The sequence below is a fragment of the Camelus dromedarius genome, chromosome 2, assembly GCF_036321535.1.
Source record: "Camelus dromedarius isolate mCamDro1 chromosome 2, mCamDro1.pat, whole genome shotgun sequence".
NCBI classification, from domain to species: domain Eukaryota; kingdom Metazoa; phylum Chordata; class Mammalia; order Artiodactyla; family Camelidae; genus Camelus; species Camelus dromedarius.
Genome location: NC_087437.1, coordinates 60,901,651 through 60,962,598, shown reverse-complemented (window position 1 = coordinate 60,962,598; position 60,948 = coordinate 60,901,651). Strand labels below are relative to the sequence as shown.

At 38.1% G+C, this 60,948-nt stretch overlaps 2 protein-coding genes and 1 non-coding gene across 6 annotated transcripts; 1 reads left to right on the top strand and 2 right to left on the bottom strand.

Moving 5' to 3' along the window:
- Window positions 1-207: 207 nt before the first annotated feature.
- Window positions 208-11,078, bottom strand: WDR53 (WD repeat domain 53). 4 transcript variants are annotated; one of them, XM_010994420.3, is made up of 4 exons: window positions 11,023-11,047; window positions 8,991-9,065; window positions 5,555-6,050; window positions 208-995 (listed from the first exon to the last, which is right to left on the bottom strand). In XM_010994420.3, exons 3-4 carry the CDS (start codon window positions 6,032-6,034, stop codon window positions 399-401), a joined length of 1,077 nt encoding a protein of 358 aa, XP_010992722.1. In that variant the 5' UTR covers window positions 6,035-6,050; window positions 8,991-9,065; window positions 11,023-11,047; the 3' UTR covers window positions 208-398. The 4 variants fall into 4 exon arrangements, with proteins under 4 accessions (XP_010992722.1, XP_010992721.1, XP_031309913.1 ...); XM_010994419.3 differs by lacking the exon at window positions 8,991-9,065 and having other exon boundaries at window positions 11,023-11,078; XM_031454057.2 differs by lacking the exon at window positions 8,991-9,065 and having other exon boundaries at window positions 797-995; window positions 5,530-6,050; window positions 11,023-11,069.
- On the bottom strand, window positions 9,660-9,763 carry LOC116155867 (U6 spliceosomal RNA). Its single transcript, XR_004139766.1, has one exon. It is a non-coding gene; the product is annotated as a U6 spliceosomal RNA (small nuclear RNA).
- A 64-nt stretch (window positions 11,079-11,142) lies between the features above and the next one.
- FBXO45 (F-box protein 45) lies at window positions 11,143-32,525 on the top strand. The gene is made up of 3 exons (XM_010994418.3): window positions 11,143-11,801; window positions 17,657-18,013; window positions 29,301-32,525. The coding sequence occupies exons 1-3, from the start codon at window positions 11,487-11,489 to the stop codon at window positions 29,484-29,486; spliced, it is 858 nt and encodes a 285-aa protein (XP_010992720.3). The 5' UTR covers window positions 11,143-11,486; the 3' UTR covers window positions 29,487-32,525.
- The last annotated feature ends 28,423 nt before the right edge of the window (window positions 32,526-60,948 follow it).

Here is a 60,948-nt window from a genome sequence, read left to right as displayed (position 1 = left end):
AGGAGGCTTGACAAGACAATGAAGATCCTTTGCAGGTAAGTAATCATGCCTGCAATTTTCTTGGATCCCCAAGTTACTTAACATCTCTGAGTCTTGATTCCTGTGGCAATAAAATGGAGGAAACCACCCACTTCACTGATTTGGAAAAAGAAATGAAACACATGAAAAATCGCTGGTACATGATTAGTATTCAGTGAATATCAGTTCTCTTCCCCCAAATTTTAATATGTCGTTTACGGTATGAAGTGTTACGGAATTATCTTCAATTGCTCAAATGTTTTAAAATGTATACAATGGAAAGGTATTATTCCACATATGACAAATAGTTTAAATGAAGAATCAGGATTTTTTTTAACCTAAAAGAGATTTGCTGCAGTCTTTCAAATGTTTTATTGGATCTAAAATTCTTTTAAGTGATACAGAGATATACAGCTAGTTTGATCAGCTACCAATATATTTTGGAATCCCTTTATTTTTGTACTTAAGAGCCAGTTCACTTTTTCTCCATGTTCAATACTTAACTTTGGTAACATCGTGCCACGTTCTTCTTCACCTGTTACTGAAGCATGAGTGTTTCCACCCTGTTTGGTACCAGTTGTTCTTTTAGTTTTCTTCCTGTGAGTGTGTTTTGTAGGACTCTTCTGTTTTTTCTCAACTTCACCACCTACATCCCACAACATTATCTTTCCATCATTCCCTCCAGTAAGCAGCAAATAGGATTCTGGCAGAAAGCAGACCTGGGATACCCCCAAAGTATGGCCCTTAAACCCCAGTTCCTGTTCACACTTGACTCCCATCACCCTAAAGATTCGAATCTTACCATCTTCTGCACCGCAACTAAAAATATTGCCACACGATGCCACAGACACAGAATGGGCTAGGGCAGGGTTTAAAAGCTGACCAGGGGATTGTGGGCTTTCCATTTCTTCCATTTCATCCTCCTGTAAATTTGTAATGCAGAGTGGACGGGCTTTCTGAAGGTTCCACAGCATCACCTTCAAATAAGAGGAAGTTACACAGTCAGAGTTTTAGCCATTTTGTTTAACTAACATGCTTATTCCGCTTCTAACAAAATCATCAAAGTAGTCTGAGAATAACTGGTAGGATACATTTCCAGCAACATTAAAAAAAAAAGTTCAGATGGCACCACAACATGCCAGTGGGATGCTACCCTGCTGCCAAAAGTAGAATGCCAATAGGCAGTAAGGTAGAATTTAGAAAACAAGACCTTGAGTAACTTTCGATTAACAAACCAATTAAAGTGTAATTCAAATTCTTAAGCAGATGCCAGTTTCTTTAAATCATTCTACCTTGAAGATTATAAGATTTACTAATTTTAATCTATGCTTGTTATAAGTAAAAATACTGACCAACTAAATAAACTGGAATACTACTGAAGTAAATTCTATCTGAAATGCTTTTTCCTCTCCTTTCCTTTCACATTACCCAAATTACTCATCCGAGGGGCTTAGCTCAAATTCTTTTCCCTGTAGGAAGCCTTTCCTAACTATTCCAGCTACCTTCTCTCTTTCTCATATTTAATTCTTACTCATACAATTTCTTGAGATTTACTTCATCTTTGCTAATGCCTAGCATAATACCTGGAAAAGAGCGGAAATTCTAAACATCTCTGTTGATTAATTTGACATCCTGGTATTTTTGGCTTTTTGTTGTTCCTTACCATGATCTTGGGCCGACAAAACTGATTTAAATTAAATGCTAATTAAAATCTGTTTAAAACAAAACAATAAGCTTTGTAAATTGATTCTACTCTATAATCTAGTGATTTTCTTCCCATAGCAACCAATTTGAAAAGGAAAATATTCTTTGTACTTTCAGAGAGAATGGACAGCTTTATTTTACCATCTAGTACTATCCCTAAATTATGACTCACAATTTAAAATGGACACTAGGATAAGCATGACCCTGCTTAGTCAAAAGTGCAGATCTGAACTGACAAGATTACTGTTGCTAATTATAATAAGGATTTGGTTTTCTAGTCAAGGTAACTTCCCTCAACTCAGCCTACTTTCAAAAGAAATTACATCTAATAACACATATTCTGCTTCTACTTAAGAAAATACAGAAAATCCTTTTGGATTGGATTTATAACACTATACAAATGGCCAGCAATCATTATATGGGTGAAGCTAAATTGCTAACAAAATGAAATACAGTAAAATTTTAAAAATCAGAAGATATAAACAAAAATGAAGTTTCACTAAAACTAGATGTGGAAATAATCTCTATAAAAAACCTAAACACAAGGAAAATGGACATTCCAGAATCTACTAGCTTAACTGTATGGCAGGTATCCCTGAGTTCTTTATCCCACAGACCCCACAATGCCTGGATTATATTTTCTGTCCTAAGCACATCCAAACATGAACTACACGCAAAGCATTTTCAGCAGCTTAAACATTTTTATATTTAATTATCTAAACGTGTTAATAGCCAGCTCAGATTCTACCAACCCAGGAATCATTTCCAAGTGTTGAAGATTTTCAGATTTTTCCTGCCTGAAAATTTCCTTTGTACTTCTTTGATTTTTCCTAACTGCCAACGAGTCCAAAGTTTTGTAATTTCTCAACCACCTGATCAAGCAGCATCACCCTAAGCAAGAGAGCTAAGGTACTAAAGGAAAAGAATACTGAGGGAAACTGATTTAAAGGAAAAGAATACAAGAGTTTGGGGTTTAAAGTCCTATAAAATGTCAAAGGGAGAGACGTAGACAACTGGTAAACGTTCAGAAGTGAATGTAACCATGTCAAAGTGACCCTGCTAAGTTTCTCACCTATAGAAATATTTCTTTCCACATTAAAGATTAATTTTCAAGGGAAAAAAAGCCTCCTTCACTATCCTGATCCTTAAGTGTTAGTACTGGAGACCTTTCAAACTCCAGAAAGAACAAACTTTTGAACCATTTACTTTCAGATGTGGAAATGAGGGGGAAAGAAAACCAAGGTGTATGCTGTGAAAATTCACAATGGTTTCAGATTTCCAAAGTCTTTACAAGAAGAAAGTATATTTGAGTGGTGGGTGCACATATATTTATTTAATGTTACTTTTCATACTTTTCACATACATTATGAATATTATATTGTACCTATTTAACAAAAAAAATAAGTAGTCTCAAGAATCTTAATAAATTACTCTTCATTCTTTTTTTTGGGGGGGGGGAGTAATTAGGTTTATTTATCTATTCATTTATTGTATTTTTTAAATGGAGGTACTGGGGATTGAACCCAGGACCTCATGCATGCTAAGCAGGCACTCTACCACTGAGCTATACCCTCCCCCAAAACTTCATTCTTAAGGTCCCTGTCTCTTTCAGTAAGCTCTGCCTATTGAAACTTATCTAAATCAAAGGATATAATTTTTATAATTTTTTGTAATAACAAAGATAGGTATGTTGAACATATCTATTATGTGTGGCAATAATTCGGTTCCTGCCTTGAGATAAAACACGTTTGTTCACAGAGAAACAACTCTCACAATTAATCTAATAAGAACCCCCACTATTATGCCTACATTCTTGGACTCCCTCATAGACTGGCTATTCTTTTTCTTTAAATTGAAGTATACTTGATTTACAATGTTATATTAGTTTCTGGTGTACAGCAAAGTGATTCAGTTTTATATATTCTTTTTCAGATTCTTTTCCATTTTTCATTATAAGACTTTGAATATAGTTCCCTACCTCTGCTATACAGTAGGACCTTGTTGTTTACCTATTTTATATATAGTAGTTTGTATCTGCTAATTCTAAACTGCAAATTTATCCCTCCCTGCCCCCCTTTCCCCTTTGGTAGCCATAAGTTTGTTTTCTATGTCTGTGATTGACCAGCCATTCTTAAAGTTTAGTAAAATACCAGATATCTGGGTTTTAAGAGGTAAATTGGGAGAAATTATAGTTTTAACTTCAGTTAAGGAAGTAATTTCTTAAAAGCATGATTGTGCTGCCTTAACCATTGTTATATCACAATCCAATGCAGAAGTTAATCTACAGTGAACTTCTAGCAATTCTTGGCAGTCAAATCAAAAAGCAATTATCTAAGCCTTCTTTTCACAAAATTTATTTCCTATCCTGTTTTCTAGCAGCTGCCTGCCACTAAAGCTTCTCACTTAGAACTGGAGGCACAATGTTAAATCCTGGATGCCTACATCTTATTTAATTTGAAGAGTATAAATCATTTTTGCACACCTAATTGTTTATTGCCATGCCTAGTAGTTAATTAATGAATTGTTGAATGATTGAAAACTGGTATATCTTAAAGATGAAAGAATGAGTCAAAGAGACACAGCACAATCTGCCTACTTAAAACAGTATCTGATTGGTTGTGTAGGTCTTTCTGCACAAGCAAGTAAGCAGATTATCCCCACGAGGGTAGAAAATGTGGAGGTTTATAAAGGGCTTGGTCAAGACCTAGGAGTGGAAAAGGAATTTAGAGATCATGGGGTCGCTGTGCCCAGAGGGTGTAAAATGATTCTCAATAGGGACACTACAAAATTTTCGTAGGACAGTTCTTTATTGTTTAGGGACGGTCCCAGCACTGCAGGACATCCACTCATTCTTCCTACTAAATACCAGTAGCTTGGGGGAGAGGGGGTGGTAGTCATAGTGACAACAAGCAAAACCAGCTTCATCTATTTCTAAATTATAAGAGAGTGTGGAGAGTAGAGCATAGAGCGGTAAGATCATTGGCCAAGAAGATGGAAAGACAAAATCTTGACGCTACTAATAGTATCACAAGTCTTACAAATATCACAAGAAATATACTATATATAGTTGAGATTGTAGATTAAATGCCTAGATCAGTGCTGGACACACACATCATTAATAAACAATGGTTCTTTTACTAGAAGTCACTTGTTCCCAAACTAAGAACTGTTTCTATCACATTACTGATGACATTCTGTTTGAATGTCTCTAGTGTCACAGAGAAAAAAATACAGGCTTTGAAGCCAGAGGGATTGAGGTTTGAATCCCAATCTAGACAGCTGTGGGGACCCTTAATTTGAATCTGTGTCTTCATTTCTAAAAAAAGAAACAGTAACTCTCAGGGTGTGAGTAGAATGAAAACTAATACATATAAAGCAGTGGCAAGCACTCAGTGCTCACCAAAGAGAAGCCATGACTATTCTCACTCACTCCAGTGATTTTTAAAGTAAAAACAATAGATCCAGTCCCTCCAACTTTTTTTTTTCTTTTAAAAAGAGTTTGTAGAGAGTGGATGATAAATTCTGCCTTCAGCATTCTCCTCTTTAAACAGATGTTTTGATTAAAATATTTGAATTCTCAGGTTTTAGGAATGTCTTAAAGCATAGAAAAAGGAAGAATAAAAAATTAATGATTACTTTGTGAATAAAATCTGCTACACTTTGTTAAGTTAGTATTAAACATGCAGTAGAAGCAAAGCTTTTGGTTCATGAATACGTAAGATATGTTAGTAGAGAACAGAACATATAAAGATACATTTAGCATGATCAATAATTTGATTCTGTTAGCAAATCTCATTTAGAAATTACCCAAGTACTCTCTGCAAAGCATCACCTGCATATCCAGTCCACATGACACCAGGCTCTGAGGTCTTTGAGGCCGAAAAGCTACAGAGGAACAGATATTGGAATGTCTCTTCAGTGATCTGCTAACTTTCTTTTTTTCCAAGTCTAGGATTTTGATTGTTCCGGAGTCATCAGCAGAAGCCAGCAGGTTTTCAGTTTCATTCAATGAAAGACAATTGATTTCTTCTTCATTCACATGAAAATGGTCCAGGGATTCTTTGAGAGACCTGACATCCAGTATGCTAATGGTTTCTCCATGTGAGGCATAGAGCTTGGTGGGGCAGGAGGGAGAGAATAAGACACTGGTAACATCATCAGCCCCTTGGAAGTGTGTGTGTCCTAATGGAGTCCCATCTTCACCCCAAACCATGAGATCTCCACACTCTGCTCCAGAAGCCACTAGCCCTTCTTGACTTGCATTGAGGCAGAGAATAGGAGAAGAATGTCCACCAGTCCACTTGACTGCCATAATGGCCCAGAAGACTCTGTTAAGAGGAGGGAAAAACCATAATCGCATGTTTTATATAAGAACTCCAGAAGAGACAAATTCAATAAGCAATATTTCAGTTAAATATTAAAAGATATCTAAGCCTGGTACTCTAGTCTTTGATGTGAGGCTCACATAAGAATAAACACTAAAAATATCTATTTTAAATTAAGCAAAATCATTTTTCAGAAAGGACTGCACAATCATCAGGTTATATCTTTTATCTGAATAATGTTTTGAGAGAATGAGCCCTGGAACTCTGGGTTTGGATAGCTCTACTACCTGTTAGCTGTGCAACTTCGGGCAAGTTACTGAATCTCTCTATGATTCACTTTTCTTCTCTATAAAATGGGAATAATAATAATAACATCCATTTCATAGGATCAGAGAGGATTAAATAACATATATCAAGCACATATAATACTGCCTGGTACATAATGAGGGCTCAACAAATACTACCATCTTCACTTCTCTTATTTTTATTAGGCTGGTCAAAGTGGCATCTATACATACTACACCAATAGTCCTCAAAGTATGGTCTCTAGACAAGCATCATCAGCATCACCTAGGAACTTGTTAGAAATATAAATTGTTGGACCCCCACCCTAGACCCACTGAATCAGAAACTCCAGGGCTGGCACCCAGCAATGAGTTTTAACAAGCCTTCCAAGTGATTCTGATGTATGCAAGAATTTGAGAACCTGTACTACACCAATAATCATCTAGGGGAACTGGTTAAAATGGAGACCTTTGGGTCTTACCATCAGAGACTAACTCAGTACATGATTTAATTTTATTCTCAAAAGAACCCTTCTGATTGGCATTATTCTATTCTACAGATAATACAACTGAGTCTCAGAAATGTTAAATAATTTTCCCAAAGTCTTCTGGCCCTTAGGATTTGTCCTTGGATCCAATATAAAGGGATCCCAAACTTTTAAATAGTGAAGATCTTTTCCTAACAATTCTACTTGACAACAGTTTTAATTTGTTAATATTCTTTGAAAGTACAGAAAATGACCAAAAGCTACTAATAATCCATCACACTGCTTCTATAGGAACTCACATATTTTTAATCACATGATCACCTACTTGCACTTATCTAACAGGAGTACTTATATGCAAAATTTAGATTCTGATACACTAGGCATCCCATATGTATAAACTGGAATTGCCACATAATATTACTCTGCCTTAACTACACACTGGGCAAAGTGAAAAGAGAAAACTGGGTCAATTTATACAATTCTAAATGGTCAGACAAAAAGGAAGCAAACAAATCTATCTGGATAAACTTAATTTTCCATTTCACAAGACAAGGAAGAATTTATCTAGTAAGAAACTACCATGGTTGCTTTGTTATTTTCAGATATGACACCTGAATTTAGCCCAATTGTACAGAGACAAGTTTTCTAATATTGTTTTGAAAATAATTTAAAGTAATCTGGCAATCTGTCTAAAGTTTCTATTCTCAGCACAAAGTTTATTCCCTCCCACTTTTAGCCACACACACACAAGCAAAATCACTAACTAGATTGCAAAAACCACTACTCTACTAGTAATCAGATGATCACAAAATCAGATACAGCAATTCTCATACAGACAACAAAATGGAAAAAAGACAAAAAGATACATTTTCTAATTTCAGCAGAAGCACTCCATTAGTACACAGAGGAAACTAATTAAACAGAGACTGAAGCAAGTAAGTTTTAAAGGAGAGATTTGGAGAGGAAATGACTCAAAGGGAGACAAAGACAGGGAACTCTGGTGGTTTGATTTTTGCTGACAAGTACTTAAATCATAGTTAAATAATTTTCTACCATAACAAAGACTTTTGCCAAATCCAGATAAACCAAGGAAAAAGGACACGGCACAATTTAAAATGAAAGGTATTATTCAGGCTTAGGAACTGTCATACGTGGTGACTATTGACTTATATGATAAAGACAACATCCTATTTTAAAAAATGAAATTTGAATTAATCACTGAAAAGGCCATTTAGGATACAAACAAGTTTTATTTAACTTTGTTATGAATCTTTCGAGTATTGATCACTTATTTCCTAAATTACAGTTTTAATTTTTCTATAATGAATCAACTTTAAAGTCTGAAGTCTGCCCTCTACAGCTTTAGGATTTTGTGTCCTTATAGGTCTTGGATCCCTGTTGTAACATTAGGTTTTCTCTAAGACAAGAATGAGACAGAGTTTCTAGTATTTCTATTTCTCCGTCACAGATCTACCTACAGGGGACCTAAGTAAATGTTAATTGGAAGACAAAAGTTTTAGTAGGTTTTCCTCCTAATATAACTCTTTTCCAGAGACAATTAACTCAATTTAAAAGATCTATTTAGTTAAACCTCATTGAAAATTATGAGAAGTTAGGTAATAAATGAAATTTTGTACTTTAAGAGACTATTATAGACAACAATACAGTTCCTGTAAATTTTTCCTTAATGGAACCAGTAGTAACTCTCAGACTTTCTCTCACAAGTCCAAGATCAGCTCTACCTTCAAACTATATGCAGCAGAGCAAAGAACAATTTCTACACCACATGGATAATATTCACTGATCACTTAGCTAGTCAGAAAAACAAAAACAGACCTATCATGGTAAATGCTAGCAAAAAGAATTAGGAAAACCCCAGAAATCTATACATTCTGAGGCTTTTAATTTTATCATGCAGAGTACTGAGCAGGGATTCAACCAGAGCTACCACCCTCCCCCCCAAACACTTGCTTAGTTTACAAAATTACAATTATTTGTTATTATTTGAAACACAAAGACCGCCATCAAAAAGTGGTGAATAATCAGACTGCTGTGGTAGGAGGTAATGGGAAAAAATTAACTAAATATGGGTTAAATCAAAACAATCTTTCAGAAATGAGTTGGCAAACCACCATTTCTTGTTTTTCTTTTATTGGTGCTGAAAAGCATACCTGGAAATAGCTAAGTGCCACTATCATCACATTTAGGTACCAAGTCAACAGGCTTTTCTTCTTATAGGTAGATGCCTAAAGGGTGAAGCATGGCAGTTAATCATATCCCATTGTGAATTACTTTAATTATGTAATAGATTCCTTCCTTCTAAATCTAATTAGATCATGGAGGTGGGGGGAGGCGGCATACTTTAAGAGCATTTTTAGAAAGAGTGGAGTGCAAAGATGGAAGTTCTAAACAGCCAGAGGGCAGAAAGCAGGTATTGAACGTGACGGAGGGGGCATAGTAAGGAGGGTGATGAGCAGGCAAGATTTCTATAAAGAAAAGGAGGTAGTGATAAAGGAAGTCTTTTCCTGCTTTGAAATTCTATGTGGACCACTTGGGAGGTACTTTGCCACAAAGTCACCTCACTGACTGGAATAGGTTAGCCAGAATTATTTCATCAGATCCTTCAAAGGCTCTACCTCACTTACACACATGGCAGACAGGTAAAGTCCAATGTCTTTAATAACTGAATGCTCTCTAACACTCTGACACTCTGCTTCTGTCATAATTCCACGTATCCACTTGTGCCTTTAAAGTTTTTCATTAAGTTCAGTTCTTTGTCTGCTTTTTAGATTGACCGACTCTACTTATCCTTGAAGATTTATTTATTTATCATAAGAAAAAAAAATATGGAACGCTTCAAGAATTTGCACGTCATCCTTGCGCAGGGGCCATGCTAATCTCTGTATCGTTCCAATTTTAGTGTATGTGCTGCCAAAGCAGGCACAACTTATCCTTGAAGATTTAAAAGAAACTGTAGTGACTTTCCAGACAAAACTGGGACCTTCCTTAGATGTCCTACGGTTGAAGGCTGAAAAATGAATAAATAAAACTCCCTAGCCTGAGGTTACACTATTATTTAAATTATATGAGAGATAGTCACTATCACTATACGTATAGGTCAACTTTTCTTCGTATGTTTGGGTTTTCCGAAGTTGGTCTTGATGCGGAGAAGTTAGATAGCAACCAAAATGATTGAAAGGCTGTGGCATTGACACTAGTAAGAATGAAAAGAATGGGGGTTACTAAGTTCGGAGGAAAAAACATCTGGGAAGAAGGAGCTGGTAGGTAATAACCAAACACCATCTATCAGAGAGTAGAGATGGTGGGCGCTGTTTTTTTTTGGGGGGGGGGGTGTTTTTTTTCCCCCCCGGAGAACAGGAAATGGATTACACACAGCAGGGGAACTTTCGTAAAAATGTCTTACAACATAATGGCAAGACAGTGGAACTGACTACTAAGGGCATCTGTGAACCCTGTTATTATAATAATTATTTCATAGAGTTGTTTGAGTTATATAAACTTCCCCACAAAGGATCGCAGTAGAGTGGCTGCCTCACACGATGCTTATTATTTTCTCTTAGCAAGCATTCTTTAAAGCTTGTCAGAAAACTTTCTGGCCACCTAGGAAAACGTAGTAAAATGACCACATAATGCTGAAATGCTTTCTCTTCCACGAAACCTTCTATAATTATAGCTCCACGTCATTCTCCCGATTGGAATGTCTAATTAATTTTTTAAAAAAAACACTACTTTAATTCGCCTACTAATCGGTGGGTTAGTACGAAAGATTAGGAAAGGCCACACTTCCTCAAAAAGAATGTAGCACTTAATAAACTCTTAAACGGCACTTTATGGTTATCCAAACATTTGGGGGCGGGGATGTTCAAATGTAGCCACCTCACTTTCCGTATACATTCAAGGACACACGTTCTGATAAGCACTGGTACTGTACTAATACTAAGGGAGCACAAGAGGGCCTGACCAGGAAAACATGACCTCAGCTGCTGAAGTAAAGAGAATCCAACTCAAACCGAAGGTGGCCAAGCTAGGGACTGGCTATAAGGAGAGGAAAGTTTCATGCGTTAGGTTGGGAGGTGAAGCAGGGACCCAACTGACTCTGGGAAACCCTACAGGAACAGGGGTCCAGAAAAGAGGAAAAGGTACCGAACTATACCCACGAGCCCACCGGCGCCAGCCTCATACCTGCGCTTCCCGCTTCCCTCCTAGGCGCCTAGTGATGACCTCACCCGTGGGCGCCCAATCCCATCTAGCGTAAAGCAAGAGGCGCCTCGGCCAAACAGTCACATCCGGGGCCGAAAGGAACCGCGCGCGAGCTGGGCGTGCGCCCTTGCTTCGTGCCCTTAACCCGTATGGCGGAGCCACCGGCGCGCCGCGGGGAGGCCTTGCGAGTCGGGCGGTTCCAGCGCTCGTGCTGAGCCGCGAGGGAGGGGCGGGGGACGCCCGTGCGGCCGGTGCGTCTGCCCTCAGTGAGGCGGGGCGCGCGGCGGACGCCCCCGGGCAGGGGCGGGAGTGGTGGAGGGGCCGGGCGGTTGGCTGTGAAAGGGGCGGTGAGCGAGCTGCTCAGGTCTCAAGGCGAGGCTTGGCCTCCCAAGCAGAGACGGGGGGAAGCGGCGGCGGCGGCGGCCCTCGGGCCGGCTGGTGAGGCGATGGCGGCGCCGGCCCCGGGGGCTGGGGCAGCCTCGGGCGGCGCTGGCTGTAGCGGCGGCGGCGGCGCGGGCGCCGGCCCGGGCGCCGGGGCCGGGGGGATCGGGGGCCGGCTTCCCAGCCGGGTGCTAGAGTTGGTGTTCTCCTACCTGGAGCTATCCGAGCTGCGGAGCTGCGCCCTGGTGTGCAAGCACTGGTACCGCTGCCTGCACGGCGATGAGAACAGCGAGGTGTGGCGGAGCCTGTGCGCCCGCAGCCTGGCAGAGGAGGCTCTGCGCACGGACATCCTCTGCAACCTGCCCAGCTACAAGGCCAAGGTGAGGGAGCCCCGCGCCACGCCGCTGACCCCAGTCCCGCTTCTCCGCGCTGTTTTCAGTGCTTCTCAGCTAAGCTTCTGAGTCAGAAGTCTCGCCTCACCATCCCGCCTTTCCACCGCTCCAGTCAATACCTTAACTCAACTCCCCCTACCATAAAGATCTCTCTGGATTGAAGTTTTGCTCCTTAACCCACCCTACTTTCGTGATACAGTTTTTAAAGCATCGGATGGTTTCCCCTACCTGGTTTCCATCACTCAGTTCTACTTTCCAAAGTCTTTGCCCTTAAAAACAGACCACCCCCATTGTTGTACCTTTCAATACTCTAATCTTATTTTTCTTTCTGCCCTTTATTAGATCATTTCGACTGCCTTAATATCGGCTTAGTTTCTAAGATGTTTGCTTTCACTTCACCTTTTCCAAGCTCTGATTTATAACCCTTTTTTCTTTGTTTTCGTCCAGGTATTCTTTAATTCCCTCTGCTATGTTACAGGCTTATAAATGAGTGTGGTCCAAAGCATCCTAACTTTCAAGATACAGGTTTTAATAGAACATCCTCCCGTTGGCACCAGTTAAACGTCATGATACTGCCATGTTCCACTATTATTGGCTACTTCCTTGCCAACTTTTTCATAGTTTCACGTTGATGGTGTGTGTCTCTTTTCTGTTCTGTTTGTCATCTAACATGCTAATTTCATTTTTGCTGTCTTTTTTTCCTGCGAGATTCTTGTGCTTAGTCTTGCCTTTATATACAAATAAAAATGTCAGGTAGCAAGTCATGGTAGAACTGAGAGGATTCTTCAAGCAGTATAAACAAAAGCACCTAAACTTGGGTTCAGTTGGATGGAAACAGCTATTCAGTATAGCAGTCACCAACAGCAAATATGAGAGAGGATAAAGTCTGACCTAGAATGCTGGTAAACAAAAATACATTAATAACTAAAAAGGGAAAACATCCCTTTTAAATGCTAGCCTGCCAGTGGGGCCAGAGTGAGGAGTAAATTTTTTTCCACGTGAAATAGATGTAAAATTTATTCTTCTGTAATAGAACATATTTTAGTTTAATAAGATAAGGAATATTGCTCTTAAATATGTTAACTGTCAAATTGTTTTTCTATTAAGTGAAATAACATGTTAATTCACGAGGGCAGTATTTATACATGATAGATACTCAATGGATTCTAGTAATTCATAAAGTAGAGTGCAGAAGATTGCAGTTTTGTCCTACTGTGGCTGATAAACATGTAGGTTTCATAAGTTTTATTTAGTTTTTTGTTTTCCATAATATTTATTGCTTTTACTTATTTTTAATTAAGACATTTTTATAATTGGTCTATAATAGATATGTTCACATGATACAAGATTCATGTAATAATATGTAATAGATAATCTTTTTATGTGAGTCAACATTCAAGCAAAGCAAAGTGATATAAAGAAAAATGCCTTCCTTTCATCCTTGTGCCCCCACTACCTAGGCTGGAGGCAACCTGTTTTACTTACTTCTTTTGTATCCTCCCAGATATTTTAGGTTTCTTAAGTTTTTAATAGTATGCCTTTGTATTACATGCACTGTAGGTATTACAGACTTGTACTATCACATATACTTTCAGATGTTGCAGGACTTTTCTTGAATATCTTGAAGATAAAAGATTAATTCAAAAGGAGTCAGATAGCCTAGTAGGGAAGTCCTCAGTCTAATAGAGGAGAAAAAAAGGTATAGAAATAACTAGTGGTTATTACTTAAAAATGGTAGAAATTATTCATAACTGTTAGAGATATTAAAAAATATATATGATAGAAGTTAAGTGAAAGATTTACAAGTTGAGTGGAGGATTGGAGGAGGTTTGAAGTTGAGATTGTATTTGAGCTGAATTTTAAAGATAAGGAGAATCTGAACATTTTACTAAGAGGAAATACCGTGAACAAAAGCAGGACAATGGAAAGCAGAGGGCTTGTACAGCATATATTTATATTTTAAAAAATATGAATACTAGGCACTATGCTGAGTTTAGATGCAATGATGAATAAAAACAGATACAAACTCTTATGAATGCCTTTCCATATGAAGCTTACCGTCTAGTGGGGGGAAGTGGGTATTAATCAAATAGTCACTTAGTTGTAAAATTGTGTTTGTGTTAAGTACTATGAAGGGTAGATATATGGTGCTCTGAATGTCAATAATGAAGAATTTGACCTAAATAGGGAGGTCAGGGAAGGCTTTCTCTGAGGAACTAATGCATGAACTGAGACCTGAAGGATAAGGATAAATAGGCCATAGAGTGAAAGAAGAGCCTTCCAGGAGGGATGAGTATGAGGGACAGAAAATAATCAGTGTGGCTGGAGTATAGAGAGCAAAGGTAAGGCCAGTTTGAGATAAGATGAAGAGGCAGACTGAGGCCAAACAAAACGAAGCCATTTTAAATTATAAGCAAGAGGGGGTTAGAAGTGGGGGATTGGTATTAAGACATTTTTCCATTTTTAAAAGGTTATTTCTAACTTCAGAATTGAGAACAGGTTGGAGGGGTACCTTAGAAATATGAGTAGTATGAAGTATGTAGTAAAAGAGATGGGCAGAAATTTAGGAGAGATTTAGGAAATAAAATCAACAGGACTTTGCAATAGATTTGAAATAGGCATGAGGAAGAGGGAGGTGCTAAGGATGACTCTTAGGTATCTGGCTTACATAATATAAGGATCACCTGGGCTAGATTTTGGAGGAATAACAATGAGTTCAGTTTTGGTAGTGTAGGATTTACAGTGCTTTTGAAACATCCAAGAGATTTCAGCTAGGCATCTGTTACATTTTGGAGCTTAGAGGAGAGACTAAAGATATAAAATCGTCTGGTTAGATGGGAAGTATGATTGTAAAGGTAAGCTGAAATGATATATCATGGAGGTCCTTGACATACAGCCTTCAGTATATAGTTTGGGCTTTGTTTTACAGTTGTAAACCACAGAGATTTGAACAAAGGAGTGACAAATTAAGAGCTGTGCTTTAGAAAAACTAGGCCATAAGATGAATTTGAGAAGGCAGGAGTTGGTGCCTATACCAGAGGTACTTAACACCCAAACAAGTATATAGAGCAGAGAAGGGGTTGGCTGGGAGACAAACTGCAAGAAAACAAGTGCACATAGGTAGACAGCTGGCTGGGTGAGTGGGATGAGGAAGAAGGAAGAGTCAAACAAGATTTCCAGGGAGCCTGGGTAACTGAGAAAACGATGAGAACAGGCTTAGGATAGCATAAAACTGGAAAGTATTTGGAGTTGTCAATGTAACTAGGATTTGTCTTTTTAAAGGATTTGTCTTTTTAACTAGGATTTGTCTTTTACATTTGTCAATGTAACTAGGATTTGTCTTTTTAATATTTTAAAAATATGTAAAATATTCATATTTTACATATTACCAAGTAACATCAATTATTCTAGTCATACTTGGCATCTCACTATAATTCTCTAAATTTCAGACTTACAACCTAAACTAGATCTTAAAGCTGTTTGCTCTAATAATGCAAAATCCAGGTTGTACATGAAACTGTGCAGCAAAAACTATAGATTGTTTTTATTTGTTTATGCATTTATTTTTCCATTTTATCTGATTTTTTTAGTATCCATCTCTAAAAAGATAAGGACACTTAATCACAATACCATTATTACATCTCATGTGTAAAGAAATAAATAATAATTCCTTAATATAAAAAGCATAGTGTTCAATTTTCCAATTGTCTCATAAATGTCAAATGTTGTATCTTTAATTTTCAATTTATTTAAGCAAGATCTATATAAGATTCCCATGACAAACAGTTGATATATCTTTTAAGGCTATTTTAGTCTTCAGATATACCCTCCATCTCTTTCACCTCCCACTGCTGCGACTTACTTGTGGAAGAAACCGAGTTGTTTACCCAGTAGAGGTTCCCTCAGTCTAGATTTGCTGATTTCATTCCCATGGTGTTGCTTAACATGCTCTCTGTTATTTCCTATAGAGGTTTGATCAATTTAGGTTAAGTTAGATTTTTTTGCAAGATATTTTTAACTAGAGTCGAGTGGATGGGGTGTGTAACAATTAAATGTTGCATAGTGCAAACCATGGTGGGTGGGAATTCAGGAGACAGGAATCAGGCAGGGATTCTTGATTAAGAGTAGCTTCACTGAGGTGGTAAGACTAGAGCTGGTCTTAAAGGATATGTGGGAGGAGGAAAGCAGATATGATGCCACAGACAAGGAGGACAATATGAAATTAGAAAGGGAAATAGGAGGAATCAGATCTGAAGGCTTTGAAGGCCAGGCAGAAGAATTTACAGTTGATATGGTAGTCAGTACGAAACTATCAAAGGTGACTGAACTAGGATGAGGTATAATAAAGGTGCTGATATAGAAATTAAACTAGGTTGTTTACCCTGTAGAAATTCCCTCAGTCTGGGTTTTTCATATTTCATTCCCATGGTGTTGCTTAACATGCTCTTCTGTCCTCTGTTGGATTTGATCAATTTAGGTTAGATTAAATTTTTTTTCAAGATATTTCTTACTAGAATCAGGTGGTTGTGGTGTGTATAGCACTTTTAGGAGCTTAAAAGTATGTTATAATAAGAACAGAAAGGAAAAAATGTAGGTATACTTGAGTTTACTTCATCCTTATGAAGACAAGGGATACCTGAACCAAGGAAGTTTTTCGGTTGTTTTTTAATCTGTGCTCTGGAGTGCAGCAATGAACACTGGATGTGGGGGCTGGATACTTGACTTCTCTTTGGGGCTCTTGTATTAACTAGCTGTTTACTTCTATGTCTATGTCCTTACCCCCGAGTTGAACTAGGTGAACTTCAAAATCTTTCCTAATGTTGAAATTCTGTGATTCTGGAGTTGATTTATTTGGTTAACTAAAGCAGTAGGTCCCAGTCTTTAGCTGCTTTTGGGTAGTTTGAATAAAGAGGGGATTTTCTAAAAAAAATACAAACCAAAAACTTTAAGTTATTAAAAATGAGAGATTGTTATTACTTGTACAAAGTAGCAATTTTCATACTGTCTTTATTTTAGAGGCTTAAAAAACTGATAATTACTGAAGTTCAGCTAACATGTCCTGTCAGTGGTAGCTGCTGTTAATGACTAACTCTGCATAAATTTTAGTGGTTGAATTTAAATGCTATCTAGGGGATTATTTGATTTAGTAAAATGAGAGTGGTGATGTCTCAGTGTATGAGTAATGCCTAGCAAAGAGGCTGAGGATTTAAGATAGTTTGTGGTTATTAAAAGTTTTCATCAACTTAAGAGCTGCTATGACTAAGTTCTCTATTTTACTTAAAATACAATTGTTTTTGGTGACAGCATTGCCAACATGAAAACTGTGCATATTTGCATAACTTTTTTATGTAAAAATATCAATAAACAAGCGTAAAGGAAACAATTTAATGAACCTCCCTATACCCATTACCAAGCTTTACCAATGATTAATTATTGGAAAATCTAGTTTCATGTTTATGCCACCCACTTTCCCACTCCATTTCTGAATATTTCAGAGCAATTTCCAGATACCATTGTCACCCATAAACATTTCAGTATTATCTCTAAAATATAGATTCGTGTGTATATCTTTTGATGTTTTAAGAAGTCTATCTGGAGAGATTATACTATTGTTTAGAATTTTTGTCAGTAATGAAACAATTGGCAGTTTTATTTTTAATGTTGTATAATTTATTATGTTAGTATCCCATCCTGAAACTTGAGCCATTTTTTGGAAATGCTTATTGTCTTACTTAAAGTATATAACTTTATTGTTGAAAAACATGTAGCCTAAAGTTTGGGTACTTTTTAATGTTTAAAAAAGTCAAATTTCTGTTTCTTTGGTCTGTTTTTCATCTTTTCAGATACGTGCTTTCCAACATGCCTTCAGCACTAATGACTGCTCGAGGAATGTCTACATTAAGAAGAATGGCTTTACTTTACATCGAAACCCCATCGCTCAAAGCACTGATGGTGCAAGGACCAAGATTGGTTTCAGTGAGGGCCGCCATGCTTGGGAAGTGTGGTGGGAGGGCCCTCTGGGCACTGTGGCAGTGATTGGAATTGCCACAAAACGGGCCCCCATGCAATGCCAAGGTTATGTGGCGCTGCTGGGTAGTGATGACCAGAGCTGGGGCTGGAATCTGGTGGACAATAATCTACTACATAATGGAGAAGTCAATGGCAGTTTTCCACAGTGCAACAATGCACCAAAATATCAGGTGAGAAACTGGGTATTTTCTGGGAAGTGAGCCTTTGTTAAATCATGCCTTAATTTGTTTTAAATTTATAAAATTTTACATAGCAGCATTGTTTGTCTTTTTGGTAACTTTTAACATTTTTTATTGATTTATAATCATTTTACAATGTTGTGTCAAATTCCAGTGTTCAGCACAATTTTTCAGTTATTCATGGACATATACACACTCATTGTCACATTTTTTTCTCTGTGAGTTATCATAACATTTTGTGTATATTTCCCTGTGCTGTACAGTGTAGTCTATTCTACAATTTTGAAATCCCAGTCTATCCCTTCCCACCCTCCACCCCCTGGTAACCACAAGTCTGTATTCTCTGTCTGTGAGTCTATTTCTGTCCTTTATTTACGCTGTGTTTTTGTTTGTTTGTTTGTTTTTCTTTTTGTTTTTTAGATTCCACATATGAGTGATCTCATATGGTATTTTTCTTTCTCTTTCTGGCTTACTTCACTTAGAATGACATTCTCCAGGAGCATCCATGTTGCTGCAAATGGCATTATGTTGTCGGTTTTTATGGCTGAGTAGTATTCCATTGTATAGATATACCACCTCTTCTTTATCCAGTCACCTGTTGATGGACATTTAGGCTGTTTCCATGTTTTGGCTATTGTAAATAGTGCTGCTATGAACATTGGGGTGCAGGTGTCATCCTGAAGTAGATTTCCTTCTGGATACAAGCCCAGGAGTGGGATTCCTGGGTCATATGGTAAGTCTATTCCTAGTCTTTTGAGGAATCTCCACACTGTTTTCCATAGTGGCTGCACCAAACTGCATTCCCACCAGCAGTGTAGGAGGGTTCCCCTTTCTCCACAGCCTCTCCAACATTTGTCATTTGTGGATTTTTGAATGACGGCCATTCTGACTGGTGTGAGGTGATACCTCATTGTAGTTTTGATTTGCATTTCTCTGATAATTAGTGATACTGAGCATTTTTTCATGTGCTTTTTGATCATTTGTATGTCTTCCTTGGAGAATTGCTTGTTTAGGTCTTCTGCCCATTTTTGGATTGGGTTTATTTTTTTCTTATTGAGTCGTATGAGCTGCTTATATATTCTGGAGATCAAGCCTTTGTCGGTTTCACTTGCAAAAATTTTCTCCCATTCCGTAGGTTTTCTTCTTGTTTTATTTCTGGTTTCCTTTGCTGTGCAGAAGCTTGTAAGTTTCATTAGGTCCCATTTGTTTATTCTTGCTTTTATTTCTTCTAGGAGAAAATTTTTTAAATGTATGTCAGATAATGTTTTGCCTATGTTTTCCTCTAGGAGGTTTATTGTATCTTGTCTTATGTTTAAGTCTTTAATCCATTTTGAGTTGATTTTTGTATATGGTGTAAGGGAGTGTTCTAGCTTCATTGTTTTACATGCTGCTGTCCAGTTTTCCCAACACCATTTGCTGAAGAGACTGTCTTTATTCCAATGTATATTCTTGCCTCCTTTGTCGAAGATGAGTTGACCAAAAGTTTGTGGGTTCATTTCTGGGCTCTATTCTGTTCCATTGGTCTATATGTCTGTTTTGGTACCAATACCATGCTGTCTTGATGACTGTAGCTCTATAGTATTGTCTGAAGTCTGGGAGAGTTATTCCTCCAGCCTCTTTCTTTCTCTTCAGTAATGCTTTGGCAATTCTAGGTCTTTGATGGTTCCATATGAATTTTATTATGATTTTTTCTAGTTCTGTGAAATATGTCCTGGGTAATTGGATAGGGATTGCATTAAATCTGTAGATTGCCTTGGGCAGTGTGACCATTTTAACAATATTGATTCTTCCAGTCCAAGAGCATGAAATATCTTTCCATTTTTTAAAGTCTTCTTTAATTTCCTTCATCAATGGTTTATAGTTTTCTGTGTATAATTCTTTCACCTCCTTGGTTAGATTTATTCCCAGATATTTTATTACTTTGGGTGCTATTTTAAAGGGGATTGTTTCTTTACTTTCTTCTTCTGTTGATTTATCGTTAGTGTAAAGAAATGCAACTGATTTTTGAACGTTAATTTTGTAACCTGCTACCTTGCTGAATTCTTCAATCAGCTCTAGTAGCTTTTGTGTGGACCTTTTAGGGTTTTCTATATATAGTAGCATGTCATCAGCATATAATGACACTTTTACCTCTTCTTTTCCAATTTGGATCCCTTTTATTTCTTTCTCTTGCCTGACTGCTGTGGCTAGGACTTCCAGGACTATGTTGAATAGGAGTGGTGATAGTGGGCATCCTTGTCTTGTCCCAGATTTTAGTGGAAAGCTTTTGAGTTTTTCACTGTTGAGTACTATGCTGGCTGTAGGTTTGTCATATATAGCTTTTATTATGTTGAGATACGTTCCCTCTATACCCACTTTGGCGAGAGTTTTTATCATAAATGGGTGTTGAATTTTATCAAATGCTTTTTATGCATCGATTGAGATGATCATGTGGTTTTTGTCCTTTCTCTTGTTGATATGATGTATTACACTGATTGATTTGCGTATGTTGAACCAGCCTTGTGTCCCTGGGATGAACCCCACTTGGTCATGATGTATAATCTTTTTTATGTGTTGTTGGATTCTATTTGCTAAAATTTTGGTGAGGATTTTGGTGTCTATGTTCATCAGCGATATTGGCCTATAATTCTCTTTTTTTGTAGTGTCTTTGCCTGGTTTTGGTATCAGGGTGATGGTGGATTCATAGAATGAGTTTGGGAGTATTCCCTCCTTTTCAATCGTCTGGAAGAGTTTGAGAAGGACTGGTATGAGTTCTTCTTTGTATGTTTGGTAGAATTCCCCGGTGAAGCCATCCGGTCCTGGACTTTTATTTGTAGGCAGGTTTTTAATTGCTATTTCTATTTCCTTTGTAGTGATCGGATTGTTCAAGTGTTCAGATTCTTCTTGATTCAGTTTTGGTGGACAGTATGTTTCCAGAAACTTGTGCATCTCCTCTAGGTTATCCAGTTTGGTTCCATATAGTTTTTCATAATAGTCTCGTATGATATTCTGTATTTCTATTTTGTTTGTTGTAATTTCTCCATTTTCCTTTCTTATTTTGCTAATTTGTGCTCTCTCTTTTTTCTGCTTTGTGAGTTTGGCCAGAGGTTTGTCGATTTTATTTACTTTTTCAAAAAACCAGCTTTTGGTTTGGTTGATTTTTTTCTATGGTCTTGTTAATCTCTATTGTATTTAATTCCTCTCTGATCTTTATTATTTCCTTCCTTCTGCTGCTTTTTGGGGCTTTTTGTTCTTCTTTTTCTAATTCATTCAGGTGGTGGGTTAAATTGTTTATTTGAGATTGTTCTTCTTTTTTGAGGAAGGCCTGTATCGCTATAAACTTCCCTCTTAGCACTGCCTTTGCTGTGTCCCATAGGTTTTGAGTGGTTGTGCTTTCATTGTCATTTGTCTCAAGGTATTTTTTAATTTCAGCTTTGATTTCCTCATTGATCCATTGTTTTTTCAATAACATATTGTTTAATCTCCATGCTTTCCTTTTTTTCTCCTTTGTTTCTCTGTTGTTGATTTCCAGTTTCACGGCATTGTGGTCAGTAAAGATGCTTGAGATAATTTCTATCTTCTTAAAATTGTTGAGGTTTCTTTTGTGCCCAAGCACATGATCGATCCTGGAAAATGTTCCATGTGCACTTGAAAAGAATGTATATCCTATTTTTGGGGGGTGTAATGTTCTGAAAATATCCACCAAATCTAGTTTTTCTATTGTAGTATTTAATTTCTCTGTTGCCTTGTTTATTTTCTGTCTGGAAGATCTGTCTAGTGATGTTAATGCAGTGTTAAAATCTCCAACTATGATTGTATTCCCATCAATATCCCCCTTTATCTCTGTTAGTAATTCTTGTATGTACTTAGGTGCTCCTATATTGGGTGCATATATATTAACGAGTGTAATATCCTCATCTTGTATCACTCCTTTAATCATTATAAAATGTCCTTCTTTATCTTTCTTTATGGCCTTTGTTTTAAAGTCTATTTTGTCTGAAATCAGTACTGCAACACCTGCTTTTTTGGCTTTTCCATTTGCATGGAATATCCTTCTCCATCCTTTCACTCTCAATCTATATGTGTCCTTCTCCCTAAAGTGGGTCTCTTGTATGCAGCATATTGAAGGTTCTTGCTTTATTATCCGGTCTGCCACTCTGTGTCTTTTGACTGGAGCATTTAGTCCATTAACATTTACCGTAATTAATGATAGATGTGTGTTTATTGCCATTTTGAACTTATCTTTGCAGTTGAATTGGTATATCCTCTTTGTTCCTTTCTTCTTCCTTTTGTGGTTTGGTAATTTTCCTTTGTATTATCATGGATTTTATTTAATTTTTGTGACTCCTTTGTAAATTTTTGGCTTGTGGTTACCCTTTTTTGTAAATCTATCAACCCATTACTATAACTTTTTATTAAACTGATAGTAACATAATCTCAAACCCATCCTACTGTTAAAAAAATTTAAAAAAGAAAGAAAAAAATATTCTATATTTCCCTGCCTCCCTCTCCCACTCTCAGTAATTTGTATGTCTTCTTTTATAATTTCATGTTTACTTTATTTGTAATTCATGAGTTATCACCTTTCCAGTTGTGTGTTTCTCATTTCTGTAGCATCCTGCTGCTTTTCTATTTAGAATAGCCCTTTCAATATTTCTTTTAGCATGGGTTTAGTGTTGCTAAACTCCTGCAGCTTTTTTTTGTCTGTGAAACTCTTTATTTCTCCTTCTATCCTCAAGGATAGCCTTGCTGGATAAAGGATCCTAGGCTGCATCTTTTTTTCATTCAGGGCTTTGAATATATCTTGCCACTCCCTTCTGGCCTGTAGTGTTTGTGTAGAGAAATCAGCTGAGAGCCTTATGGGGGTTCCCTTGTAACTTACTCTTTGCTTTTCTCTTGCTGCCTTTAGAATCATTTCTTTATCCTTGACTCTGGCCATCTTGATTATGATATCTTGATGTGGGTCTATTTGGGTTCTTCCTGTTTGGGACCCTCTGAGCTTCCTGTACTTGGATATCTGATTCCTTCTTTAAGTTTGGGAAGTTTTCAGTCATGATTTCTTCAAAAACCTTTTCAATCCCCTTTGATCTTTCTTCTCCTTCTGGGACCCCTATTATGCGAAGATTGGGACGCTTTATATTATCCCATAGGTCCCTTATGCTATTTTCATTATTTTTTATTTGCTTATCTTGTAGTTCTTCTGAATGGGTGCTTTCTATTGCCCTGTCTTCTAGATCACTAATTTGTTCCTCTGCATTATCTAGTCGGCTTTGCACAGCTATTAGATCATTCCTCATCTCTGTCAATGAGTTTAACCATTCTACTTGGTTCTTCTTTATAGCTTCAATTTCATTTTTGACATATTTTATATCTCTAAACACTATCTCTTTTAATTCCTTCAGCAATTCGATCACTCCTTTTTTGAAATCTTGATCTAGTAGGCTATCGATGTCTATGTCGTTGATCTTTCTTTCAGGGGATTTCTCTTGTTCTTTTAATTGGGAAAGGTTTTTCTGCTTCTTCATCTTGCTCATACCTCTTTGGCACTGTGGTTTATGGAGTATCAGTTGTTTATTTTGGTCCTTAAGGATTTTATCTATCTAATGCCTATTTAGGAATAGAACTTAGGAAAGAAAGGAAAAAAATGAGAGAGAGAGAAAGAATTTTAAAAGAAGGGAGAAAGAGGGTTTGAAAACAGTGTATAATGAATAATAGAAGAGTGAGTTGAAGCAGAGTATTAATCGGCTTGAGACGTCCTTTTAAAACCTTTACAAAAAAAGGGGGGGGGAGATGAATACATGTATTTGAAACCTGTGTCTAATCAATAGCAGGACATCAAAACCCAAGAGAAATAGAAATGAATTAAGAAGTAAAAATTAAGAGAGTAATAGAAAATAGAACAGGTAAAAACAGATTAAAAAAAAAGGGTGGGGGGAGGGTTTGTCGGTGTTCTCCTGGAGTCTGTGTTTTTAATGTGAAGTCTTTCTGTCTTCGTCCTGTTTTGGAAGCTCAGCTTGATGTTTTCAGAGGCCCTCCGTTGGCGCCCTCTTCTGTGCTGCTCCCAGCACCTGTCGGCAAGCAGATCGCGCCTCCTCCTAACACTGGGTCAGGTGCAGCTCTCTGCTGTGGGCGGGCGGGTCGCTGCCCCTCCGGATGCCGCAGTCAGATGTTGCAGACTGGCCAGGTAGAAGGGCGGGTTGTGCCCCCTCCCAGCAACTCGGTCAGGGGCTGTGTTCCTGCCCGAAAGGCGGGGGGGCCGCTCTCCCTCTACCTGCGCCGCTGGTAGCTCCGCTCTCTGTGCGGCTGAGCGCTCTGCCCTGGTCGGCGCTCCGCCCTGGTCGGTGCTCCGCAGGTGGGCTCGGGGAAGACCGAGGAACAGCCCTGTCCCTGCTCCGAGCCAAAACCCAGCTCCTTGTTTGTCTTTGTGGAGCAAGTTCTCTGAGGGACCAGGATGGAAGCATCCTATCTGCCCCGGGCTGCAGGCCGGTCTCAGTCTGGCCTTTGAGGCTGCTAAGCCCTTCCGTGCGGATGCAGGTTTCGCCCCGCCCCCGCCTGGGTGCTCAGCGCGGAGGATATGGCGGCTGTGCCTGAGCCCCGCCTCTCTTCCCCCGAAAACTTTCCGCGGGTTTTCAGAGGTGGGGGTGTGCACCCTTCCCCCGAGAGCACATCAACCTTGCTGTTTTATGGAGGGCCCAGGTTGTTCTGCCCTGTGCACCCACAGCCACAGCACGCAGCCCCTTGCAGTCCCCCAGGGCTGCCTCTGTGCAGCCGCCCCCGTCCTCCGCCCGGCTTGTGCAGCCTGGCCCTGCCCGCCGCTGCCGGCCTGTCTCAGGCTGGGTGTTGGGGGGACGCTCTGTGCCCGTTTAACTTAGTTCTGTTAGTCAAGGGCTGCTCTGTACAGATCCGAGCCTCGGAGGCTCCCCCTCCGTCCCGCTGGCCTCTCAGTTGGAGAGGGGAGACCCAGCGAGCGAGCGTCAGTCCTCCTTTGCCGCTCCCTCCCCGCGGGACCCGTCCCGCGCTGCTTTGCCTTTTGTTCTTTCTTTTTTTCCTTTTCTCCTACCAGATTTTTGGCGTCTTTATCTTTTGAAGAGGGCGATGTTCTGTCGGAGTTCCGCAGGTGCTCTGGTTGGCTGAGTGGGTCTGTAGATGTGGGTCTTGGTGTATTTGTGGGAGAGGGTGACCTGCGAGCGTCCTTCTACTCCACCATCTTCTCCGTCTCCTGGTAACTTTTAAATAAATAATGTAATTGGGCTTTTTTGGATACTCTGATAATAATCTTTTAGTATCTCAGTATTTGTTTCCTAATACATACTCAATTTGAGCAGTCATCTTAACTCTAAATCGGGTTGGCTAACTTTTTCTCTATAGAGCCAGATAGTAAATATTTTAGACTTTGTGGTCCATACTGTTTCTCACAACTACTCAACTTCGTTGTTATCACACAAAAGCAGCCATATATTATGTAAATGAGTGAACATAGACCTTGTATAAACCTTAAATATAAACCTTATTTATAGACCTTAAGCCAGATTAGGCCCAGGAGCCATAGTTTGCCAACTTACGCTCTGGATTGTCATCTTTCTTATACTGTGGCATATCTAAATCTACTTCTAGATACCTCACCCCCACAAATGCACTTATGTGCATGTACATACACATTCACTCTCTGATACTCATTAATCTGTGGATTGGATTCAAAGCCACTGGAGGTGTTAGTGATTTCTTTAAGGACAGGCGAGTTCAGGCAAACTACTGCATTTTAAAATTCTTTTCATCTTCACCTTAAGCCATACTCACTTGATTCTAGGGTTAAAATTATAGTTCTTATTTGTAAAAGCTACATGATTACCATAGATTAAGCAGAATCTAAAACACAATAACCTGGTAAGAAATTGGAAATTTTAAGAAATTATAGATCGCACATTTCAGAGGAACATGTGGTTTGAAAGCTCTAGCCTTGGTTATGACCTCAAGTCAGGCATAATAAAGTAGAAGAACTAAAAATATATCCCATTTCCTGAGGTATAAAAGCCTGGAAGTGTTTTCTTTCAGAGAATCCTTTCCTTACGGTCCTTTCAGACTCTGCAAATACCTAAGGAGCAGGTGTCTGGACTTAAGAATCACTGAAGATAAAATCCTGTGACTAGCCTTGTAATGATTTTGTGGTGAAAATCCTTTATTCTTTGTTTTTTAGAGAACATACTGTATGATTTCAGTCCTTTTAAATTTACTGACACATGTTTTATATCCAGCATATGGTTTATCTTGATGAGTGTCCCACGCGTCTTTGAATGTATATTCTGTTGTTGGATAGAATAAACTATAAAGGGCAATTAGGTCAACTTGGTAGTCTCAAGTCTTCTATATGATTTCTGTATTTTCTTTATACCTGTTCTATCATTTACCAAGAGGAGTATTGAAATCTTCAATAATAATTGCTAATTTATCTATCTCTTCTTTCAGTTCTGTCTGTTTTTGCTTCATGTGTTTTGGAACTCTGTAATTAGGTGTATATACATTTGTAATTGTTATGTCTGCCTACCTGGTTAACTCTTTTATCGTTATGAAATGACCTTCTTTGACTAGTAATATTCCTTGTCTTTGCATCTATTTTGTCTGATATCAATATAGCCAATCCAGCTTTCTTATGATTACTATTTCAAAGTATCTCTTTTCCCTCATCCTTTTACTTTTAATTTATCTTTGTATTTAAATTGAGTCTCCCAGATGGCATATAATTAGATCTTGCTTTTTATCTAACCCAGTCTTAAAATCTTTGCCTTTTGATTTGAGTCTTTAGTCCATTTATATTTAATGTAATTGTTGGACAAGGACATTGTCCTTATCTCTGTGGGACATTGTCCTTGTCTCTGTGTCTCTGAAGCTGTGCTTTCTTCTCTCTGCTTTTTGGATGGGTTAATTTCTGTTACTCTGTCTTCAAGTTCATAGATGTTTTTTTCTTCTTGTCACTTCAGCTCTGCTATTGAGCCAGGCTAATGAGTTTTGGTTACTGTGCTCCTCAACTCTAAAATTTTCATTTGGCTCTTTTTTATAGTTTCCATTTCTCTATTGAGATCTCTGTTTGTTCATTTATTAGTACTATATTTTTCTTTAATTCTTTATATATATTTTATAATAACTACTTTGAAATCTTTGCCAAATCCAACATCTAGGGCCCACTTGGAGTCTGTTTCTACTGCTTTTTTCCCCATGAGTATCAGTTGCACTTACTTGTTTCTTTTCATACCCAGTAATTTTTTAATTGAAAATTGGACATGTGGATAATATATGGTAGTAACTTTGGAATGTTTTGTTCTTTTAGAAGCTGCTTTGTTTTTCTGAAGAGGGTAGTTTTTTATGTTCTAGTAAGCAGTTAACTTGTCTGGACTGGAACGGTAAACTGTCTCCCCCACAGTATGCACAGCTAATGTCTTTGTTCAGTTTTTTTGGCTTCTAGCTGCTGCTTTTTCTGCCTGCTTCCCTGGGGGTTTCCCCTGTGCCTGTGTAAATACAGTGGTCACACAAGGATTTGGGCAGAGTTTATTCTCAGACTTGGTAACTTACCCTCTTTGTGGTTTTGTTGCTTCTGGAGTTCCTCCTCTAAGTTTCCAGTTTCTCTACTGTCTCTGCATTTTGTCCTCTGACCTAAAGCTGTAAGACTTTGCCTTTCTGCTCTCTGTGCTGTGTGTATACGTCTGCTGTGTCCTAGTCAAAGGTGAAGCAAACTTGCAAATTTCACCTGGAATGGTTCTGTTTTCTTATGTTTATATTCTGTAAAATAGGGATAGCTCCTAGGATTGATGAGAAAATTAAACGAGATAATACAAATCACTAAACAAATACCAGACTATTAGCTTTTTATGTCTAATCTCTGTTGTCCATGTTTTGTTGGTAATAGGAGTGATGATGATGATTTGGAGGTTCTTAGGTCCATAGAATGGGGTTAATCTGTGATTTGGGTGGAGAGAGGGAAAAAGTAGATGTTGGTAGTTAGTTCTGATAGGAAATACAATGAAGGAAAGTAATGATAGCAGCAGGGGGTATCATTATTGGGAAGTATGAAATTATGATTTTGTTATTACAAAGTTAGGACTTCCTGCCTCCAAGTATATAGATGCAACAATCTCTAGTATATACAAAGTATAAGGATAAAACACCCTATATCTTTGCTTATTTTTCCGAATGGAAGAACTGGATAATTGTGTTTCTTAAGTTTAGTTTAACAATCAATGCTGCTGTTTTTATAACAAACAGGTGTTTCAGAGTAGTGGACCACAAAGTGCTTGTTTAATAAGCCTATTCTGCATCTTTAGAATCTATAGTCAGATTTGGCTATTCATGATTATATAAGTTCCACATTATTTGTAGAACTGCTTTGTAAACTTTAAAGGCTATGTAAATTTTATTATAGTAATTTTTTTATTGTTGTAAAATATACACAACAATATTTATTATTTTAACTATTTGTAAGTGTATAATTCAGTGGCATTAAATAAATTCACAATGTTGTGTAATCATCACCATTGTATATACCAAAAGTTTTTCATCATTCCCAGCATAAACTCTGTGCCCACTGAACAATAACTCTACATTTCTCCCTACCCCCAGCCTCTGGTAACTGCTATTCAATTTTCTGTCTATATTCCAGGTGCTTGATATAAGTGGAATCATATAATAATTGTATTTTTGTGTGTGGCTTATTTCTTTTAGCATAATGTTTTCAAGGACCATTCATGTCGTAGCACATTTTGAAATTTCATTTCTTTTTAAGGTTGAATAACATTCCATTGTACATATGTACTGTAGTAATGTGAGAAAATTTAGGTAGCCTTTTTTGGTAAAATATAACAAGTTTTAGATTTTGGTGGTAAATTTCTTAAGAAAAGCCTTTAAAGAGTAAATAAAATCTGGGAACTGTTCTGGAGGAATATTTACATTTTTAGTATTAAATATGGATCCCACACAAGTCTTAAGTTGAAAAAAAAATACCAAACGTATGTGGTGAAATTGATGTATGTTCTTTTTCTAGGTGTTTCTCCCTGACCGAAAAACTTTTGGTTTTTCTAGATAACTTTTGAGATATATACTCTTTTTAAATTTATTTATTTATTATTATTTTTTGGTGGAGGTACTGGGGATTGAACGCAGGACCTCATGCATGCTAACATGCACTGTACTGCTTGAGCTATACCCTCCACCCCAAGATATATATTCTTAATAATATTTTCAGCTTATTGATTTCTTCTAGCTATGCCTTTGGTGAGTTTTCTTCTAACCTTCTTTTGATGTCTGTTTGCAGATAGGAGAAAGAATTCGAGTCATCTTGGACATGGAAGATAAGACTTTAGCTTTTGAACGTGGATATGAGTTCCTGGGGGTTGCCTTTAGAGGACTTCCAAAGGTCTGCTTATATCCAGCAGTTTCTGCTGTATATGGCAACACAGAAGTGACTTTGGTTTACCTTGGAAAACCTTTAGATGGATGACAGTGGCTTTCTTGGGATGAAAGAGTGGAGGAGATACCTGCTTATGGAAAGTAGAATCTTGAAGTGACAGTGTCATACATGCATGCCCAAGAAACATCCTGAAAAACACATGATGTTGTTAACTGGAGAAGCAACTCTACAGCAGAGATTATCTTAGTGTTTCCTCTTTCTACTGGGCCAGAAAAATCCTCAGGGTTGCAGTTGGTTGAGTGGGCAGTTGACATATGCATGTTGTAACAGATTTTGTCTCTAAGTTATTGCAATGTGTTATTTCCAACTTTTAAGGCGAGAGCTTAGAGATTGTGAGAGCTTAGAAAAGGGATAAGATAAGGAAAATAGCAAGAGTTTTAAGTAGTGTGTTTGTGAAGAAAGACTGATCCTATTTTACAACTGCCTGTTTTTTCTCCAGACCCTTTTTTCCAACCAGCTTGACTATTAGAAAAGTATGAAACTGGTTGGATTTTATTTAATATTTTTAATATATTGAGAAGCATGGTCTGCCTGGACTGCACTTCTCTAACAGTGAGATATAAAATTGTGCAGCTATTTTAAAAGTTGTATATTACTATTGTGTGTAAAAAAAAACTGTAAAAAAAAAGTATAGGACAAAGGAGTTGCTTTGTTCTAGTTCAATTTCTTTAAAACCACTACATGGTACAAAATTAGAATAACATTTAGGGACAGTTTGGTAACTACAAAGAAGAGAATTTTAAGAGGAGATGTGTTGTATTGGCTCATTTTGTATTATATTTGGCTTACAGTTTCCATGGCTATTACAGTCTGGTTTATTTTTTTAACCATCAAAATTATTGTAAAGATCACTCAGTCTCCTGGCTAAGATTGAGGGAAGGCAAATCTATTTCTAATCATACATATATCAGTAATAATAATAATAATAATATGCATCTTATAGTATCTGGTTTTATTTTTTGACCTTCTGAGAAAGGGTGTCATAAGAACACAGAACATTGCCATTTGTTCTTATAGCTGTCAAATATGAAAGCTGTTAGTCACATACCTTAAGAAAATAATTGATCAATGGTTCTTTTATTTTGTAACTTTATAATTCTGTGGATATTATAATTTTATTAATTTCATATTGTTTACATCATGCAACAATCTAAGCCTCAAACTCTTCATTGGGGTTATCAAGAAAATGTTTACTCACCCACGTGAAACAGTGCCAACCTGAACCCAGCTTAAGAATGTTCTTAATCTTATTATAGATAATTGCCCCCATGGGACTTGAAATAAAACACCTTATGCTGGAAACTTCAGGTTGGCAATATTTTGAAGGTTTCATTGTAGAAGAGTTTAACATTAATTCCTTTTCAGAATTTTTTACTATACATCTGATTTCACTAATACTATTTCAAATTAATAATTCAACATACATGAGCTGAGGTTTTCTTTTGTTAGAAAGGAAACAAACATCTTTCTGTATGAAAGTATAGATTGTATGGTTTCAGATACATCTTTGTGGTAAGAATTGACTAAGGCAAGTGGAATCTTTGTACTTTTTAGGTTTTGCTGTATGCATATTTTGTCTTGAATCTAATAAAATTAGGGACAGCAAGCAGCTGGCTGGGATTCTTAGGTAGCTCCCTGAGAGTTAATATTATCAATACTCCTACGAAGCAAGGGATTTCAGTCATGAACAAAGATTTTATTTTTGTCACCTGAAGTGTTTACAAGTATTTGTTGTAGATTTGGTATGTTGCTTAAAGGTGAAATCTGTTAAAGATCATTTTTTTTTTTTTGATATTGACATCAAGAAGAAACCTAGAAACCATATTTAATACTACAGAGTAAAGTTATATGTTTAATGTATTAGAGAATATAGCTGCTACAGAATTTTTTTTTTTTTGATGTAGAACAACTTGATTTGGCAAAGTTTAAAATTTAATTAAAGAAGAGATCTGGCTCAGGATAAAGATTCAACTAGTTAGAACTGTAAGGTCTTTTAAGTACTTGTTTCTTTTTCAGATTGTGATACGGCCAATTCCAAGAGCTTTTGCTGAGAGTTTTGTTTATATCTTCTGTTTTATCTTAGTAAACATTCATTTGCAACAAACTTTTGAAGGTGCTGAATGGAAAACAGAAACACATGGTTATTGCATATTGAACCTAGAATCAAATAATTGCCTAAATGTTTAACAACAAGCCATTCTTATCTCAAAGGTTTAAATTTTCTAATATCCCATTTGCAAATTTTATAAAATGGAGGTTCATGTTTTGCATGAGTATCAGGGGAATAAAGAGCCTTCATTTATAACTGGTAAATTATCTTGTTCCTGGAGACCAATAGCAGCTGTACAGAATACTAAGACAAACTGTTACAGTGTTTGAGGAAGTGGAATCTCTTTTTCATTGGTGCTGAAACAGCATTTAGGTGGAAGACTGTTGCATCTGAAGATTGAATATTAATCATCTAAACCAATGGTTCTCAACCTTAGCTGTGCTTTGGAGTCATATATGTTTTGAAAAATATTGATGCTTGGGTTCCCTACACTAAGATTCTGATGTTTATCTAGGATATAACATGGCCATGAGGATTTTTTAAAAACTTAAGTGATTTCAACATGCTGCTAAGATTGAGAACCACTCATCTAAATTCTGCCTAAGTATTCTCACCTGAAAAAAAAAAATTTCCTTGTTCCCTCCCTTTACTACCTCACAAGGATATTGAGGGTAAAGAAGAAAATAATGGGAAAGTGCTCGTGCTATGGACAAAAAGTGCTATTGAAAGGCAAAGTTGTATTTGTTGTATTTCAACTGAAACTATGATCAGGAAAAATGTGTGATTGAATTTGCTTTGTTGACTTGGAAAACCAGGGACACTCTTTGGTTCTTAACTTTAGTGAAGCATGCAGATGGGTAAGAAAACATTACTATTACTCTTATTCATACTACGGTCTTCTGTCAAACTTGATAGGCTGGTTGAATTACCCGGTTTTACATAGGAAAGAAGAAATATTAAGGCTTAAAGTCTGTATTGGTCAATGGCTCACAATTCATTAAACCTTTTCATACAAAGAATTCTGTGTTTAATATATATCATTTCTTAGTTGTCATTATTTTTTCATTACCTGACTCTTGAATGTTAAACCATTTATTTCATCTTCTTCATTCTTATTCCTCTAAGTCTAGATATAGATTTGTTAAGGTACCTAAAGCAAGTAGGTGTTGCTCAGTTGAATACTTAAAGCTATGGTTCCATGATTAGGCATCTTTTGCCTTTTAGATATGATTTGACCTGGGAAAGAGAATTTTGAAAATAACAGAGCCCTAACCCGTATAGGAAGTGTTATAATTAAACTTTCATTTATGTCCCCAAACTGCTGTTTATATAGACTATAATATTTATATTTTTTGATCATTTTTTAAAATGAACAGTTTGATGAGATAGAAACTTGAGTTTTAAAGATTAGTATTGATATTACTTTTTAGGAATCAAGACCACCACAATCAGAACCACTTTGAAGCCTTCCTGGAAGGAACAGTCCATACCCAACCCAAATACTATCCTCATAAAGCATTCCTCGGTTCCTCTAGCCAGATGTAATCTCTCCTTCCTTGAAATTTCCTTGTTTTTATATTTTACCTATACTTAATTCATGCTGTATTACTTTATACCTTGTATAAATTTATTTATATTTATGTCTTTATCTCTCCTAAACATCTTGCGAAAGGATCTCTGATGGACTCATCTTTATGCCCACTTAATCAAAACCAGTAGTCAGGTGCTTGCATGTTTGCTGTAGGAAGAAAATCGCTTCTCTGAAGTTACAGACTATAGTGACAAAAGATAGATGAGAAAGATGCTCTTTGTATTCTATCCAAGTGAAGCAAATCTGAGGCTAGTGAGGAAGAAATAATGGCTGTGAATGCATTTACCCATTCCCTTTTATTCTTAAATAGTAGTAAACTTTAATACTGAGTTCTTGGTGTAGATTTCATATTTGTTTAGAATTAAAATTAGAACTCTGTATATTAATTATTGAAATTCTTTTTTTGCTTTAGTTTCTTAATAAAAAGTTAAAACAAACATTAACCACCTGTGATTGCTTACATTTAAATCAAGGAATTTTTTAATACATTGATCAGAAAGAAAAAACAGGGGTACCTTAGTACCCAAATGTGATGATGGAATTTACCTATAAATTCCATGGATTTTAATAATAGAATCCACATTTCCTATGTTTAGAATGGAACATGGACAGGGAATAGCAATTCACTGGGATCCTGTTTCACTATTGCCCACCCCCAGCTAACAGTTGTTTGATAATGCAGTTGTTTGCCAAGAGTTATAAGAGGCAGGCATGGCTGAACAAATGGTTCCTGTGATCCAAAAGCTTAGAAGAATCAATTGATCATGTTGCTAAAAGTTGCCTAATACATTACTATGTTAAAATTTATACAAAGGATTTTCATTTTCTAAAGGAAAATTAAGTAGGTATAAATTTTCTGTATTTATCTTTTTGTTTAGTGGGAAAGAGATACCAGGGACAGCTTTACCAATCTGTTGTTCTAATTTCTTTTCTGGATCCTCTCCCAAGCTGTTTGCTTTTTATTTAATGTATTCACTAAAATATTGTTTAGAGCAACGTGTTCTCTACTGTTCAGAATAAAGTTTGTTAAAAGAAGTAGCCCTTCCAGATTTAAGATTGTCATTGTTCAGTTTGTGTATATAGGATTTCATGATGAGTGAGTGACTCAAGAAGTAAGAATCATTTAAGGAATTTTCCTTAGGTCACCATTAACATCTTTAATTTCTGTCTCTTTTAAAACAAGGAAATATAAAAAGATTAGGGAAGTCAAGTCCTGTCTGTCTGTTCTGTGGTATATACTTAGTAAGTCGTATTGTCTTTCTGCTCCTTCCTTTTCTCTATAAATGAAATGGAAGATGATATTGAGTAATGGGAATGGTTTTGAGGTCCCTTGAGAAAGGCTCCCTGAAATAATGTATTAAAATACTAATATCCAGAGTTAGGTTAGTTAGAGGCATATTGTAATGGGAATAGGCCAGATTCTTTGTTTTAGTGTAACCTAATGTATTTATGTTTTCCAACCAATGTTTGAAAGTTCTTTTATTTATCTGTGCCCTTTTTGGTCACCTTTACTTTTGAAAGGAAGGATTCTTAAGGTTGGAATGAAAGAAGTCAATAACTCCTCTCCCCCTTCAACAGGCCAAAGAGCGACATATATTAGACTTCATACCCAAATTGCCCGGAGCACTTCAGCCTCACTAGACTCCACAACCCAGTGGACAGAGTGAGGGGAGGGTATGCCTGGAGTACCTTGAAAGGACAACCAACTGCCCTTTTAAGGAGTGACTCTACCAAGTAAAGGCTGGTGGGGGTTTTGGTTTTGTTTTAACTCTCATGCCCTGCATCTCTGTAACAATCCTAGTACTTCATATTTTTCAAGTGCCTCTTTAAAATTTTTTTGAGAAGGTTAGTAATGTTCTGTCATTTTGGTTTTAAAGCAAGAACACTGGAGTAATAGTTTGGGAGTCACAAGCTCTAAATCCTGGCAGTCCTGCTAGCCACGACATGATTCCTGGGCAGATTTCTTCCCTTTTAGGGCTGTTTTCTTATGTGCTTAAATGAGGAGGTTGACCCAGCTCAATAGTTCTCATTTGGGGATGCCTACTAGAATCACCTGGGAAGCTTTTAATTTTTCAAACAGCTTTATTGAGATATAATCGACATATAATAAGCTACCCTTATTTCAAGTGTGCACGTTGATAAGTTTTGACATGGGTATATACCCATCACAATCAAGATAATACATACCTGGAAAGTTTTTAAAAGATAAGGTGCCCGGGCAAATTAAATTAGATGGGATGGGGGATGCACTCAGGCATCAGTTGTTTGGTTTTTTTTAAAGTTCCCGGGTAATTCTCTGAACTAGAAGATAACCATTGAGGACTGACTTGAAGAGACAGGAGGCAAAAATCTCTGTTTTATGACTAGGAGGAGAAAATTATTTTATATATATTTATCATAAATAATCTATATAATGTATAATTTTATATTTATATAATTATATATAATATAGAATTTGTTATATATTCATATATAGAACTCTAGCCTTCTACCGAGAACAAGTCACTGACAGAGCCAGGGCTAGTAGCTAAGGCATCTAATACCTTGTCTGTTGGCCCTTCTATCATCCTCAGTGAGCAAGTCATTTAAAAGAGATCAATGTTCATATTAGGATTCTTTCAGGGACAGTGGATCTGGTATCCTTCCTGAATCAGGATGGTCATGAAATTGAGTGCTAATTCAGTTAAGAAGCTGCACCTGTGATTTGTCACATCTTAGACTCAAACTTTTTACCTCTGAAAAAACAGATATAATCATTGAAAATTGCTGCAGGAGAGAATAAAATCTGGTGTTATGGGTTGAATGGTGTCCCCCCTCCAAATTCATATGTTGAAGTCCTAACCCCAGATACCTCAGAGTGTTAACCTTATTTGGAGCTAGGGTTGTTGCAGGTGTAATTAGTTAAGATCATACTGGGATAGGGCGGGCCTCTAATCCAATGTGTTTGGTGTCCATATAAAAAGGGGGTATTTGGACATGTGCACACCAGGGAGAACACCACATGAAGATAAAGGCAGAGAATGGGATGATGCAGCAAAGCCAAAGAATGTCAAAGATGGCCAGCAAAACCGCCAGATGCTAGGGAAGAGGAGGGCATGGACCAGATTCCTCCCTCACAGCTCAGAGGGAACCAGCTCTGCCCACACTTTGAACTTGGACTTCTGGCCTCTAGAACGGTGAGAAGATAAATTTCTGCTGCTTAAGCCACCCAGTGTGTGGTATTTTGCCATGGCAGCCATAGGAAACTAATACACCTGGTAAGTTTTTGCTCTTCCAACTTTCCTATTTCTCTCTGGGGGCAACTTGGATGATGTATTTTATTGTTCACTGAAATCAGGGGTAAGGCCAGGAACTATTTTCAGGGGTGTTACAGATTTGTTGGAAGGTCTTTTGCCAGGTTATATTGGTAACCCAGTGTTTGTGAGGTACATAGTGTTGTGGTAAAGGGCCTGGATTCTGGAGTCAAGACCACCTAGATTCAACCCCAGTTCGTATTAACTCTGTAACTTTGGAGAAGACATTTGATTTCTCTGGGCCTCAGTTCTCTTTTCTGTCAAAGGAGTGGGGAGTGCTAACTCCTTTAAGGGATGTTATGAGGTTGCAATGAAAGGCAATGTGAGATGCTTTAGAACAGTACCAGGAACATACTGAACATTCAATACATTTCTTATTACTGTTACTGAACTGTTCTACAATTGATAAATATTATTAGGAACCAACTGTGAGAGAAAAGCTATTCTTGTGGGTTTGTGTGTGGGTGTGTAAACAAACAAAACCTTTAACTCATTTGGTCCTAAAATTAGGAATAGGAAACATTTTAAAGAATATTTGAAGCAACGGAAACTAGGTAGTTTAAGCAAAAGGAATTCATGAGAGACAGGTGTATTTCATGGAGGTCAACGGCAAGAATGCAGTTGGACTTCATGAGGGACTTGGACAAGGCAACAGAAAGGCATCAGGAGCTCTTCCTTGTCTCTGAGACATCTCTTCATTCTGTCTCATCTACAGAGTTCACTTGGTGGAAAATGACTGCCTATATATACCTCTCCTTTCAAGAGATCAACCCAGGATAAGATTAGACTCTTTGTCCCAATACCAAATTCCAAAAATAGGGACTCCACTTCCCAGTCCTACTCTGTCCAGTCAGCTGTGGTCATGTCATGGGGTGGGGAGCGGGTTCACGTAGTACCTAGGAAGCTTCTAGGATCCCAACTCTGTACCCAAAGGCTGGGCGGGTTGGAGAGGGTAATTGGGACGCAGCCACAAAAAGAGGCTAGATACCCCACAAAATCACAAACAAACGTGCTTTTATTTCAAAGTTTGGCCATAATGATGGCACTTTTAAGGACTCTGAGAGAGAATAAAAAGGAGACTGAAAGGGGTGAGGAGAAAAAGATACAGAGAGGAGAGCAGGGCAACCCCACAGAGGGACGGAGGCTCACAACACAATAGCCCCCGAGGGAGAGGACCAGCGTCTCCATGCCAGCCTCAGCCCTGGGAGGTAACAGACACTGCCTGGGCCGCACAGGGCTGCATCTTAGCAGGAGCTGGTTTGCTAAATCAAGGGCTAAGACAAAAGGCTCAGGTCTTTTGGATCCTGAAGAAAAAAAAAAAACCAGTATGCTTCTTGCCTCACACTTCTGTTCCCTGCTTTAAGAGAGAGACTAAAGAATGGAGAGGTTTGAAATTCAAAGGAAAGCCAGCTCCATGATCTTTTGTTTGGCTGATCTTGCATCATTAGCACCCAGCTGCTCACTGGCTGCTCATCTTGAGCGTTAAAAAAAAAAAAAAAAAGAGGCTAATCGCATTGTTAATAAGTTGCTCCCTCTCTTGTGGGCATCATGTTTGCATATTTCACTGGATTCCTTTCCTAGAGACTCTAGAGTTTAATTTGGGTTATTTTGTGGTGGTGGTGGGTGTCCTGAGGGTCACAGCCTGGAGGGGAGTTTGGTGATGTGGTGAACCGAGGAAATATTTTAGGGAAAGGACAGTATCAGTTGGCTCAGACTGCTATAGTGAAATGCTATAAACTGAGTGGCTTATAAACAACAGAAATTTATTTCTCACACTGTGGAGGCTACAAGTATGAGATCAAGGTGCCAGGCTGGTTGATTTCTGGTGCGAACCCCTCTTGTAGGTTGCAGACTTTTCTAGTTAAATCCTCACATGGTGGAGAGCAGAGCAGAGAAAGCAAGCTCCCTCCTGACTCTTTTAAGGGCACTAATCCCATTCATGAGAGCTCCACCCTTAGGACTTCATCTAATCCTAATCACTTCCCAAAGTCCCACCTCCTAATACCATCACATTTGGGGAGTAGGGTTTTAACATATAAATTTTGAAAGGAACACAAACATTCAGTCCGTAACAGCAAAGGAATCATATGTACAAAATCCTCTAATGCTTCAACCAAGTGAAACGTTTCCACTTCTCATAGAGTGAAACTTAGAATGACAGGTTTTAAGGTAGAAAAGGAGCTCTTGTAGGAAGAGGGAAGCAGGCATCTGTCCAGAGGGGCTCAGGAGGACCACTGCACTGCCAGCACTCTCCCCCTGCCCAAGCATGTAGGTGACCCCTGATTTCATGACCTGTTGTGACCTGCCACCCTTGGCTTAGGGACCCCCATGAGGAGTTAAAGTCTCTTCCCTACAGCTGCCCCCCCCCCCCCATGAGGGAGCACAAGATATGGTAAAGGACAAGGGTATTACAACTGCATTGCTCGTTCAGGGCCTTATCAGAGGTTGCTGGTAGAAAATTATGATTGAGGCTTTCTTATCTCTTTTTCCATCAGAAGCATGACTAGCAGCAAGAATGAAATACAAAGAGCTTCTGGTACAGAGAATCACCATAGAGCTCACTCTCCTCACGTGAATGTTCGTTCTTCTCTCCCGCATCTATTGAGCACCTCCTGCAGAGCACGTATGGTGCTGTGTTAGGACCAGGTCCCGGCACTCCTGAGCTTCATAGATGTTGTGCTTAATATTTCTGAGCACCTGCAATGGCTTTACTTATATCTCATTTATTTATCACAATATCTCAATAGCATCCACTTTTTATAGAAGAAAACTGAGGCTGTCAGGGGATAAGTGACTTAGTGTGTTTCAGAGTCTGGATTTGGACCAAGATCTCTGACTGAAAATCTTGATCACTTTCCACTCAAGGGGGAGGCAGACATGTTAGCAGATAAATATCCTATAACAAAGTTAATGCTCTAAAAGGCAGATACAAAGAGTGTTGGTGGCTGACTTGCCCGGAGAGTCAGCAGAAACACTCTGACAGTTTTATTCATCAGGACTGGGGAGACAAATGGGCACAACACATATTCCCTGCCCTCGAGGCATGTTCAGGGTCTGGGCTAGCTCCTCTTTGCCTCCTTTCTCACCTCTGAGAACTGTTCCCTTCTGCTCTGCCTATTAAATATCATCAGCAATAACTATACAACCCCTGACCTATGTCTGGGGTGCCAGATAAAATCCAGGATGCCCAATGAAATTTGAATTTCAGATAAATGAATATTTATACTAAAGTATGTCCCCAATGTTACATGAGATACGCTAAAAAATCATTCATTGTTTATCTGAAATTTAAATTTCATTGGGTGTTCTGTATTTTTATTTGCTAAATCTGGCAACTCTAAAACCCAGCCAGAGACCTCTTTCTTGGTCCTGTCAGCAGCCTTATCTTTCTTAGCCCTTGGCTTTTCTGTGTAGCATCCTGATAGTAGCCTGGCTCTAGGCTCTTGGTCTCCACCCAAGCGCCGTATGTGCCCCAGCATGAGAGCTGGGTCTACTGCTGCTGCAAAGAAAAGCTTTCATCATATTTTCTTGCTTGCCTCCTCTGATAGCACCTCCCTGGCACTACACTGGCAGGCTGGCACAGTGGGCAAAGCATGAAGGTAGAAGCTGGTAGAACTTCATCTCACCGGAAATGGCCCAAGAGGAGAAAATGTTGAAACAGCAGAAGTCTTTGGCCTAAACTCAAAGGACAGATTGTTATAAATACCCTTCACTTTGCAGGCTGGAAAAAGGAGACATTTTTAGTTACGTTGGGCTCCTGGTCCCCCTTTCTCCTCTACCCTGTTCAGGTACTTACTAAGGACCTACCATGAGCACCACACTATCCAGCAGGCAGAGATAAGTAAAACTTCTCCCTCAAGGATCTCATGGCCCTGCAAATCTACCTAAATAGATATAACATAATAGAAAATGGTAGTGCCCAAGAGAAGTACAGAGAGAAGGCTATGGGACTTCAGAAGAAGAGGGCACTTTGGGGTGAGGGAAGGGTTCAGTCCAATCACCTTCATAAAGGAGGTGTCTTTTGAGCAGACCCTCAAAGGATAAATAGTACTCAAACATCTCTCAATTTGCTAAATAACAAATTATTGAACACTCATTCATTAACAGCAATTTACAATTTGTCAAAGGACTGGTTCAATAAAGTCTTGTTCCTTTTAACTATTTATAAAATGTATAGTAATTTGTTTTTTCAACCAAGGCTTCCAAATATTATTTTTAAAAATCCCAGGCAATGTTCATGTCCCAAATGTCCAAAATATCATAAGGTTGATTTCTCTCTTCCACCCAATTTTATTTTTTAGAGTTTAAAAATTGTGACTTTCAGGTGTACAGCATTATAATTCGACATCTGTATTCACTACAAAGTTATCACCATCACAAGTCTAGCTGTCATCCATCACCACACAGTTGACCCCCTTCACTCACTTTGCCTACCCCTCGACACCCTCCTCTGGTAACCACCAATCTCTTCTCTGTATCTATGAGTTTGTTCTTGTTTCATCTTGTTTGTTCATCCATGTTTTCTTCAGATTCCACATATGAGTGAAATCATATGGTATTTGTCTTTCTCCATCTGACTAGTTCACTTAGCACAACACTTTCAAGGTCCATCCATGTTGTTGCAAATGGCAAGATTTCATTCTTTTTTTTTTAATTGCTGAGTAGCATTCCATTGTATATATGTATATATACCATATCTTCTTTATTCATTCATCCATTGATGAACATTCAAGTTGTTTCCACATCTTGGCTACTGTAAATAATGCTCCAATGAATTTAGCGGTGCATATATTTTTTCAAATTAGTGTTTTCGTGTTCTTCAGATAAATACCCAGAAGTGGAATAACTGGGTCATACAGTAGTTCTATTCCTAATTTTTTGAGCAATCTTCATACTGTTGTCCATAGTGGCTGTACCAGTTTACAGATCAGTAAGTAAATCCCCATCACCTATGGTCCATGCAATTTTCAATCTGGTGTTTTGCACTGGTTTTGGGGTCAAGTCTGCACATGTGCCCTTTAAAAGTGGGTTTTCCATTCCCTGCAGATCTACAGTTTTCCTGAGCATATTCCCCATTGGTCTTCAAAACCAGGTGTTTGGGATGCTTGTCTGGCTTGTCTCTCCTGTGCAGGATCTAAGGATTGGGGTGACTGATGTAGTGCTCACATCCCTTTGTGGTCCCTCTGAATGTGGATTGCTGAGGCTGGGGTGTGAATTTTTCCTTGGTGCACTGTGTCTCTGCTTCTTCTACCAACCTCAATGTTGTCCTTCGACCCTTGTTGTGGAGGTTCTGTTCACCCAGTTTTCAGGTCCCTTTCTGAGGGAATTATTCCATATGTGGTTGTAAATCTGTTATGTCCATGCGAGGTTGTGAGTTCAGGATCTTGCTACAACACCATCTTGAAACTTCTCCTTTCTGATGAATCTCTTCCACCCAATTTTAAATTCATTTTGCTGTCTCCCTGGGCTTCTGTGACTCCACTGACTTGATTCCCACAAGTACCCTTTTCTGCAGACACATGCTTGAAGCTTTTTTTATCTTGCAACTATTTCTATGTAATTTCGACATTTTTGAAATAAGCAGAATAATAGACTAACAACAAACACCTGTGTGCCCACTGTTCAGCTTTAACAGATCTTATCATTTTGCCATATTTGCCTCAGATAATTTTTTCCCAGAAACAAAATATTACAGATAGAGTTGAAGCCACTATATACCATTGCCTGTGATTTGATCCCTTTCCTTACCCTCCCTCTCCAGAATCTGAGACTTCTCATTCACATGTTTATTTATACTTTTCTACATATGCATGATTCCACAAAGGTTTAGCATTGTTTTGCATATGTAAAACTGTACATGTATATATGTATGTCCTTCTCTAACATTATGTCCTTATGATTTATCCATACCTAAACTTAGAACTGTTAATTCATTTTAGAGTACTGTACACTATTCCATTTTACAAAGCTACTACAATTTATTCACTCTTCTGTGGCTGGACATTTAAGTTATTTCCAATTTTTTATTATTACAGACAAAGCTGGAACGCATTGTGTACATATGCTATTGTCTCTCTAGAATATGTTACTAGAAATGGCATTCTATAGATTATACTCCTCTTCATCTTTGTTAGGTATTGCATAGTTGATTACCAAAACATTTGGATCAGTTTACTCTCACTGGCAATATTTCTGTTTATCAAACAGGGGGTAAGGATAAACCCCACAGATAGTACATGGTACAAGCATGTTTCAACCCAGGTATAAGGGAATGCCTGTGCTGCCTCAGATTCTGAGCACTTCATGAGGAAGTGTGCGCCAGCCAAGCACAGCTGGACACACTATGTACTGTGTGCAGGAGAGGAACGGCATATGTCCTGTGGTCTCACACATTTATAGAGGAGCATGGAGGAATCAGTTTCATCTGAGCAAACTGGCTTTGCGATTAAGATTTTGGCCTTCCTAGCATGAGAAGCGTGTCAGAAGCAGCCTAGTAATTCACAGAATTTGTAGATCAGAGGCTTTGCAGCCCTGTCTGAAGAGCCAGCTCATTGGTAGTCTCACAACAGTCATTCAGTAGACAAAATGGTTTCTCTCTCTGCCTTACACCTCTAGCTCTGGAGACTTATTAACAGCAGCCTTCTGACTCAGAGAGTGTATTAGTTGACAACCTTGTAACAAGTGTACATCATGGGCTATGAAAAGCATAAAAGGTATTTTGGGACTTCTTGTCCACATGTGTAATACAAAGGAAGGAAGAGTGTTTAAAATGTTTAAAATATAGGTCTTTAATCTGTTTACAATTCATTTTTGTTTTGGAGAAAGTAGACATTTCTTTATTAAAAATATAGTTAACTTATCCTAGTCCTATTTATTAAATAGCTTATGCTTTCTTCCCTTGATTTGCAACGCCCCCTCTGTCACTTACCAAGTTTTCATATATACATGGGTCAGTTTGAGGGCTCCCTGTTCTACTCCTTTGGTCTATTTCTCTGCTCATAGGCTAACACCATACACTCAGTTATTCTTACTCTGTAATCAGTCTTCATTTTTGAAAGAGCAAGTTCCTCGACTTTGTGATTTTTAAAAATTGTTTTGGATGTTCTTGGCCCTTTGTTCTTCTATATGAATTTTAGATATAGCTTGTCAAGTTACCAGAAAATTCTGTTGTGATATGTATTAAAAATAGAAAATATAAATAATATAATATTGAATTGATAGATTTGGGAAGAACCAATCTATTTTTTTAAAAGAACTGAGTTGTTTTTTTTTTTTTAAAGAACTGGGATCTTTATGATAAAGTGTACTCTCATCCATGATCTTGGTGTATCTCACCATCTTTTACAACTTTCAATGTTATCTTTGAGGGTACAATAATTAGACAGGTTTCCCCACTTGGATTTGGAACAAATTGAGAAATAAATGAATAGTACTTGGGAGGCAAAAATATTACCTTTTGCTGATAGACACCAGGTTAGCAGATATGGCTTTAGGTAGATAGTCCAAGTTCTCGGTACTAAATATTAGTAAGTATTCAAAAGATGTATATAAACAATCTCATAGATATAGCTATATATCAGCAACTTGCACCCCAAGAAGAAGAAAAAACAGAACTGAGCCTAGCATGCTCAGACTCTTCCTAAATTCACTATTTAATATCACTCTTTCCTCAAAGGAGCAGAATGAGTCAAGGGGTAGAGAGAGTGAGAGTTACACCAGTAGCGCTCCTTTCAAATAGATGGAAATCTTACAAGTAGGAAAGAAATAGGTCTTTCTTTATTGGTACCTAAGGTGTTTGTCTTTTAAACTGAGAATGGAATTTGGTTCCCATTACATAATTTCATTGGTTATTATCAGTATTTAGGAATTCTATTGATTTATCTATGATGACCTCATTTTCAGCAACTTTAGAACCACCTTAAGAGATAAGTAATGTTATTATTCCTCCTTCAAACGAAGAAACTGAGGCAATGGAGAGTTTAAGTAACTTGCTCAACATCACAGACCTAGGGTGTGATAGAGCCTGGCTCTGGTCTAGGCAGTCTGATTCCACAGCTATCACTCTAGATCCCAGCACAAACTTCTTTCACATGAATACATGGTATCCATTTTATGGATGACCTACCATTTATTTATCCAATCCCTATTGATGAGCATTTAGTTTATTTCCAATCTTTTCTTATTACAGATACAGTGCAATGAATAACCTTGTACATACATCATTTTAAACACATGTGAGATAAATTTCTAGCATAACAAGATGTCCTACAAGATTTTACACTTTTCCTGCCCCAGACTTGGAGTCAATTGTTTTATCAAGGAGCCTGGTTTCTTTTGGTGGGGAGTGGTATCTAGAAACCAGTATCTGGGCATTTGACATGTACCTTTTATTGAGACTCTTTTAACCTTTGAATGTCTAGAAAATGTCTTCATTTTGCCCTCACTCTTGAATAAGTTTGACTAGTGAAACAAGTTCTAGGCTAATTTCCTTTCCTTAGCACTTTGAAAATATCACTTCATTATTTTTTGGCATGACAAGTTTGCTGTCATTTTAATGATCACTTCTCAATAGTTAATCCTTTTTCTCTGATATCTATTAAGCTTTTTTCTTTATACTTAGTATTCCACAATTTCACTTCAATGTGACCAGATATGATAAGTTTATTCTTACTTATCTTGCTTGATACTCAGCATGTACTTTTTATATGAAGACTCATGTTTTTCTTTACCTCTAAAAAATTTCAACTATTTTATAGCTTTATTGAAATGTAGTTCACATACTATAAAATTTATTATTGTAAAATATACAATTCAGTAGTTTTTAGTATACTCACAAAGCTCTACTACCATCTCCACTATCTAATTATAGAACATTCAACACAGCAAAAGGAAACCCCATACCCATTAGCAGTCATTCCCCATTCTTCCCTTCCCCAACTCCCTGGCAACCACTAACCTACTTTCTATCTCAATAAATTTCTAGATATTTCATATAAATGCATCATATGCTCTGTGATCTTTTTGACTGGCTTCTTTCACTTAGCATGATGTTTTCAAGGTTCATTCATGTTGTTGTATGTGTCAATACTCCATTCCTTTTTTGACTATATAATATTCCATTATTATGTACATACTGCCTCTGTTTGTCCCTTCATCAGTTGATGGACATTTTGGTTTCCACTTTTTGACTATTAAGAATAATGCTGCTTTGAACATCTGTATGTACATTTTTTAGACAAATAAATGCATGAAAATATATTTTCAGTAGAACTGCTGGATAATATGGTAAATCTACATTTAAATTTTTGAGTAATGGCCAAACTGTTTTCCACAGTGCCTGCACCATATTACATTCCTACTAGTAGTGTATGAGGGTTCAAATTTCTGTATATCCTCATCAACACTTGTTATTTTTTTCCTTCTTTTTGAAAAGCTTTTTTTAGCCATCCTAGTGGGTGTGAAGTGGGATCTCATGGTCTTTAAACAATGTTGAATATCACTGGCATTTGCATATATTCTTTAGAGAAATATCTATTCAAATTCTTTACCCATTTTTAAACTGGGAAATTTGTCTTTTTATTGTTGAACTGTGGAGGTTCTTTATATACCTTAGAATAATGGTACCCTCTTGAAGTACAAAAATGTTTAATTTGATGAAGTCCAATTTATCCATTTCTTCTTTTTTCAGTTGGTTTTGGTGTCAGTGTCTGAGAAACCACTGCCTAATCCAAGGCCATAAAGATTTATTCCTTTGTTTTGTTTTTTTTTTTTTTTTATCCTAAGGGTTTGATCGTTTCAGCTCTTGCATTTAGGTCTATGGTCATTTGGAGATAATTTTTGTTTTTATCTGCAGTAGGAGTCCAACTTCATTCTTTTGCGTGCAGATATACATGTGAACTATTAATTTTCAAAAATTTTTCCTCATAATTCTCTTATTTTCTTTTGAGATTAAAAAATGTTTTTATTGAAGTATAGTTGATTTACAATGTTGTCTTAGTTTTAGGTGTACAGCAAGTGATTCAGTTATACATATACATAATATATATACATATTCTTTTTCAGATTCTTTTCCATTATAGGTTATTACAAGATATTGAATATAGTTGCCTGTGCTATACAGTAAATCCTGTTGCTTATCTATTTTATATATAGTAGTTTATATCTGTTAATCTTCAAACTCCTAATTTGTCCCTCCCCCTCCTCTCCTTTTCCTCTTTTGTAATCATAAGTTTGTTTTCTATGTCTGTGAGTCTGTTTCTGTTTTGTGTATAGATTCATTTGTATTATTTTTTAGATTCCACATATAAGTGATATCATACTATATTTGTCTTTCTCTGTCTGACTTAATTTAATATGATAATATCTAGGTCCATCCATGTTGCTGCAAATGGCATAAAAAATAGATAAACAACAAGGTCCTACTGTATAGCACAGGGAACATATTCACTATCTTGTAATAACCTATAATGGGAAAGAATCTGAAAAAGAATGTATATGTATATGCATAACTGAATCACTTTGCTGTATACCTGAAACTAGCACAACTTTGTAAAGCAACTGTACTTCAGTTTTCAAAAAAATCATAATGAAGAAGCTATTGGCTTTTTAAAAATATCTCCCTGTTCTTGTTTCAATTTTGTCAGAGTTTGTCTCATAATTTTGCATCTGTGTAATGCATGTTACTCACAGAGCTACAAGAGTAGGGGAGGGATAGGAGAGAAGCATTGGCACTGAAGTGACAGTGGGAAGGGAAGAGGGAGGGTTTGGGAACAGGTGCAGAGTTCAGTTTGATAGTGTTGTAGAAAAATGTGTTACATCTGGGTGTTACAGCTCAGTTGAGACAGCAACATTACAGCTCAGTTGTGACAGCAACCTGGATCCGGGCGAGAGACCAAGCAGCACTCGGAGAGTTGGAGAACTCAGGTTTACTATGCCAGGGGGCCCAGAGAAGTTAACACTCCAAACTCTAGACCCCGTCTGTAGGTTTACACAGGCTTTTATAGGCTGCCAGTTTACACTTGGCAACATCATATGCAAATGAAGTATAATGAAAGTTGACTAGGAACAAGCTTTGTAGAAATGGACCAATCAGGAGGGAGAGATAACCAATCAGGAGTGAGGGAAATGGACCAATCAGGAGTGAGAGAAATAACCAATCATGAGTGAAGGAAATAACCAATCAGAAGTGAGCTCAGGGAACCAATAGAATTTCACGGGTAAGTAAGCTGTTTCAGAGGCAAAAAGTGAGATAGAGCTTCTGGGCCAGGGAACTGGATGGTGCTGACAGGAGAGTAGTGGCCCTGCCTGGGGATCCTGCCGGCCCTTTTATGGGGCTTCCCTCCTCAATAGGAGCAGAGCCTGTGCCAGGAAGTCTAGTGGGAGGCAAGGCTGAAAAGGTGGGTTGGGGCCAGTCTATGGACTTTGGAATAAAAGGTGAGAAAAAGTTAGTTGAAGATTTTGAACATTATTCTCTTGGCAATGTAGTCTTTGAACTTTTTTTCCTTCACACAACAAACCCTTTGATTTAGGAAGGTTAATGTGCTTCAGATAGGCCAAAGGGAGAAGCTGGGTGGTCTAGGCCTCATCAAGAGCCTTGTCTCAAGTGGTCACTCTCCCCCTTGCTCTGCTTTGACCTCCTTTTCTTTAAAAAATAAAAAGTCATTTATTGATTTTAATTTTTCTTTAAAAATTTTTTTTTTGTTTTTTTTGGGGGGGAGGGGAATGTAATTAGGTTTGTTTGTTTGTTTGTTTATTTAATGGAGGTACTTGGGACAAAATCCAGGACCTGGTGCATGCTAGGCATGCACTCCACCACTGAGCTATACCCTCCCCCTTGATTTTAATTTTTCTGAAAGTCATGATCAATATAGGTTTTTTTTTTTTTCAAACCTTTTTTAACAAGCCTATATACTGATTATAAACCAAAGGTTCCAGATGTCTCCTGCAAAGATTGACTTTCGTGTCAGTCTGTATTTAAAATACTCTGTTTTACTGCCAGTTCCTTCAGAGTTTCCCTCTTCTCAGCCTGGCTGTGGAAAGGGGCCACCCTCCAAAGACACCCCCTGCGCAGGCCCAACTGTCTCCTCCCAGCAGGGGGCAGCAGCCACACACTTCAGGAGCTTGGGGGAGGGTGGCGTGTTGTGGGGTGCCCTGTGGGGAGGAGCTCACAGAAGGAAACCTGTAGAGTGGAAAAAGTTAACTAGTTCCTCAGTCCCAACTCAGAGCTGAACCCACAACCTGCGGCAGGTTGAGCCACAAACACCATGCTTTCTGTAAAGCTGATAGTCTTCTGGAGGGAGGAGGAAGCTCTCAATATTTTTGAGGACCAGGCTTTTTGGTTTCTCCTCATTATTTATCCTCTGCCTTTGCCCATGTAACTTCTAGTTCCTCCGGTTTTCCTTTTCCCATTCTTTCACTTCCTCCACTTTCCCACCACCACAATTATGGGTCAATCCAAATAATCACCTCCTTGGTGCTCTGTCCCGCTGGGAAGAAGAGATGGAGGGAGAGGGAGGGGCACGCTGGCTGGCTTCCCTACCTACTCACCGCCCCCAGAGACATCATTTTTAGATTAGATTAGAGACTAACCACTTCTAATCAAAGGCCCCTGGCAATCTCTCACACATCTTCCTGTTCCCACTCACTTGCTGAATCTGCTACCTAGACAGGATGAGAACACCGGCACCCCCCACAATCTGGCATGTAACTTGGGCTACACCTGCATGCCGCACGGGGAAGGAATTCCTGGGGGCAGAACATGTGGAGTTGGGGATCAAAGCACAGAGGTAAGGGATAGTTTTGCTCACTGCTTTTCCCCAATCCGCTGTTACAAGCCCTCATACAACATCACCACCCTGGCATATTACAGTAGAGGTGGGGTGGTGTAGTAGAAAGCACAGGGGGACCAGGAAACAAGTCCTATGCTTGATTTTTCTGCTGTGTGGTTTTGGGCAAGTCACTTACCTTCAAGCCTCAGTTTTCTCATCTGCAAATTAATATTAATAATCCTCTCTATAACTACCTTACAGAGTTGAAATACTCAAGTAAGATCATGATATGAAAAGGTTTGTATACATAGTAGAATACTTCCAAAATATCATTTATCATGACTATTTCTTTTTCAAGAGCGCTTTGGCTTCTGTTTCCTGGGCACAGAATCCGGTATTGGGACAAACTGGATTCCTGAGGGTTCCAGGGCTATTGAGAGAAAAGACCAGAGGGAACAGAGTGGGGCTGTTTTTAGGGACTTGACTTCTAGCCCTCTGTGAGAACAGGGTTTTTTTTCTTTCCCTGAGGCCAGAGAAGAGAGACTAACAGAGAGACCTATCTTTAGAATTCTGGGTCCGGACAAGACCACCAAAGGGTCATTGGTCTTAGGCCATCTCCCTGCTCCTCAACTAGGCTGCATCTAAACTACCCAGGTGGGTAAGAAAGAATATGGCACGTCATCTAATTGTTAGGTGTTTCCAGGGAGATTCCATATCCTGTCTTGGCATTTCAGAACAAAATATGTTTTACAGTGAGTTCTTCTTTGTATTTAAGTTTTCACCTTTTTCTACAGTTGAAGGTTTTGAGTGCTTTGAGGGCAGGAAAATCGTACATTCATCTTTGTTTCCCATCTCAGCCCAGCACAAAGTGACCCTGGGGTCCAGAGTGACGAGCTGAACTGTATTGTTCTGTCCTCACCAGAGCTAGGAAACATGCTAGTCACTGTTTTTGGCCCGTTTAATGTACAGTATTTGCAAAGTTCAAAACAAACATTGCAGTAATTTGGCTAGCATCTTCTCTCTGAATTCCCCCTCCTTTGGGGGAACTGAGCTCCCGTTTCTGCTCAAGGACAGGCCCCATGAGGGACTGGCTTAGGCTCCCCTCCCTTCCTTACCAGATGAAATCTGCCACTGAAGGAAATTGGCTTCTCCAGATTGCGAGAGACAGGAAGCAGCACTGAGAGGCAGTGTCCCAGGAGGGAAGCCAGAGAATTAGCTCAAGGCCCAGCACAGTCAGTGCCTGGCCCGGCCTCCTTCCCTACAGCTCTGTCTTGTTCTCATCATCTCCAGCCCCACCTAGCCTCCTCCTGGGTCCTGGCATATGAGGCTGAAAGGGACTGTAGAAATCATCAAGGCTGGCACACGCGAGTTTTGTAGCCTGTGCCTGATGCTTCCAGAGATGGGGATTTTTCTGCTTCCCCAAGAAATCAGCTCCATTTTGCCTTCTATCCAGCTGACATCTGCCTCCAGCCAGGGCTTGTCTCCTCCACTAGACAGCCCTTCAGTTGCCCTAGTCTCCAGATGCTGACATCCCCCAGGGGAGGTCCTGATAAAGGCATTAGTTTCTCAGAAACTCACTAACCCAAAGGGCCTCCGGACAGGAACCTAAGCAGGAAGGAAATGCAGAGAACAATGCCTTTGGTGGTCCCTTTCCTTGCCAAGGAGAGTGCGTGGTTCATCCTGATGTTTACTGTGACCTTGACATACTGCCTTTTCCCCCTTCTGTGTGCCCAGTGTCTTCTGGAAGAATCCTCCCCCACACCGATTCAGCTCACTTTATTAATTTTTGCTAAAATATTTAAAAGTATATTTAAAGACATCATGACATTCTGCCCTTAGGTACTTCTGTATGTGTCTTTAAAACAGAAAAATATTTCCCTGCAGAGCTGCAATCAAAATACCTACCAAAATTAATTATACTTTCCTGACTTTATCGAATTCTTAATCCAAGCTGAGAAGTGGAAGGCAACGGCCCATCTTCTGCCTTTGTCCGACTGCTTCCTTGTTGTAGTGTTCTTCTAGATGGTTCTTCTGTGACCTTTATTTCTGTAAGTGGTAAGTTAGATGTTAGGGTTTGGTTCCATTCCAGTTAAAAAACATTTTTAGCCAGGATATACCCTCGGTGATGTTGGAACTTCATGTTGCCTCACATCAGGAGACATGAGTACTTGTCCTACTATTAAGTGATGCTGAGATTACCCCCTGGATTAGGTGTTGACCCCTTCATTGTGTTTTTCTATCTTGTGACCAGAAGGAAATCTGTGTGGTTGCTGTATTACAGCACTATATAAATCTCAGTTGATGTGTTTATTGAAGTCACATTTGATCAGAAAAAGAAAAAGCAGGGCTGGGATGGATGGAGATTCCATCTCTGTTACATGTTTTGTTCTTGTGTAAATCATTTCACCCTCAAGGCATCAGTTTTCCTATCTGGAAAATAAAGGGTTTGAACTAAAAGATCTCTAAAATTCCTTCTAGCTTTAATCTGCTTCATTTTTTTTAAAAAAAGGTTCAATTGTAGTAAGATACAATGACATACAATTTACCATTTTAACCATTTTTGAGTGTGTAGTTCAGTAGTATTATGTATATTCACATTGTGGTACAACCATGGTCATTATCATCAGAACTTTTTCATCTTGCAAATCTGAAACTCTGTACCCAGTAAACAACTCCACTTTTCCCCCTCCCCTCAGCCCTTGGTAACCACCATTCTACTTTCTATTTCTATGAGTCTGGCTACTTGAAATACCTCATATGAGTGAAATCATATAGTATTTGTCTTTTTGTGACTGGCTTTCACTTAGCATAATGTCTTCCAGCTTCATCCATATTGTAGCATGTTTCAGAATTTCCTTCCTTCTTAAGGCTGAACAGTATTCCATTAGATGTATATACCATAGTCATCTGTTAATGGACACTTGGGTTGCTTCCACCTTTTGTGAATGTTGCTGCTAAGAACATGGCTATACAGTTATCTCTTAGAGACTCTGCTTTCAGTTATTTTTGCTGTATATCCAGGATGGTATTGCTGGATCATATGGTGATTCTATTTTTAATTTTTTGACAAACTGCCTGTCTTCCATAGTTGCTGTACCAGTTTTCATTCCCACCCACAGAGCACAAGGGTTTCAATATCTTCACACCCTTGCCAACACTTGTTGTCTCCTGTTTCTTTGATAAAGCCATCCTAATGGATGTGAGATGTTATCTCACTGTGGTCTTGATTTACATTTCCCTGATGATTAGTGATGTAGAGCATTTCCTTCATGTGCTCGTTGGTCATTTGTGTATCTCCTTTAGAGCAATATCTATTCAAGTTCTTTTCCCATTTTTTAATCAGGTTATTTGTTTTTGTTGTTGTCAAGTTGTAGGAGTTTTTTATATATTTTGGATAGTAACTCCTTATCAGATACATGATTTGCAAATATTGTCTCCCATTCAGTGGTTTGCCTTTTTGTTCTGTTGGTTTTATCTTTGGATATACACCAAGTTAAGTCTATCAAACTGGAACCACAATTCTTCCTCTCATCTTTGGCCCAGCTGCAGTCTGAAGACCTTAACTTCTCTCCCCTAAACAAGTAGCACTCCTATCTCACTGCTTCTCTGATGGTTCATATCTCAGAAAAGAATTCTAAGTTCTCACAGCTAGAATAGAACTTAGAGGTCTTGCCCGACTTCATTTTACTAACAGACAAACTAGGGCCCACTGTTAACAGCAGAGCTGGATCTAAAATATGGATCCTCTCCCTGTCTACCCAGGTCTCTGTTTCACCAGCACTGTGACTCAGCTCCTCAAGTCTGCTGGTTATGTTAGTAAACTCCTCAGGAAACAAACTGATTACAGGAAAAGACAACCAGCTGCTAAGAGGGAATCTTATTCTGTTGAAGCTGTGCTATGGGAAAATATGCATGTGCTTGTTATATGTGATCTATTTACATAGTCAAAAAACTTTTTACACTCTAAAAGCCATTACCCATATTCTGAGAGCATGTGTGCTGTTTTCTGGTAGGTTAGGAAGTGGCTCAGAGACCAGGAATGAGAGGTGGCGATCAGCCAGCTTCTCTAGGTGAAGTATAATTTGCAGCATTTCCAGGGAATCAATACTAAACCTGTAGAGAGAAGGACCACCATTTCTTATCTGCCCAGCCTCCATCCCTCTTGTGATAAAAGCACTGATTTTCTTTAAAGGGCCACTCCTCCTCCACATTTAATTCATATAGTTTGGGTGAAACTTAAAGGGTAGGCCTATGATCTGATCCACAGACACCAGTGAGTTCCATCCCCCAGCCACAGTGTCTAATGAGGGAAGAAACACTTGACCCCAGGTCATACTAAGGAGACTCAGTCCTGGAACTTTTATTGGGCTATTTTGAAAGAGGCCTTTTTTCTCCTAGAATTGCTAAACTAGTAGGATGTTGGCCTGGAACTGCCAGTAGCCATCTCAGATGCCACCTGGAAAGAGTCTGCCCGTTAAGGGAAACACACAGAAGAAGACAGGGGGTCAGAGCTGGAGAGACAGATTTTTGAAAGCATTGTTTGAGCACCTGGATCCAGGCTTGCCTTTAATCAGACTTGTTGGGGAGATGAGCCAATAAATTCCCCTTTTTGCTTAAGCCAGTTTGAGTTAAGTTTCTTTTTGCTTAAGCCAGTTTGAGTTAAGTTTCTATCACTGATAATTAAAAGAATCCTGATTATTCTAAATTGTACTTTAAAATACTTGTGTAAATTATCTGGAGGAGGGTTATAAAAATAATGGGCAAAAAGTGAGACTTTTTTTTTTCAGGTAATAAAAGTCAAACTGATGGGAATAATTCTGTAGGGAAATTGTGTGAAACTATGTTAATGATAAGACATTTGACTGTGAAGTTTAGTCTTCAGTGTAAGCAAATGGCTGGTAACACATTCAGGAAACAATAACTTAAATTCTGTTTATAGTATGACAAGTTGCAAGACAAACAATGAGAGGCATTAAAGGCTCTTTAAGAGCATATTGTGCCAAGATGCTTCTGCTGCCACAATATATGGGAAAAGCATCATAGGAAAAAAAAAAAACCCAAACCCAGTTAACATGATTCATTCCACCCTTGTGTAGATTCACAGTGTGCCGGGTTTACTTTGACCTTCTGGACCCACTCTCCGCCCTTGTCTGCCCTGCTCTCTGCTCAGGGCAGTAGGCCTGTGTTGACTACATCAGCGGTTCTTATGTCCTTTGTCTTCTGGGTGGGATCCCTAACTGGGGTGCTGACAAGACTAGATTAGAGGCAGAGAGGAACCGTTGGGGTATTTATTTTCCTGGTTCTCTCCTATCAGGGTTCCTTCCTCATTGGCTTGAATTTAGTCACATCCTACCCTCTGAAATAATAACAGTTCATTGGATTTGAGAGTTTGCTGATGAGCTGTGGCCTGATCCATGGTGCCTGTTTAAGCCAGAGGCAAAGTTAGCTTTCCTTAAATCCTCTGGATTTTCTGGTGGATATATAGTTCCTGGATAAAAGCTGGGGTGGTCACAGGAATAAAGAAATGGATAGGGTGGGAGGGACAATCATAGTGTCACCAAACATGGCAGAAACTAGTAAAATTTGATACAGATCCAATACAGATAAAGAGCCAAGAAAGGAGACAAAACTAAATTTAAAAATTCAAAGAAAAGAGAATTGATCCTAGTGAAAAGTATTTCAGTTGAATAAAGATGAAAATGGATAAAAATGGAAATGTTTCAAATAAGTATCACAGAAAGATGATCAAAGAATTATATTGACTTAGTGTTGTTTGTTCCAGAAACACATTCCTGATGAAAATTAATCAATGTTGGTGTCATTCCTTTGAGATGTTGGCATTGAAAACCTCCTTGGGGATAAAATGGCAGGGATGAAAATTTTCTCTAGCCCCCAGTGACCACTGCCTCTTTGAGGTGCCCACAAGCCATCTCATTAATAATCCATTTTGGTTCTAGGACTTATAAGAAATACAAAGACTTATGATGTATGGAAGTGAATTTTCTCACTGTTTTGAAAATTGTAATGAGCATCTGTCTCCAGAGATCTGTCCCTTAGACAATGCCTACAGGATAATTCATCTGCAAGTCTCCCCACACTCTGGAAAATTTGTTCTGGTCAGATTCCTGGAATTCATATGGAGAACTGAATTGGGTTGTCTCTTGCAATTTTCCCTCCCACCTTGGGTTAACTTTTCCTCTGGGCGTTTCTGTTCTAAGAACATTCCCTGTGACAGAGAAAAACAGAAGCAAAATACAAATTGAGTTCTGCTTTCTCTTTGTCACCCACCAACATGACAACACTGACCACAAATAGCATATCCCTTTTTTGATTATAGTATGACTTTATGAAGCCCTTTAAAGGCCTCAATTCATGTGAGGCTTTCACTTTCTCAAAAGCACGTTAGGTATCTGTTCCACCCTCTTGTGTTTATCAGTGGTTCTGCTCCCCCCTGTCCATTTCAAGATTACTTTCTCTTATAATCAAATAAATGAACATATATGTAACTGTGTGATTTCTTTCAGTCCCTTCCCCTTTTTCACTGACTTGAGATTTCACAGGTAAAGGGAATGTTCTTAAGAAGATATCAAATTCTTGAGCATCTTTCTAAAGTCTCAAGCCATGGTATTTTCTTTTAATTGTTAAAATCTGGGGAACACATCTAAGGGGGTCCTACCATTTCTCTGACTCTCACAAACTTCAAGAACACACAGTTGCTTTCTCCCAAAGTTCCTGTCACTTCCACTCTGCCAGCCAATTCCTCCTTTTGGCCAAATTTAGGTTCAGAATGGCAGTTCCCCTTATTACTTCCTCTACTCTCTGGAAGATGAAATTGTCAGCAAGCAATAATACTAGCTAAGGCCTACTGAGCTCTCACTGTGTGGAAGGCATCTTTCCCATGAGAAAGCTGAGGCCCAGAGGAGCTAGGCATCTTGCTCAAGTTCGTCCACCTGGCAGGTGGTGGAGCACAGACATTGGTGCCAGAGTCTGACCTCAGAGCCCACATTTTGTCTCCGGTTAAAAGAGCTTATTTCACAGTCTGATTTGAGCTGGGAATATCAGCAGGCCTGAGGAAGATCACCCGTCTGCGTTGCCCTGCCTCCACGCCGCTTTTGTGACATAGAGAGGCTGTGGTCCGTATCCTGCATCCAGTTGTGGGAGCTGTGGTAATTCCCACCGCAACGTCCTTTCTGGCTCTCTCCTCTCCTTCCACCCTCAGCTTTCGATCCTTGTGACCTACAGCCTAACCTAAGGTTCCCTGGGTTCCTTGGTTACCTCCTAGGGTTACCTAACTTGGCTCCTTGGTTACCCCCAGGATGTCTTCATCCTCTCCCCTCGCCAGTCACAAGGAGAGGCTTTTCTTAAACACCTTTGCTCCCCCTACCTGTGCACCATCTTGCACTCATCACAAACTTGGCTGACAGAAAGGTAACGATGGCATATGTGGGGGGCCACTTGAAGTTGGTGGTGAGTTCCCAAGCAAAATGGTTATTCCTTGCAGATCCTCCTCTACACAGCTCTGCTCTTTTTATTTTTTTTTCTCAAGTTTAATCAGTTCTGGGAATGCCATGCCTTTTGGGTTTTTGGAGTAATTTTGTTTCCGTTAAAGTGCTGTCCAAACCTGTTTTCCTTTCCATAGTCATTGAGAGTACATCTGGCTTTACCCCAAGTAATAAAAAACCCAATAATCACAATAAAAACAACTAACACTTATTAATCTCTTAATATAGGTCAGGCTCTGTTCTCAGGGATTACAATATTAATTTATCTAGTTTTTTTTTTTTTCAGAACAATTCTATGAACTAAATACTGTTATTACCAACATTTTACAGGTGAGGAAACTGAGGCACAGAGCAGTCACACAACTACTAAGCAGCTGATAACCATCCAGTTTGTGTCTAAAATATAACAAAGCCTATACAAATCTATTTCTTTTATAAACTTTCTATTAATCATTTTCAGCCAACCCATATGATTGAAAGGATCCTAAGATGGAAGAAGTGTCATTTCATTGAAATGATCTTAAATTCATTATTGCCTAATTTAATCTACCAACTATACTTAGAAAGTGTTGTTCTCTTGTCAGTAATTCCAATGGTAGTATTTATTATTAAATTTATATAGAATTATAATTTCAGAATAGGTTAAATAGTAATTATAACCCAAACTATAAGTACTTCTATCACATAATCACAAGTCAGTTCTCCCAATTCTTATTTTTAAGTCTAGTTTGACATTATTTCACCTATAAAAATTTATTGCTTATTAATGTTTTCACAAATTATTTTTGGCATGTTTCAAATATTTCAGTCATTCCTATTCTGTCATCAAGTTTTGGGCCAACACTTAACTCCTTTTCCTCTATGTGTTTCCAGGCCTAACTTATCCTAAAATACATCACCAAAAAGCATCATCTTAGAACATCAGATACTGTCTCTGAAAAGAATTCTATCACTCTATCATTTGAGTGATAGCCTGCTGGGTTAGTGGACTGTAATTTTTCACTTGTGCCAATTGCATTGCAGTCCTGGTTTCCCTGGGAGTCCAGCAGCTGTGCAGGTAAAATCTTACTCTAATAAGGCTTGTCACTGTTACTGCCTTCTGCTAATTCCAAAGGAAAGCTTATTTTACCTTTCCAAATCCTAATACCTCCTTTGGGGGGGGTATATATATTTATTGAAGTATAGTTCCAATACCTCCTTTGTTCCCCTGCCTTTTCTCCTTCACCCATCATCTTCTTCAACTTAAGGAGTTTTTTGTTTTTTTTTTTTCCCCTTTCTTTCTTTGTTTTTGATATTTTTCTTATTTGGAGAATGAATCAGGATTCTTGACTGCAAGCAACAGAAACTGATTCTGGCTCACTTGAGCAGGAAAGGAATTCTTGGAAGGATCGTAGGTAGATATGAATGTTAAGGCTGGAGATCTAGATGAGCAAATGGGCAGCTCTAGAGGGAGGTGCCACAAGGACAGCCTGGTTGGAAGGCTGCATCACTGTGAGTGCTGAATGCTGTCCCTGACGCTGCTGCCGCCACTGCCCCAGACATCAGGGGCTGCCACTGCCATCTCTGGAGCAGTCAGCTTCTTTGCATCACTTGCTCTAGACTCATGGTTCTTGGCACAGATTTAGATGATTGAGCCTAGATCATGCAGTCATTTCATAATTTCCAAGGGATAGGGCTCTGTGTCCTACCAAGGTTCTCCTAAACAGGTGACACTAAGCATCCCTCAAAAACAGCCCAGATTCTTTAAAAACTAAAAATAGAGTTGCCATATGATCCAGCAATTCCACTCAGGTATTTCCAGAGAAAACTAATTCAAAAAGATACATGCACCCCAATGTTCATAGCAGCACTATTTACAATAGCCAAGACATGGAAGCAACCTAAATGTCCCTCAACAGATGAATGGATAAAGAAGATATGGTATGTGTGTATATATATATTTTTTTAATCTAAATAAATATTTAATAAAATACCACAGCAAAGAAACCACTGAAGTAGAAATCCCACAGGACTTTTAAAATCTGTGTAGCCCTTTAGCATTTTCATAGGACTTTTGAAGAAATGGCTTAACAAGATAAGTTCCTTAAAACAATACAGAAATATCAAGTGCAAGTATTTTTAAGGGTAAGAGCAGTTAACAGTACTCAACAGTGGAAACCAAGCTTTCAAACTCAGGGAAAAATTGCTCTTGGCCATAAAGTTAAGTTCAGACTCTAATATATATATATAGACATACATACATATATATAAATACACACACACACACACACACACACACACACACACACACACACAAATGGAATATTACTTGGTCACAAAAAGAATGAAATAATGCCATTTTCAGCAACATAGATGAACCTGGAGATTATCATACTAAGTGAAGTAAATCAGGAAAAGAAAGACAAATATCATATGATATCACTTATATGTGGAATCTAAAATATGATACAAATCAACTTATTTACAAAACAGAAAGAGACTCACAGACATAGAATGCAAATTTATTGTTACCAAAGGGGAAAGGGTGCTGGGGAGGGATAAATTAGGAGTTTGGGATTAGCAGATACAAACTGCTATATATAAAATAAACAGCAAGGTCCTACTGTATAGCACAGGGAACTATATTCAATATCTTGTAACAACCTATAATGAAAAAGAATATATGAAAAAGAATCCATTTGCTGTACACTAGAAACTAACACAACATTGTATATCACCTATACTTCAATTTAAAAAAAATAGCCCAGAAAATATTGACTATCATGGATCCAAGCCTTAGGTACACAATCCTCTTTTAGCCAAAAAGAAGAAGAGAATCATTTCTACTCTCTAAGGGATGAGAACTCCTTTCTTGTTAACAAGGGATACTAGATGCCCAATGTTTTCTGAAATATAAAAATATACAATTAATTTATATATTTAAATTATATAAACTAAGTATATATATTTATTATATATTTATATTATACTTAATAAAATAGTTGTGTAATATATAATAATACTATAGTTATTATATATTAATAATCTTGTTAGCAACACTCTCCAATGTAGGATTAATGATCATTATGTATTAAATAAGAAATCTGTAGCTTCAAAATCTTCAAAACATTAAAAGACATCTTAAAAGGTGATAAAGGGAGAGTTCAATAGCACTGAAATATTTTTACTTTGAAAAGCAAAATATATGTACGTGAAACACTCAGCAACTAAACGAGGAACTCTGCACAAATTCAAGAGAATATGGTCAAAATTTTATGTCACTCTGTCACTTAGTATGTTTTCAACCATTTGCTTTAGAGTGCAATGACTGAGAAACAAGATGTTTTACATATGTATTTTCCAGATAACTGGGAAGTATCAACTTAAGCATTAATTTTTAAAATTCTGATTAAAAAATTCTTAAACATCATGTACTTCACTTTCTTACTAAGAAACTGAGTCTATAGATTCTGGGGTTTTTTTCTAGTTTTATTTTGTTTATTTATTTTTATATAAAAGCTTTGTTGAGATATAACTCACATGCCAAGCTCATATTAAGTATATGATTCCATGTCTTAAAGCATATTCACAGAGCTGTGCAACCATCACCACAATCAATTTTAGAACATTGTCATCATTTCAAACGGAAACTCCATGCCCATTAGCAATTTCTCCCCAACTTTCCCCAAACCCCCAACCTACGTAACTACTAATCATTCTATTTCTATAGATTTGCCTATTCTGGATATTTGTTACAAATAGAATCATATAATATGTGGTCTTTTGTGACTGACTTCTTTCACTTAATAAAATATTTTCAAGGTTCATTTGTGTTGTAGTATCTGTATTTCATTTTTTTAATGGATGATTAGCATTCTATTGTATGGCTATTACCACATTTTGTATATCCATCGATCCCTCAATGGATATTTAGGTTGTTTCCACTTTTCGACGATCATGGGTAATGCTGCTAGGAACATTTGTATAGAAGTTTTTTGTGGACAAAATGTTTTCATTTGGGGAAGGGGTACCTAGGAATGAGACTGCTGAATCATATGATATCTCCATGTTTCATCTTTTGAGGAACTGCCAGAATACTTTCCAAAGTTTCTGTACCAATTTATATTCCTATCAGTGGTGTGTGAGAGTCCCAATTTCTCTCCACCTTTGCCAGTATTTGTTATCTGTCTTTTTTATTTCAGCCACCTTTGTGGGTGTGAAGTGGTATCTCATGGTGGTTGTGTTACATTTCCCTGATGGCAATGATACTGAGCATCTTTTCATGTGCTTATCGGCCATTTGTATATTTT

Coding starts and splice junctions, on each gene's coding strand:
- FBXO45 (XM_010994418.3), top strand. CDS start 11,487: ATGGCGGCGCCGGCCCCGGGGGCTGGGGCAGCCTCGGGCGGCGCTGGC. Junction 11,802..17,656: donor TGCCCAGCTACAAGGCCAAG/GTGAGGGAGCCC, acceptor TCATCTTTTCAG/ATACGTGCTTTCCAACATGC. Junction 18,014..29,300: donor ACAATGCACCAAAATATCAG/GTGAGAAACTGG, acceptor GTCTGTTTGCAG/ATAGGAGAAAGAATTCGAGT.
- WDR53 (XM_010994419.3), bottom strand. CDS start 6,034: ATGGCAGTCAAGTGGACTGGTGGACATTCTTCTCCTATTCTCTGCCTC. Junction 996..5,554: donor CATGTGGACTGGATATGCAG/GTGATGCTTTGC, acceptor TCTTATTTGAAG/GTGATGCTGTGGAACCTTCA.